The 59,294-nt window shown below is 42.4% G+C and overlaps 5 protein-coding genes across 9 annotated transcripts; all 5 read right to left on the reverse strand.

The window, feature by feature from the left end:
- Nucleotides 1-5,938: 5,938 nt before the first annotated feature.
- On the reverse strand, nucleotides 5,939-26,387 carry cass4 (Cas scaffold protein family member 4). 3 transcript variants are annotated; one of them, XM_066702535.1, is made up of 7 exons: nucleotides 26,180-26,387; nucleotides 13,146-13,589; nucleotides 10,834-10,974; nucleotides 10,180-10,281; nucleotides 8,316-9,635; nucleotides 7,966-8,052; nucleotides 5,939-7,607 (listed from the first exon to the last, which is right to left on the reverse strand). In XM_066702535.1, the coding sequence occupies exons 1-7, from the start codon at nucleotides 26,183-26,185 to the stop codon at nucleotides 7,230-7,232; spliced, it is 2,478 nt and encodes an 825-aa protein (XP_066558632.1). In that variant the 5' UTR covers nucleotides 26,186-26,387; the 3' UTR covers nucleotides 5,939-7,229. The 3 variants fall into 3 exon arrangements, with proteins under 3 accessions (XP_066558632.1, XP_066558630.1, XP_066558631.1); XM_066702533.1 differs by lacking the exon at nucleotides 26,180-26,387 and adding an exon at nucleotides 17,017-18,139; XM_066702534.1 differs by lacking the exon at nucleotides 26,180-26,387 and adding an exon at nucleotides 17,017-18,138 and having other exon boundaries at nucleotides 10,864-10,974.
- A 3,981-nt stretch (nucleotides 26,388-30,368) lies between these two features.
- cstf1 (cleavage stimulation factor, 3' pre-RNA, subunit 1) lies at nucleotides 30,369-35,498 on the reverse strand. Of its 2 annotated transcripts, none has more exons than XM_066702538.1 (6): nucleotides 35,423-35,498; nucleotides 34,695-34,886; nucleotides 33,604-33,881; nucleotides 32,995-33,192; nucleotides 31,582-31,972; nucleotides 30,369-31,481 (listed from the first exon to the last, which is right to left on the reverse strand). In XM_066702538.1, exons 2-6 carry the CDS (start codon nucleotides 34,861-34,863, stop codon nucleotides 31,222-31,224), a joined length of 1,296 nt encoding a protein of 431 aa, XP_066558635.1. In that variant the 5' UTR covers nucleotides 34,864-34,886; nucleotides 35,423-35,498; the 3' UTR covers nucleotides 30,369-31,221. The 2 variants fall into 2 exon arrangements, with proteins under 2 accessions (XP_066558635.1, XP_066558636.1); XM_066702539.1 differs by lacking the exon at nucleotides 35,423-35,498 and adding an exon at nucleotides 35,111-35,367.
- Nucleotides 35,499-36,000: 502 nt separating this feature from the next.
- On the reverse strand, nucleotides 36,001-39,142 carry LOC136748625 (androgen-dependent TFPI-regulating protein-like). The gene is made up of 6 exons (XM_066702540.1): nucleotides 38,937-39,142; nucleotides 38,360-38,494; nucleotides 37,943-38,044; nucleotides 37,427-37,542; nucleotides 36,936-37,120; nucleotides 36,001-36,819 (listed from the first exon to the last, which is right to left on the reverse strand). The coding sequence occupies exons 1-6, from the start codon at nucleotides 39,105-39,107 to the stop codon at nucleotides 36,767-36,769; spliced, it is 762 nt and encodes a 253-aa protein (XP_066558637.1). The 5' UTR covers nucleotides 39,108-39,142; the 3' UTR covers nucleotides 36,001-36,766.
- A 7,496-nt stretch (nucleotides 39,143-46,638) lies between these two features.
- On the reverse strand, nucleotides 46,639-49,184 carry LOC136748626 (cleavage stimulation factor subunit 1). Of its 2 annotated transcripts, none has more exons than XM_066702541.1 (4): nucleotides 49,109-49,184; nucleotides 48,381-48,572; nucleotides 47,290-47,567; nucleotides 46,639-46,878 (listed from the first exon to the last, which is right to left on the reverse strand). In XM_066702541.1, exons 2-4 carry the CDS (start codon nucleotides 48,547-48,549, stop codon nucleotides 46,654-46,656), a joined length of 672 nt encoding a protein of 223 aa, XP_066558638.1. In that variant the 5' UTR covers nucleotides 48,550-48,572; nucleotides 49,109-49,184; the 3' UTR covers nucleotides 46,639-46,653. The 2 variants fall into 2 exon arrangements, with proteins under 2 accessions (XP_066558638.1, XP_066558639.1); XM_066702542.1 differs by lacking the exon at nucleotides 49,109-49,184 and adding an exon at nucleotides 48,797-49,067.
- A 502-nt stretch (nucleotides 49,185-49,686) lies between these two features.
- On the reverse strand, nucleotides 49,687-52,828 carry LOC136748627 (androgen-dependent TFPI-regulating protein-like). Its single transcript, XM_066702543.1, has 6 exons — nucleotides 52,623-52,828; nucleotides 52,046-52,180; nucleotides 51,629-51,730; nucleotides 51,113-51,228; nucleotides 50,622-50,806; nucleotides 49,687-50,505 (listed from the first exon to the last, which is right to left on the reverse strand). The coding sequence occupies exons 1-6, from the start codon at nucleotides 52,791-52,793 to the stop codon at nucleotides 50,453-50,455; spliced, it is 762 nt and encodes a 253-aa protein (XP_066558640.1). The 5' UTR covers nucleotides 52,794-52,828; the 3' UTR covers nucleotides 49,687-50,452.
- Nucleotides 52,829-59,294: the final 6,466 nt, after the last annotated feature.

The raw sequence follows: 59,294 nt of genomic DNA on the forward strand, positions 1-59,294 counted from the left end.
CTGCCAGTTCTTCTTTGTTTAGAGATGTTCCACAATTCAAGAGAGCTATAGCAGGGTAGGATAATGACTTATAAATGATTTGAAGTTATGTTTTGGTTCATGGAAACTTCTAACAATTTACAGAAAAAACAATGTATTTAAGATATATTTTCCTGCATTAAATAAACATTGTTTTAATCAAGTATACATTTTTATTTGTATGTTCCAAACTTCACAATAGTTTATTGATTGTTGTGTAAGGCTTGTGAATGTGGTATTACATACTAATCATATCATATTTTTTTCATTTCCAAACTACACTTTAATGCACCAATAAGGATTAGTTTATTTGCTGTACAAAGAAGGTAGAAAAATTCTACATACTTAGGGAAGCAGCCAATGATAAAACCAACTGCTTAAAATGATAATAAAATCAGAAATGTAAACTGGTACTAAAAAGAGAAATATAAAATTTCATACATAAATATCAATGAACAAGTAATTCCCAAAAAACTACAATACAAAAAATATTCTCTCTCACAGTGGGTGGAGATATAATGAAAAAGGATCTGATTAATCAGAAAAAAAGCAGAAATTATTTTTGTATAGAAAGAAAAAAAGGAGAAAGAAAAAACTGGTGACATTTTTTAATTTCATTTTATCACAAAATGTAAACCAACCCTTACGTTCAAGCTTGTTTGCGGTAAAGCTGCGTGAGAGGAAACTATCAAACACAGAGACGCCAATCCGAAAAATGGAGGAGAACTGAAATAGTATCGTGTTGCATGAAAATAAAAACATAAATACTTTTTAGACTTATCTGACTTTCTTTGCAAATTCCCAAGACTATTGTTTCCCCCTTTGTGCAAATATCAAAAGGACATTTGTCACACAATGAGACTGCCTAATTGTGTTTCCTAGCAGTCTGACTCACTCACAGGACTCCCTCTGGGGCAGGCCGGCGCAGGCGCTCTGTGCAGGTAGTCTTTACACCTGTTCTGTGTCAGTGTAGCTGCTCCACTCGTGTCCCGACCCCCCCACACACTTCTGTCAGTGTCAGTCTTTCGTAAGAAGAGCCATGGCACTCTCAGGACAGGCACAGCGCTGAGCACAGCAGGGGGACATGAGCTTAGGCTGTGAGGCAAACAGGTGCAGACAGATGTCTTACTCTTTCAGAATGCTTTGTTATTACATGGGGGGAGCACACACATGAAAAAACAAGTTCATCCCCATGTCCTTTCTAGGTGAAACCAAAAATAGAGGAGGTATGCTCAACAAATGGTCACCCATTAACCTCTTACTTGACCATTAGACTGATTTGTTATATCTTTCTCCTGCTTGAACATTTTCCCATTGAAAAACAGAAGACGTAGACTCTTATTAGAGCCAAAAATGTGGTTTCAGGCGTTCATTGGGGTTTAATCTGAGATGCAGTTGGTGGAGAGAGAGAGAGGGAGGGAGGAGAGAAAAGAGAGAAGGAAAGCCGTGAAAGTCAATAATTGCAATTTTCACACAAAATTAGAGCTGTTTGAATTGTGCTTAAAAACTGATTTGGCCTTTTAAGACAATGGAGGGCAGCGGGCTGACACCGAAATCCACTGAGAAAAACACAGGCAGTGGATTTAATAGGGAAGCTGGAATGAAATGGAGTTGATAGGATCAGAGAAAGGTGGAATTGGGAGATCAAACAAGTGAAATAAAAGAGGGGATGGGGGGTAAGGTTAAAGGTGTGTGTCTTTCCCTCCAGGGGACTCATTGTTCCTGGTGAGAGAGAGAGCGTGTCTGGGCTTGTCTCCCAGTGCAGTGTGGGTGGAGAGTTGGCGTTGTTGTGTGAGCGCAGCACGTTCGTCTGCCCTCTTGGTGAGGAGTCTTGGAGCTCCTCACCTGGTTTTTAATGCCACCTTCCCCTCCCTACGTCTGAGGCCTCACTGGGGGCTGTGTAGGGACTCTGTGAACAACCTGGGCTGCTGCCACTGACTAGTAATGTCTAGTAAGCAGATTTCCAGAGACAATTCTCTTTAAGAAGCTATGCTGGGGTGTTTTTGAGATCATGAAGTGGGCGAAACAGGTTTCTTCCTTTCTTTTCTTTTCCTCCCTATTGACACCCACTTCTTGACAATCGCAATCTGATATCTCTCTGACAACACCGGAGCAGCAGTCCTCTATATTTTAACCTCTACCTTTTCTCTGGCAAATGATACAAGAGCATGCCTTTGTCTGCAGGGAAATTGTGTCATTCGCTTGATGCATCTGCCTACTTTTGAAACTGGATGTTGTGGTCCTGCCTAGAATAGACCCAGGCCTGACACAGCGTCCTTCACCTATTAATAAAATCAGCCTTGGTTAGATGTTTTTTAATAACTCTTAAATGCCAAGCAGCAGATAAAGACTCCATCCTTTGAAACTAAAGCAGCACATCAGAGGAGACATTGTCATATGTCTGCTGTCTGCTGTGTGTTTTCTAAGCAGGATATGACTTCAGACCTGCAGGATGGTGGCCCTGCAGCAGGAGCAGGGTTGGTCCTGATAGCTTTAGAGGCTTTTCTCTCTATAATTTGTTGGTATGGCGCTGCCCGGCTGCCCTGTGTGAACACCATGCCCTCCTCGGTTTTAAATCCCATCTGTGTGCTCCAGTGGGCTGCCTCTATGGTGGGAGCTATCATAACAGGAAATAACCTCAGCCCTCGGGAGTTCGAATGGCTATTAATGAAACTGGTTAACGACTTTAACAAAAGGAGCCCACAGCGTCACCGACTGTCCCTCTCGCTTGTGACAGGAGCCCTGGTGATTATTTCGGACAGGTTTGGCTGGTGATCTGGAATGTTCTGGAGTATAAGCCCTGGCCAATAATACCCCCATTACTGATAACCTGCCTCTCACCCATGATAATAGCACCAGGCCACTAATTGAAGAGGCCTGGCCTATGCTTTAGCACTACAGATAACTCTGACAGCGTCTAATTTATTCTGGAGTTACAGATTGCCTCGATGAAGAAGTGGGACTTGGGGAGGTTGGGGGGGGTCTTTCTGCTTGCAGTTTTCATGTTTTTTTATAATTTGCCAGGCGTGCGAATGTTGTTCCTTTGGGCTCCTGTTACTTCAGTCTTGAGATCAGAACCTGGGATTGTTTTCTCTACAAATACAGGCAGATTTATATATATTTTTTCAGGCACTTAGTTATTTATGTGTTTATCCACTCTGCAAAGAAAGAGAGAAAAAAAAATATGTGAATAATCAAAACAGGCTCAGGGACTTCACTCAGCCACAGCGGCAACACGGCACCACTCAGCCCCCCTGTGACAAGGACATGATCTGCACAGATTTACACAACTCGTTAGAGCAACCTGCCACGCTGTCTTGACTTTCACAGCCCATCAACACCAGACAGTGCACACCTGCTCGCCCCACAGCTGGAAGAGCGATGTTGGGGCTGCAATTGAACGATACTAATTCGTTCTCTACTTCTCTCCTCCTTCTCTCTCTCTCTCTCTCTCTCTCGTTCTGCAGGGATCAAGGTGAGGTGGCTGATTTTTACTCCAGCCCAGACTCTGGTACGTCTGTTGCACGTTCACTCAGTGCTTTATGGGCGTGACGTTTTGAATACTTGCAAACACTAAAGCTGAACTGAAAGAGGCTACTTGATAGAGATTTCAGTAACGGTGAAAAACAGATGGAGTCAGTTGCCTTGAAAGGGGGCCTACTTGGCATACATGCAAATGACAAAAGGAAATATTGAGTTTTCTTCTTAAATAGAAGGATGACGTGAGGTTGGTTGTGCGAGAATAATTATAATCTCCTTCACTATAAATGAAAAAAGAAAAGAAAGAGAGGCTGCAGACATTAAAGGAAAAATGGTTTCTACTCCTAAAATGACTCAACCTCAGAGGTCAACATACAATAATGATGGAAAGCAGCTTGGCTTTGAAGTATGATGAAAACACTGCGATTTTTAAATAGGGAAAGGTCTTTAACAGTGCAGCTATTTGCGGATTTCCATCCCTGACTAGATAATATACTATAGCAACATCAGCTACTTCTTTGTAATCTTAAATAATCCTTGTATTATCCTTTGATTGACTGTGCTTTTTGTTAACTCTAATAACCATATTTTAAGGGATACTTGTTGCACATCAGTGTTTGAAAACCAGCACAGAATCCTGAGTGTTTCAGCTCAACTTTGCATCTCCGAAGTCACACATTATGCTTGAGACTTGCAGCTAATGTTTCCCATTCAAAGCCCCTAAATGAATTTGGATATTCAATGAGATATAGAAATACCCTGCAATTGTCAATTGGTGTGTTAATTTGGTTTGTATATTATGTTGTGTTAATGTAAACATATATAAAATAAAGGTGGAAAAACAAGTACAGCCTACAATATATGAAAAAGGAAGACAATTAACAACTTGAATGTGAAATCCTAAACTGCAAAATGCAACATTGCATCACGCGGTTTCAGTCTTTTATTTCAAATATAGAAAATTGAAGCATTCTATCTGTATTATTGAGAAAAGCGAAGACAAAAAAATAAATATATGTATCTCACCTATGTCCTATTACTTATCTATCAGTACATTATAGATACTATCCTCTCCACCTCTGAGTGCGGACTGTAGGAGCACACAACACACAAAGGAGGAAGGGCAGGGTGGAGTCACGCACTGGATGGGCGATGGGCTATAAATGGCAACTAACTGTGGCTCCCAGGAGATGTTACTCATCTATTTCCTGTTCTTTTAAATGATTGGTTGGAAGTCCCCAGGTGGCTCAGAGGTAATGTCTGAGTGACATGGAAACGAGGCCTTGTTGGTGGGCCGTGTCTGAGGAAGTGGTGCAGAACACCCAAAACACTCTGGAGATTAACGCACTCTGCAAACACTGCGCTCTGTGTGGCGTTCACACACTTCACATGCAGTGTGTTAACAGGGAGGGGGTGGGGTCTGATATATTTTCTCTGTTCAAATTGTACTTCCCAGTTTCCCAAAAGTCACTGTGAATGCTAAAAGATGGAAATATATGCAGTCTGTGAATGGAAAGGTGATCTCATACACGAATATAACCTATTGCTGTAGTCACTTGAGCAGCTGATGGTTTTAATGTGGATCCTGCTCAATGTTGCCTCCTAGTGTCTGGCATAGGAAGGGGAAGCAGAAATAGAAATTGTTATTGAAAACCTGCCATATGATAGGTAGGGCACATAATATGAGCCCAGATTACTGTTCCATTTAAAAAAAAAGCAAAAAAGTGGTATTTTACTACAGCTGAATGGTCACTAAAACAATTGTATCATTAGTTATCATAGTTTGGAGGATTCAAACAAATAGATAGCTCGGTGGTGCCACCTCCAGGGTGTTGTTTTAAAGCTTGAACTTTTTTTTTTTTCAACAGAAAGGAGATTTCACAAAATGCTAGGCCACCAAATCATTCAATACATAAATAATACTTGTAAACATACATTTTTAATTAAAATAAATGGATTGGTATAGCCGTCCTATTCTGATAAAAAAAAGTGTTGATACACAAGCATGCATTGCACACTTCATGATGAAGTGTTATAAGTAATTGTACATGAGTATAGTTACATTTAGAATTTAGCTATATTGCAACAATTATAAGACACCCTGGATGAAGGTGTCTGCTGAGAAATATAATAAATATAAAAATCCCCAAATAAAAAGCTTATTTTAGTGATTGCAGCTTAAATTTTTCAAAATGATCTGTGTGTGTGTGTGTGTGTGTGTTGTTTGGCATACAGTACTTTTCTATATGAAAGTGTAACCCAAATTTGAAGTTGGAACACCTCCTTGTGGTAACTGAAGGAATTTAATATCAGGATTCAGACTTTGTACAAATTAGGTTCTGCTCTTTTTTCTTGTATACTTTTTCTATTATTCATTTAATTTTAAAGAAACCTATTTCAACATCTCTACCTCTTCCTCTACTACTACTACTAATCAACATATTTTCGAAGTTTTTATTAGAAAATGAAAAAGACTAACACCACAATACTTAGTAGCACATATGGAATGAAGATTGAAGAGAATGGTGAACAGGAAGATGATGGGGCTAAATAAATAATAACAGATTTATATAGAAACATAAACCTTGGTAATTTACTGTAGCAAATATTACATTGAAAACATAAAAATGAAAAATATGACTGGTCCACCTTTACAAGTATTTTTGTATTTGAGTGTATTCACAGCTGAAATAAAAGCAATATTACTCAATTATCAGTAATATTTGTGAAGATTTGTTTCAAGTCCGTTGACATGTGTGGAGTAGAAGTAATTTACGATAAAGTTGTGTTTCTTGATGGAGAACAGAAGAAAATAAAATTAAAACCAAAACAGAATAGACAAACTTATTAAAAAAAGTATAGAAAAATCATGGAAACAAAATAAAACTGAAAAAAATAAGAACAAAAGAAAAAAAAAGAAAAAACTAATACATAATTAAAAAAATAAAACAACCACAGAAAAACAAAGAATAGAATCTGTTTGGATACTTTATCATTCTCTTAGTCAGAAATTATAGATTTACTAACACCAAACTATGGATCTGCTGAAAACACTTTAAATGTTAGATCGTACTATGATAATTCTGTGTCTTACGTTAAAATCACATTTAATATTTTATTAATCTCTAAAATGTTAAAAGTTTTACAAAGGATGTCCATATTTATTAAACTAATATAATGATGTTTCAGATACATACATACAAACACATAAAGTAAAGGAGTTGAATTAGAGTTCGTTCTGTGTTCCCAGTCTCTAATTATATAATATACACTATTGAGGAGAATTGAAAATAAAAAGCACACAAAACAATTAGAAAAGTTCATCAAATCAGTCCCCTTTTTAAATCTGCTGTACAAAAAAATATATATTTCCTTATCTACGGTATACATATATTGTTTTCTGTGTCCTCAGCTCAGGTTGTCAATGGAAGAGTTTGGCTCTGTTGCAATATGTTCACTTATCTTTGTACTAAAGCAAGAAACATAAGTAGCAGAGACCCTTTTACATGTTTTAACACAATAGGAATTATAATATTAATAATTATACAGAGTTGCTACCATATGAAGTTAAGGATCACACTAACGGTGAGAATGTGGATATTGTCTTTACGGAAGTTATTGTCTGGTGTGTCATGTTCACAAAATCAGTGAATAGAGAGAGAGGGAGACAGGAAGAGAGATGTTAGATCCTGCACCGTAGCCGAAAAGCCATTGTGAGATCGGGAGGCATTTCAGAGGTCCAGCGTTGTGCGAAAGTGTTGTGCCCTCTGGGCCAGCTGCTTGGCAAAGTCCTCCACCTCCTGCAGGGCCGCGGTCTCTGGGAAATGCAGCGCGGCCTTCTTGGTAGCCACAGCCAGCTGCTTGAGCAGGGCACACAGGTGGCTGCTCTTGCACAGCAGGTCTTGGCTGTCCTGTCCACTATGGGCCTCCCGACACAGGGTGTCCACCAGTCTCTGGCCCACCATGATCACCAGCTTACTGTGGCCGATAAAGACCTCAGGCGGCTGGTTCTCTACCACACTTTTCACGAATGCACCAATGGCTCTCTGCAGAGCCCCAAAGTACAGCCGGCAGTGCTCCCAGGATACTGGCTTCCTCTTCTTGTCCACCTGGGGGGTTGGGAAGCAAAGCAAAAACATATTTATTTGTGCAAATGTAATTTTATGCACAGCAAACACTGTCAGACAGGCAGGCCTTTTGGGTGGTCTTGTATTTACAAATATGGTTGATCAGGGAGATGACTGTTTAAAAAAACTTTGCCTTTTATTTTCTTCTGATCTAGCTGATTTTGTCACCCTCCTCCTTTTTGAAGTACCATTTTCTGAAAACACAGGGAAGACTGCCGCCAATGTTTGGCCACTAGAGGGCGGGGTATAATATGTTTTAAAGGGTCTGAAACGGAATTTGCATATATCAGCTTCCTGTATGTTGGTGTGTTGATTCTATTTTAATTTCTGGGGGCTCTACCTGTTGCTCAGAGGCACTTCGGACACCGAACTTTAATCGCCTGTTCTCCTGAAGAGTCTTCTGCTGCTGTTCAAACTCTTCTTTCCTCTGAAATGAAACAATGCTAATCAGCTTCATATCCACATGGCTATCCACATTTTCAGTAGCTAGTAATTTTTTTATTTTTTTTTAATAATATATCAGAAAAATGAAATAGTAGTTTATGAAAAACATGAATAAAAGTTCATACTGGAAACAGAAATTTGTTTTAGACTTAGATTTCTCCCACATTTCACACACCCTCAGTATAGTAAGGATACACAGACTATTAAAAGAAGAATTGTCTGGCAGAAAATGAGGGCTTCAATCACCTGCAGCTGCACATAGTCACTGTCTTCTCCCCCCGAATCCCCGGCCTCTTTATTTCCCAGCGCGCACTTCATCTTAGTCTCTGACTGGCACCTGCCTTCAGGCACCTCGGCCTCTTTCTGCGCAGCCCTGAAGAGCAGTTTGCCATTGGCGTTGAGGATAGAGACGAGCCGCCGGACATCCTCGGGCACCGTGCGGGCCACCATCACAAAGCGGTCCAGCTGGTCGGGTGGCGGGGCCTGGCAGGGGTCCTGGGCCAGGGCATCCAGCTGCCAACCGTCCTGGGTCAGCTGCGCCACGGCCTGCCGCAGGATGAGCCCAGAATCGGCGACAATGGCCAGCTGCTTTTGGAGCCGCGCTTGGAGGTTGGCATCGGTCAGCCGCCTGGCGTTGCCCCTCACGTCTGCGGCAAAGCTCAGGAAATGGGTGATAGAGTCGGCGATTTCCTCTGCCGCCATCCTGATCTCGGCCAGGTGGACGCCCAGGTGCTCCTTGCTCCTCCAGCGGCTGCTCACGAACACCATGAGACGGGGCACCGTCTGGCACACTGCCTCCTGAAGCTCTGCCAGATGCTTGCTTGCCTCCTCCTGGGTGAGAGTCACTTCCCGCAGGGGCTCCGGTGATGGGGAGCTCAGTGTGAGGGAATCACAGGAGCTGGCAGAGGAGCTGGAAGACGTGGAGCAAGTGGAGGCCGTACTGCTGCGCTGACTGTCTTTCGCCAACTGGCACGATACTGCCTCCTTCTCCTCGCCCTCCTCTTCCCCATCTGGCGCAAGAGCATCCCTGGGAGCGGGCACATCGTACAGAGGATGTGCCACAGCCCCGAGCCCCTCTCTTAGTGGGGCCCCCCGGGGCAGGTCGTACTTGGCGTCGGCTATTCCTCTACGGTGCATGGGCATGTGGCCGCGCTGGGGGTCTCTGGGGCAGCTGGGATTGAGTTTCTTCTGTGACAGGGCAGGCTCTGAGTTCAAGGGCATCCCATCCCCGGGGCTGGGCCTGCAGCCTGGGTGGGGATTGGGGATGTCGTATAGGGAGTGGGCCAGCTCGGGGTTCTGCAGAGGCCCAATGCGCGCGGGCAGAGTGTCATAGAAAAGCTGCCTCACTGCCCCGCCCCCTGCACCCTGAGAGGGCAGCATGCCAGGGGATCCCTGCTCCCATGGTTGCTTCTCCGGGGAAACAGGGACATCGTAGATCCAGTCTGACTTCCGCGGGTTGGGGAGTGTGCTGTATCCCCCTGCCAGTCTCTTCTGGGCCTCAGTCGCAGATGGGACGGGAATGTCATAACTAGGATCCTGGCAAATCGAGGGAGGGACAGCATAGACCTGCAAGAGAGAGCAGGACCAAGACACAGTGCATCATTCAATCACTGCAGCATCTTTGGATTAGTAATTATCACTCCTAGTTCTGGAGAGTCACTCTCCTGCTGTTTTTATAGAATTTATACTATGCAGTAGCTTAACAGTGGACATTATGATGTAAATTAAGTCATTAAGAGCTCACAAGGAACTAAAACGTTTTTTGTATGGACATCAAAGGATTAGAAGTAAGTATCATTTCTCCAGATCATTATTATTGTCTAAAATGGGTTGTAGGCCTATAATGGTCTTTAAGTGATATGAAGATATTGAGAAATAATACTCTCTTTCTCTCAGTGTGTCCTTTCTTAGTAACCTCAAATAAAATGGTGGTTAGAAAGTTCAAACGCATACTATTAGATTTGAGATGTTAATGCAGAATTAATCTTATTACTACTAAGCCCTAGAGTGAGAATGTGAAACAGAACGTTTGACTGAAGGTTTAAATATTGATTTTAACTGTACAGATTAGGGCACAGAGAGATGGAGAGAGGGATGCTCTATTACTCACATTTTCCTGAGTGCTGTCCTTGTCCTTCTCTGTATTCTTCTGGAGTTCAGAGGGAGGGGTGAACAAGGAATTCTTCCTGGTCAAAGGCCGGGGATCTGACACCTATGATTTGCAAATGATCATCCAAGTTAATTAATCCAGCATCCTTTCAAACTATTCACCTCTGAAGGACACCAGAAGCCATCAATGCTGGGTTAAAATCCATAGATTTAGGCAGCTGGCAAAGTTTCCTTCATCTCAAATGCAACACACCATTTGGTTCCTATATAGTGCATGCCGTCTGGTACAGTTAAAAGTGGAAGCAGCCATCATATGGTGGTGCAGTATTCATCTTGCTTTTTGTTTCCGTAATTTAGATTAGGTGCCCCACCCTCACTGCCTTGCTCTGAGGCACTGCAGTATAAGCACTCACATTATGAGGGTACACTATCACGTCAGCAAGTTAATTTAAAGATCATATAGTTGAAGTTATATAATTTAATAGCTCAGCTTCAGAAGACCAATTTCTCTGCTGATTTCAAGACTTAGGGAAGGGGTTTAACCACCAATGAAAGCACATGGGTCGTTAGATGCACAGGCAACCAGGCAAGCATCACAGGAAGTAAATCAGACATAGATTTGCACATGGATGCACACACACAGGGAGAGACTCACTGAGAAGCACACAGACACACAAGGGCTGACCGTGAAGAGAGAGACTCGGCGCTGTAGGGTGGGGACATCATATAACTCCTTGCTGGGGCTGAAGGGGAGTCTGGAGTTGCAACCTGCCCCACCTGCAGAAATGGGACACACCTACCCAGAGAGCAAGAGGAAGCCCAGGTCAGTTTTGCTATCACATACACTATTGTGGCTTTGTACTTCGGAAAAAAATAGCAACAGAAAGTCAGTTTGAGTTGCAAATTGATGTCTTTCAGTGCTTGACAGTGCTAATGACTGTTTGAAGGAAAGTGCTCAATTGATGACCTAAATCGAAGTAATCAAACACATTCCAGAGAAGAAAACACTCCCATACAGAACAAATAAGTGGAAATGTATTTCCTGTATTTTTCATGAACAAAAATTGACCCCTTTCTGTATATTTAACATATATGGAATACATTTCGGTCTGTAATCCATTTTATATGTAATAATTTTATATGTTGAAAATATATTGTAGAGATTAACCTCCGGACCGGACCAAGAATCTGTGACAAGACTTTTGATTGTTATCCACCAATGATCTCCATTTGCCAAGAAGAATGGGCAAATACTTCTAAATCTTTTGTAGTCATTTTTGTATTAGTTTAGTATAAATACATGTTAATTTGGATTCATATGTTGTTTTTTTCTGACTTTAAGTGAATGAAAAGATACAAATTCATGTGTTTTCTCATTGGAAATAGGTGAATTTCAAAATATCACTGTCCTGGTCACAAAAGCAAAGTTTGTGGGGAATAATAGCCATTTTCTATACTTTTGAGGCATAAGCAATTAGGAAATAACACTTACTACCCAGGAACAAAAAATATATAAAAAATTGTTATACGGTGTTATTGTTTTATTTGCACCTTCCAATGAAGATGTAGATAAAACTCTTGCCTTATGAGGACTCCAAACTGTGATGCTTGTGGAGATGGCTGGGTGGCAGTGTTAAGATCAGCACACAACTTTACAACTGAAAGATGCCCTCTTATCTCCGCCACTAGGAAAAAATCCATTACCTTCCATTCACAGCAGTGTGAAATCATTACTCTTTCACTACAACTGAGACCCATTCCCTTCTTTGTGTGAGTGCCAAGAAGATTGAGGAGGAAGAGAGTGTGGGTCTGAGACTGGGGTGTGTGTGTGTGTTTGTGTTTGTGTCTGTGTGTGTGGGTGTGTGTGTGTGGGTGGGTGGGTGGAGAGGGGAGTTTGAGGAAACTGAGTTGTTAAGAGAGAAGTAGGCCCCTTTTCCCATTGTTTCAGTCACACGATTCTAACTCCCGATGCTGCTAAGAACAAATGCATGAGTGAAACTGGCTCCCTGGGTGAACACTGGACATTAATTCAACAGCAAATAAAGGAGTCTCTTCCCAGGAGAGGTAAGAATCAGAGTTATCTGCAAGGATGTTGATCTAGACCCCATTTACACCAGGGAGGTGAGGGATCTCAAACACAACTGAGAAAATTGCTTTTTAAAATGTGGACCTATGTCACAAACCTATGTTTGTTGTGGTCGTCAGTGTCCATGCCTTGCTGTTTGTGTCTAGGTTGACGCCAAGATTTACAGCTACTTGGTTCAGTTTTTCATTGTGTTGTTTGTCTTTTGGCTGCCGTTCAAGAACCCAACATGCCATAAGCGCTCAATATGTCCGGATTCTGACAATTAACCCAATTCACCCGGAATCTCTAATGGGAACCAACCTCCCTCCCTCTGCTGTGAGTGCAACAGCTACTGTAAAGGGGAAATGAGTTTCTTCATCCGAAAGATGGGGAAGCGGTTAATAATGTAGGCAGAACACCCCCCCCTTTCCCAACACACACTCACACACACACACACACACACTCTCTTCCCCATTGGCCCACAGCAGCCCTGTTTACCCATTTGCAGTTAGCAGTGTTTGATCCCCGTCTTTAAACTCCAATTTTACAGGGTCATAAAAGGCATGTGCAGTGCATGCCTGTCCCCACAGAGAGCCCCTGGCCCCCCATCTGCAAACACTTTTACCAGCAGGGACTTCCCAAAGCAGCATCTTGTCTGCTGCACTCAGTCACCACAAACCAGCACACTGTCTAGCCAAACTCTCAGCTATGGCACAGGCTGTATCTGAGGGAATGAGGGGAACACTAACCTTTCGGTGTATTATAATAAGAAGGGTAAAAACAGCCTGTCAAGCTGGTTTGTTATTCTGTACTTGTTTAAAACCATCCTTTCTTACTTGACTGCGTAGTAGAATAGTAAACAAGCATAGTCCATTGAGAAGAGGGTTTGGATTGGGACCAACCTTGCTGGGGGAGTCCGATGTTCTCTCAGGAGCTTTTTTTCGGGGTGAGGGAGTGGGGCCTCGGGGGGTGGGGACGGAGGGCACTTTGTATAAGTTGTCCATGATCTCGTAGGCTGGGCCTGGGGACTGGCGGGGGATGGAGGGGATTTGGTAGATGTTCTGGGGGCTGCGGCTGCGAGGAGAGTCTACTGGGGGTGGCTTTTCAGCGCACAGGGTTAAGCAGCCCACCTCGGAGCCCCTGGACAGGACTTCGGCCTGCGAGGCAGAGAGGAGGTAAAGGCGATTGGCCGGCGCGAGCCCCTGCTGCCCGTGCAAGGAGCATTTCCACCAGCCGTGGCTGCCAGTCACATTCTGCTCGATCACCGTCAGGATGTCCCCCTTGCGGAACGCCAGCTCATCGGAACACTCCGCCAGGTTGTCGTAGAGAGCCTTGGCCAGCAGGTTCTGGAGATAAAGAAAACCATTCCAGAATAAGAGCACTGACTTATGAGCCACCACAGTCATGTGATGATGTAAGACCTTGTGCAACTATTGGGCAATGCTTTTCATTCCCCAGCGGTGGTGAAAAGTCTAGCGTGCTCTGATAAACTGCTATGGCTTTTTAGGGTCATTAGCTGATATTGTAATTAGTCATGCTCTCTCATTCTCTCGTTCAGAAATACAGAAGTGCTTTTCTGTTAAGGAAATAAATACAATTATTTCTTAACTGCTCAAGTCAAAGGCTGTTCTTGGAAAAAACACACAAGTGTGATGCCCTGCCTGTTGTACTATACAGCAACCACCAATGTTCATAACCACATGCAGCACATTCTGTGGATGCATGCCTTCATCCTAGAAAATGTACCTACAGTTCTGCTAGATCGAGTGCCATATTCATAATCCATTTCCCATCACCCTTACTCTTATGTTTCTCTAGTAATCAAATACTTCACTAAAAATTGTATGCAACACTAAGGATGCTAATTTAGGAACCCTGTAAGGCCACAGGTTGAGCCTTGGTCCTGAAGGGTCTCAGTGTACTGGTATTCCTTGTATCATCAATTTCAAATTTAATGTTGACAGGTTTGGTGCGACTGAACAAATTGTTAAATTAAATCAGAAAGTTTTATTTGTTACAGACTGCTTAGAAACGGAACCCTGTATGGACAACAGTTGATTACAGCCACACCTCCATAGGGAACTGACAGGGTTTAATTTAGTGAAGCTTGTAACTTAACCTCCAAAATATACAAATGAGCAAAATGATCTCTCTGTAGTCCTTCCTTCAGGTCTTTCTGTGTATTTGCAGTATTTCTGAGTGTGTTGGGTGGGTCTGCCAACTCAAGAATACATCAGTGTGTTTCAGAGTGAGTCAGTGGGTGATAGATCTCAGCTGTATCGTCTCCCTGGATCTTCTCTGAGACAAGAGGTTTTCAGTGAGACAAGTGCAAGCTTTGTTGGCTGAGGATAATAAGAGCAGGCGTAGCTAGGCACTGCTTGGCTGTTGTGCTGAAAGAATACTTGTAACCTGGACTTCTGGAGCTATTTCTAATAGGATGGATAAAGACTGTTTAACAAGGAGGCCCACTCTTTGCGAATACCACACTCTTGGGACTACTGTTTCTTCTCCACTGTAGCACACAATACACTTTTGCTATTGCAGACATAATTTCCCCATCACCAGTCTACGTATTGGCTCTTGGTTTCCTGTTACAATTATTTATATTCAAGATGATTATGATAAACGAGAGATAAAGGACAAGGGTGAGGTTCTCTAGAAATGAACTTTAGCCAGAAGCCCTGATTCTTTGAGCTCTGTTCTTATTCTGTACCCTCTCTCCAGGAGCCCTGCATTGTTTGAAATACAAAACAACACACAACAACAACACCAATACAAGACAAACCTTTATTATAGTTTATTAGAACAATACTTTTCACAAACTGAAGACACTGATGCATGTACCATGTAATCCATATGGTCTTGATTATATAATCTGCCTTTCTTTTTTACTTTTTTACTCAATATACATGGAATCTAAATGTATATATATGCAGTTATGGAAGATCTACAGAATATCTATTCTATGCATTACATATATCAGTTTCTCGTATTTGCTTCTTTTTTGATCTGATGATTTTTTAAGATGAACCTTTGGAGACCAGGTCCTCAGCAGGGGGATTTCCGCTGACTGCTGCAGCCCAGGATCAAAATTGGCCACCATTCGCTGCAGTCAGTCTTTGTCTGTCCCATTAATAGCAGCACTGAAGTTTCCAAATTAGCTTGGCATAACAGTGCTTATTAACAGGTGGGTCTGGGGGAAGGGTGACTACTGTGGCATGTTTTGGATCTGGCAAATCATTGTGCTTAAGATGCATTTAAGTTATTGACATTCTTTTGACATCGATACAGAACTGTACTATTCAGCTTTTCTGTCCAAATGCCAAACAAACAAATTCTTACAGCCCTATTTTTAAGGCAACATCAGAGTTAAATAATAGGATAACATCTTTATATTATGCTGTCATTAATACATGATTGGCAAATAGTTTATATAAGTGGTAGGAACCATTCATAATTCAATTTATAAATGATCAGTAAACCTTTATAATATATGATTTATGATTTATTGAAACAAAAATGTTTGGGGAACTGCCAAAATACTATTTTGTATCAAATCTTTATTATAAATGATAAAGCATATATTATAAAGGTTTATTGATATATCCTAACTGTTTTATAAACTATTTACCAATAATTTATTAAATGGCACTGTAACCGTGTAACCGATAATAGTAATAACAGCAAGAATTAAAAGCAATAAATACAAATCAAAGCCACAAATAAATGCCTAGGGTACAATTATTGCTTGAAAGTCATATGAAGAAACATTTGTCAGCACATACTAAACCACTCACCGATTGTACTAAACAATAGCACATACAAATTCCTCTTTCTAGAATTAACCCAATAGTTTACTTGTATCTCACAAGCCTCTACATAACAGTAAAGTGCAAATCATAGTCCCAGTGGATAAAACTGAATGGTTTAGCATTTGATTTTGGATCTATCCCAACAGGTGACCACAAGAAACATTGAAACACATGCATATCATAACTCTGCGTGGACCCCAGACAAGGACACCCGTCTCCCTGGCCATTTAAACACACACACACACACACAGTGCCTGTGTAAGTGCCACACTGCCTGCACACGCCAATTTAAATCCCCAACCCATGTGTTCAGAGAGCCAGCACGCACAGAGACTCAGCTCGATGCACAAAAAAGATGACAGATGGACATTTGAGAACATTATTTGAAAAACACAAGCAAGACTATATCCCATCCTCTCCTCCATTGTCAATATGTTGGCAGGTGGGTGGTCTCCCCATTAAGGGGGGAATTTTCCATGATTTACAGTCCTATACCCACCCGACACGTTAGGTAGTAGACAGGCATTGAGATCTATTGACATTTAAACGTGACGCATTAAACAACTTGTTCCACACATCTGGTTGTCTAGCGTATTTGTCCGTTTCTAAATGTGCCTCACAGAGCAACATTACACAGCAATTATTCACTCGTCAAGGATCTTTTAATAAGTCCTGCGCATTCTTTTTCCTATTGCTTCAGAGTATCACTCAAGAACACCAGGAAGCCACTCATTATGTTATCGGCAACATGGAAATGACATACACATGACTAAGACCTCTTGACATTTGCCCTCTATGTTACTGCGCTGTACAAAACCAAAAAAGGACAGGGAAATCTATAAATCAAAGCTATAGACCAATATCTCCTACCAACACCCATCTCAATCTCCATCCCAGTCCAATCGACTCTGAAGCAGGTATCTATACCAGGCAAGCAGGGTCAGCAATCTAGGCTATTTACCTTGATCCTCTTGGTGAACAGCGAGTCCAACCAGCTTTCCCACATCACTGGCTTGAACATGACTGCTTTGCAAGGGAGCGTGAGGCCGGGGCCAGTGTCTGTTCTTGCTGGCCCTGAGTGAGAGCTCTGCCCTCTGCTCTGCTCGCTGCCTTCAGCTGTCTTGTTTGTTTTGCAGGACAGAGCCATGAGGAGATGGTACAGGCCTCTCCTGCTGATAACCTTGGGCCGCCGCCGCTGCCTTACATGGAGCTGCCCTCACCCTGTGGGCGAATCCTCGGGAACAAAGGGCCCTTTCACCGGGCTGCCTCCCTCCCTCCTTCTGCACCTGTCGCGGCTCTGGCCGGCCGGGCCCTCGCAGCACAGGCTCTGCACGCTGTCAGCCACAGGCCCGCAATCCTCCCCGCTTTCCAGCACATTCCACACCCCGGCCCTAATCCAGGCCGAGCCCCTTGCTTTTTTTTTTTTCTTCTCAGATAAACAAGCCCAGTTCGGGGCTATTTACAGTAAAACACCTCACCTCTCCTCTCCTCTCGTTTTCTCCACACCTCACCTCACCTCACCTCAGTCCAGCACAGCTTGATACCAGAGGCTCCCCCTACCAAAAAAGACCACTGCAAGGAATTTCCACAGACTGTGTAGAGCAGCCTCGGCCGAGCTCACTGAGCCCTGAAGGGCTCAAGACTGCTTCAGTGGATGGTGTTGTAACGTTCACAATATCAGCTGCTTCACATGGGGACTGAGATTCATTTACACAATGTCGTGGCTCAGATGCTTTAAGCAATCAAACCACTCCGAGCATCAATAGACCAAACATATGAAGCAATGAGTGTAAAACCCTAGAGAAAAGACAAACAAATAAAAGACACTTGATAGGAGTAGGTTTGTAGCCTGGTGGTTTTTATATATGCAATTGGATTATCATTATTAAATAACAAGTGGTTTAATTATTAATCTACTCATCAATTGATAGTGTTTGTTTTGGTTTGTGTGGTTTTGTGTGTGTGTGTGCGTGTGTTGTGGTTGGTGTGTATCTGCGTACAGTATGGGGGGGTGGGGGTCAGCTGCATGAGCTCTGAGGTCCCTACACATGCCTGCCTGTTTGAATCAGTCTGACAGCTGTCTCAAACAGCTGCTGTCTCCTCACTCTCCCCTTCCTCTCCTCTTCTCTGTGTATCCTGCCATCAAACCAAAATCGAATTTTGATTTCCTTTAGGGTCAGGTTTTGCACCCGTTTACATGAGTCCATCTAAGACGAGAGCCGAGAGATGAAGTGGCAAGCCACACTCTTGACACACGGGCTGACAGTACAGCTGTGATAAACAACTTTGCGAAGAGCAGAGTGCGGGAATCTGTTTTCACAGATCACACTGACCTCTCCCCCTTTGACAGCCATAATGCCCCTCATCGGTCAGGAAGCAGTGATCCTGTTGTCCCTGGGTCCAGAAAGAAACACTGACACGGGGCCTCGACTGTGATATTTCCTTACTTTGAATTCCAGATGTCAGAAACATGATGTATCCAGCGCATTACTGGGTGAGGGTGTGACAGTAATTGTTGATATCTGGATGTCTTCACCACAACACATAATTCAGCACAGTGTATCTTATTTATTGAATTCTTGTCATATTGCAGTCATTTGCTTTCTTGTAGACAGAAAAATGTAACAAAAGATGAATACACTATTTAAGGAATACTAGATCTGACAATCTTGGAATTGGCTGCTGTTGATATCTTAGCTCATGGGTAATGATTAGCATGCAAACTTATCTAAAAACCTTAAATGCACTGCAGAAGCCCTGAGAATCCTCATTCCTGGTTGAATGGGAACAGCAAAACGGACATGCTAACCATATGCAGCATATTTTCACACGGGATGAGAGGAGTCGTATAAATATTTAATCGGTCGGAGGAGGGTCGTTGCCAAGTGCAGCCACCACAAATTCCGTTGTGCGTCTGCAGTCAGTGCAAGAACAGGAAGTTTACAATGACCTCCAAAACTCAAATCTAAGACTTTCCCACAGACACAAAAACACTCTTCTCAACTTTTTCTCAAATTGGGGTCAGGCTGAGTTAAAACACACACTGACCCACAGGCCTCTGGTATTTCCTGTTCAACACTAGTGGGTTAAAGTCCAGAGGGTTAAAGAATCTTAACTTGACTAGAGAAAGCATGCTCATCTAAGCCTAGTTTGTACATATACTTATATGACTTGAAGTAGAGCTTACATTATATATATATATATATATATATATATATATATGTTACACATCTGGGTGACAAATTAAAGGAAAAATCAAGAAAAAGTGTCTAAGTAAGGTATTGGGCCACTATGAGCCGACAGCACAGCTTCAATGCTCTTGGCATAGATTCCATGAGTCTCTGGACTCTACTGGAGAGATGAACACCGTTCTTCCAAAATATATTCCCTCATTTGAGGTTTTGATGATGGAGAGCGCGGTCTAACACGTCAGTCCAAAATCTGCCATAGGTGATCAATTGGGTTGAGATCTGGTAACTGCGAAGGCCATATCATATGATTCACATCATTTTCATACTCATCACACCATTCAGTGACCCTCGTGCCCTGTGGATGGGGGCATTGTCATCCTGGAAGAGACCACTCCCATCAGGATAGAAATGTTTCACCATAGGATAAAGGTGATCACTCAGAATAACTCTGTAATGATTTGCAGTGACCCTTCCCTCTATGGGGACAAGTGGACCCAAACCATGCCAGGAAAATGCCCCCCACAGCATAACAGAGCCTCCGGACCCCCTCACTGTAGGGGTTAAGCAGTCAGGCCTGTACCATTCTCTTGGTGTACGTCACACTTGTCGAGAATATGGTGAAGGATGACTCATATGACCTTATAACTTTCTTCCACATCTCTGACCAGTGCCTATGGTTTTAGCACCACTGAACTCTCAATTGTGCATTTGTCTTTGTAATGAGGGGTTAATGCACTGCCATCTTAATCCAAAATTGAGGCCTGCTCAGCATTTTTATACATGCCACAGAGCATGATCGGATGTTAATTGCTTAATTGTATCATGCAGTACACCTGATTGGAGACATCTGCATTCGTTATGTTCCTCCACATATTTATTCAGGTTTTTCCTTTAATTTGCCACATGTCTGTATATATATCTATGAAATGTTTTGTGTTCATCTCTAAAATGTGGTCTTCTGTGGTTATTTTCACATCCACCAACAGCTTATGAAATGAAATTAAACTTTAAATATTTGTTTTTATACCCTCCCCCAAATTGGTTGTTTTAATTTCCAATTCCACATGTTTACCATCTACATAGATTTGTATGAAATTCAGAAGTCCATACAGAAGTGTCAACTGCAGTGGTGAGGAAGAGACTAGTGTCACAAGCAAGAAGGCTTCCAAAACCACACCCCCCTTTCCGGCACCGCATGTCGCACTCGCCAAATTCTGCTTTTGTGGTAGTTATTTAACGTGACAAACATTGTATTCTAATAAAAGACAGCAGTCATTTGATCAGGAGGGAGAACATCATTAGGGGAGAGGTGGATGGGGTGAGTGTTATATTAAGTAGACTCCTGCTCTCCAGAAAAATCTGCATCTACAACAACACTGTCAAGACAACAAAACTTATTAGTCTCAGTAGCAGGAGGTCTTGAGATCTGGGCAGGTAATGGTAATGGAAGCATTTGAAGTCCCAGATTTGTACCCACCTCCTAGCTTGTCTTACCCAGGGTATATTGGATGTGTGAGTCACTGTGGTATGTTTACAGAGGGATAAGGCGTCTCCAAGTTATCTTTAAAGAGCTGCAAACCTTTCTGTGTGTTACCAGCAGGAGGTCATTAGATCAGCAGGTCGAAATCCCAGCAGGTATGGGAAATATTCATTCTGGCCCCAACTACACAGCCCACACCAAAGGACAAACCTGCTACGGTCCAAAGGCCAGATCCCCAGCGCAGGAGTTTTGTATTTGTTTGAGAACTCAAGGGCTGTGAGCTTCAACATGTTTCATACCTTCTAATGGACTCTAAGGTCAAGGGTCATTGACTGCTCTATAACCAAGAGGTTCTCCAGTGATATTTCCTGTCAAGAAGCTCTCCTGTAGCAGTGAAACTCAATTCTCCTCACTTCAGCTTTGCCCCAAAGTGTATAAAGCACAAGCTGAAATAAAACAGCAGGAGGACATCTCTACAAGAGTTTTTCCCAACGCTTTCTTCAACGGAGTCAGCGCAGCACATCATAAAGGAAATGCAAACATAAATCAACAAATTAAAAATAATATACATGTATATATTATATAAAACTATAAAACTATATAAAAGACCTAGTTTTGACATAGCCTCCCTGACTTCCGCCTTGGGATGTCCTGTCCTGCTCTATTTATTTGATTATAGGCTGCCTCTGATATCTAATGGCAAATTACATAAAACAACTGAAACACAACATTCTCAGGGCTTAGAGAAAAAAAGACAATGTATTTTGCAAAATTGACCATTCACTTGCCCATAAAAATACATACCAGAGGGAGGCTAATCATAGAGGGCTTACTAGTGCGTCTGATACAGTCATTTTTTGGCAATAATTTAAATTTATTTAGTGGGAATACAAACCCATAATATGTTACTGGCTAATATGGTCACTGTGAGAGGAACTATATTTTGTTATATACATTTATTTTTTTCACTAGCAAACTTTATACATTTCCCACTCAGTCAAATTTTATGCTAAGACCAATGCTAAATACATCAAGCTGAAAGTCATCCTGCAATCATTCAAAATCCAGATTATTCAATGATACCAATATTATCGAAAAACAGATTAATATGAGAGCAGAGCAGGAGAGCAAAAAGGCTGCTCGGTTTCCGATGGGCTGGTACTAGTCACTCAGCATGGCATAGGTAGGCCAAGTGAACTTCGAGTGCTCAGTCTCAGAGCAGTTCGAGCAGCATAATTCAGTGGCTTATCGCTGGTTCACCCCCTGCTCCTATTTTAGAGCAGACTTCCGGCCTAACCATTGCCTTCTGCTTTTTTTGCTCTGTGGTTTTTACCAACAGAGCTAACCTTTCCTGTGGTTATTTGCATGCAGAGCAGCACCATTGTCGTCTATTGTCGCCACTGTGCTGGGCTATTTAACCTGCTTTGTGCACTTCCGATGGAACCTGCACTAGCTGTCCTTTACCTGCCCACCTTGCTTTCTCTCCAAGTAGATGTTCAAACTTCTTGTGGACTTTCACACTAGTGCTCTCTACCTGTTTGAAACATCCACCAGAGAATTGAATGATCATCTTTGGAGTCTTTTAATGGAGTTGCATGAAGCTAGTTTAAGAGAAATGGCTGTTGTGATGATTGTTTGTGATTAATACTGTGGGACCACACATTCAGGAAAGGCAGACTGACTGATAGGCAGTGTTGACTCAGAGCACACAGTATTGAAGAAGGGAGGGTGGGGATGCTTGATTGGATGACTTGAATGTTACATTTCAGCAACAGCCTCCAACTACTGTGGACTGATGCCTTTCTGTACACCGGGGGCAAACTTTCACTTCCCGTTCTTAAACATGGAAAGATTATTTAACTACACTGTGTTCCACAATTGCTGCACATATATAAAAACCTAAAAACACATTCATTTCAATGCAAGTTGAACAAGTTATAGAACAAGATTGAACAAGATATACATATCTTGCAAAGCTACACTGATTTCTCAGATAATCTCAAGTGATGTGTGTAAATGTTTACAAGAAAAGAGGGAAGCAAAATGCAGAAACTTTTTCGGTGTGGAGACTAACATATATTGGAATTCCCCGCCATGAACTCCTTAAGGATGTAGATACAAGATAGAAGGTCTGACAGAAAGATGCTGTTAAAATCAGACAAGGTTACAGAGTTCTATTTCTTTCCTAAATTAAGCTTTTCTTATACAATCTTTTTTTCATTTTGCACAGCTAACGAAGTCCCTGATTACATTTAACCAAGTGTTGCCCTACATTTTAAATGGCGGTCAGACACAGGTGTTTTACATTCAAAACACATTATTTTTAAAGTAGAATCTGTGCCCGCAATGCCACTATGATGGACTCAGAAACAAACACTGAAAACAGAAATTGAACTTTTTAATTTTTTTAATAACAATGCTACACTAAATCAAACAATATAAGATGAAAATAAATAAATAGATGCTTTATATAGGCAGATACAGTGAGGGAAAAAAGTATTTGATCCCCTGCTGATATTGTACGTTTGCCCACTGACAAAGAAATTATCAGTCTATAATTTTAATGGTAGGTGTATTTTAACAGTGAGAGACAGAATAATAACAACAAAATCCAGAAAAACGCATTTCAAAAAAGTTATAAATTGATTTGCATGTTAATGAGGGAAATAAGTATTTGATCCCCTATCAATCAGCAAGATTTCTGGCTCCCAGGTGTCTTTTATACAGGTAACGAGCTGAGATTAGGAGCACTCTCTTAAAGGGAGTGCTCCTAATCTCAGCTTGTTACCTGTATAAAAGACACCTGTCCACAGAAGCAATCAATCAGTCAGATTCCAAACTCTCCACCATGGCCAAGACCAAAGAGCTGTCCAAGGATGTCAGGGACAAGATTGTAGACCTACACAAGGCTGGAATGGGCTACAAGACCATCGCCAAGCAGCTTGGTGAGAAGGTGACAACAGTTGGTGCGATTATTGGCAAATGGAAGAAACACAAAATAACTGTCAGTCTCCCTCGGTCTGGGGCTCCATGCAAGATCTCACCTCGTGGAGTTTCAATGATCATGAGAACGGTGAGGAATCAGCCCAGAACTACACGGGAGGATCTTGTTAATGATCTCAAGGCAGCTGGGACCATAGTCACCAAGAAAACAATTGGTAACACACTACGCCGTGAAGGACTGAGATCCTGCAGCGCCCACAAGGTCCCCCTGCTCAAGAAAGCACATGTACAGGCCCGTCTGAAGTTTCCCAATGAACATCAGAATGATTCAGAGGAGAACTGGGTGAAAGTGTTGTGGTCAGATGAGACCAAAATCGAGCTCTTTGGCATCAACTCAACTCGCCGTGTTTGGAGGAGCTGGAATGACCCCAAGAACACCATCCCCACCATCAAACATGGAGGTGGAAACATTATGCTTTGGGGTGTTTTTCTGCTAAGGGGACAGGACAACTGCACCGCATCAAAGGGACGATGGACGGGGCCATGTACCGTCAAATCTTGGGTGAGAACCTCCTTCCCTCAGCCAGGGCATTGAAAATGGGTCGTGGATGGGTATTCCAGCATGACAATGACCCAAAATAAACAGCCAAGGCAACAAAGGAGTGGCTCAAGAAGAAGCACATTAAGGTCCTGGAGTGGCCTAGCCAGTCTCCAGACCTTAATCCCATAGAAAATCTGTGGAGGGAGCTGAAGGTTCGAGTTGCCAAACGTCAGCCTCGAAACCTTAATGACTTGGAGAGGATCTGCAAAGAGGAGTGGGACAAAATCCCTCCTGAGATGTGTGCAAACCTGGTGGACAACTACAAGAAACGTCTGACCTCTGTGATTGCCAACAAGGGTTTTGCCACCAAGTACTAAGTCGAAGGGGTCAAATACTTATTTCCCTCATTAACATGCAAATCAATGTATAACTTTTTTGAAATGCGTTTTTTTCTGGATTTTGTTGTTGTTATTCGGTCTCTCACTGTTAAAATACACCTACCATTAAAATAATAGACTGATCATTTCTTTGTCAGTGGGCAAATGTACAAAATCAGCAGGGGATCAAATACTTTTTTCCTCACTGTAGATATATAGACAGACAGGCAGACAGATAGATAGCGATAGAGATAGATTAAGCATTTACTCAAGACAGTTTCACACCACATAGTAGCAGCTGTGTTGGACGTTACTTTCCCCAGATTTCACATAAATTCCAGCATTATCAAATCTGCTGAGAAAAAGCAGCATGACAAGTCTGCCCCAGCTGAGGATAACAACCATCCCTGGCCAACAAACATGAGTGATTAATGAGGTTAACTGAGAGAAAGGCATAGCATAAAGTCAAGCCCTCTCAATCTGTCACAACTGCTGGATATAAGAGGCAAAATGATTAGATTTATAAGAGATATTCCTTCATTTAAACAGATTTTTGGGCTTTGCTCACTCTCATTCGCTGCAGCATTGATGCTAAACCAGTTGCATGGAAACTGGAAACATCTCAACATTGCTTCCCAAAGGTAAGTAACCACAGCCAGTTGCCAAAGAGGTTTCTGGTAGAATAATACAGTAAATAATCAAAATAATACTAAATCTTGTGCCCCAGGTTTGTAATATTCTTCAAGAAATGTAGGTTTCCTCCAGGTATAAATGTCAAGATACCTGGACCACAGCGAGCACCTCTAACCAGGTCACTGAGTCACTAAGGCTTCGTGTCTGGACTGAGTGATGTGAACACTCAGCCACATGGCTCAATATAACACTTTGGTCAAGTTTCACATAAATATGAATCCATTCTATTTGGCATTGCAATGATTTTATGTTTCCACTACAGTGTGTCTCAGTGAGCTTGTGAGAGACAGTAAGAGCCAGTTCCAGTCTTAAATGCATGACTTTCAATACATACATATGCTTGCATGGCTTTTTAGATTGAATCTCAGTGATGGAGACTTCTCAATCCACTCTTTTACACTTAAAAAAATGCTCAGTTCTTAAACTGGGAAAAAAAGCAAGAACTTGTCTTCTAATTCTCCAGTAAAACAAATCACTCCTAAAAGGCATTCTTTCAATGTGGGATGTCCAGAAACACTCACAATCACACTAATAAACATTAAGGTCTTAAAGGTCCATTCTCAGCTCTTTTTTCTTTAGTACTATCAAGTTACAGAGCAAACAGGCTGAGGGAAGGTGTGGGGGGGTCTGTGTGTGTCTGTAGTGGGGTGTTTGGTATTTTAGCTGACACTGCAGATGCCAAATTTGGCTAAAACTGGCTAGCTGGTGAGTTATTATTGGACAGATTAATGACTAATTTGCTACAACACTCCACAATCACCACAGAACTTCTGCATGATATTCAAATCAAGACAAACAGCCCCAGCTTCACAAACATATCACAGGAGCAGAACCTAACTTTAGCATGATCTGCTGCTATCTAAGACTGCTTCCCAATTAAGAATAAGGGTCTCACCCACCTCCATTTCCAAAAGCTACCAGTCTTCAGTCTCCACATACAGGAATACAGCGCCTCCAGCACAGCTCCTGGTATCAATCTCTCAGTGTCGCCTGCAAGCTCCTGGCCGTCTCTACCATGACTGACAGCAACTGAAGAATTCAACCACAAAACAAGCCTTAGCCTAGGTCTGCCGCTCTCCCTCTCTCACACAAACTCTCTCACATATTGTCTAGTTGTCACTGAGACTGAGCAGTTTACAAACGGAGGTGGGGCACAAATGAATACATTAAGGATAAGTTCATTTCCCTTCATTCTGATTGGCTGGCCATTTAAGCCTCCACTCCCCCATTCCTCCACCAACTCTCTCTTCTTCCGTTGCCCTCTCTCCCACCCCTGCATTCACAAACATTTCCTTCTTACAGTACTGACTTTAAATATATACATTTACGAATACTGCTGTTCACTATTTCCACGACACTGCTTGTGGATGTTTCTTTTAAGGAACTTGTTTTTCAGTCTCAAAAGTAATAGAATTCTAAGCAGAGTTTTACTTCTTGTTTTACCTCTGTGTTGTGGACTTAGTTGTACGTTTTTTTCTCATCGCTGGGATTTATTTAGGTAGCATATCTGCAGGGCAAGAATGCTCAAGGCTCTGGTCTTTGTTACTGAGGCAACGGCAAAGCAGGGCAGGATGAAATAGAGCAATCAGAGTTGACCCCCTGAGAGAAGACGATTGGAGGTCCTGTACTGACAGTGACCCCGTGTCAGTGAGAAACTGTGCTAAATAAGAAAGCGATTTTATCTGTTAATGATGGCATTGGTAATACTCTACCTGAACTTTCCACTGGTTCCTATATTTAAATGATATTAATGTACATAGACATAGAGACTTGGCATTATTTTTAAAGGGAGTAACTTGGAATGAAAATGTACTACCTTTCTCAGGAGATTTAACAACTCTAAATCCTTTTGCGAAGCACTTCAGTAATCACTTAACCACTTCCATGTTTTACTACAGAAACTACAAAACTATTTGAGTTTCCCCCACACGGTTTCCACTGCAAATTCCCATGTTGGTTTCTGTGTCTTTGCCACTCTTATTCAGCAGCACTCACTGCAAAATTTGAGATGATTTGCAGGCTTCCCTATTCCCGGAAATGTACTGCATAGAAACATTTTGAAATGAGGATTAAACACAGTGTTGCATCCAACAGAGGGATGCTGGGTGTTATTCTGAATGGAGTTAAGAATGCTCGATGGTGTTCTCTACAGCAAGACATTTTCAGTTTTCAAAAAACCTACACGCTAGTTAAAACATTTAATAATACATAAAAGTGTATACCATGCCTGAAATACAGTACTTTACCAAATTACTTTCTGACTTCAAAATCATTGTTCTTTTGGAGTGCAGGCTACATTGGTGGGTAGATTACTCAAATTTCCTTGTTGATTTGGTGTTCAATTTCATAAAATGGAGAACTCTCACTACTTTCCCAAGCTTCTAGCGGAGTGTGTGCCATGCTTTTGCAGGCTGGCATTGGGGCGCAATCCTACAGTAGGCCACGTATTTCTTGCTTAAGGGCCTAAATTAAAGGTGCTAGACAAAACGTCCTAAATGAATGTTATATTAAACAACCGCTTTTGAGGTCTGCCTGACGGGCCTGGAGTGGGATTTTTATTGCATGTTTGAGGCTAATAAACATTCTTTCTTTGATTAAGCACACCTGGCTATATAATGCTTGACATTAACACACACACACACAATGGGGAAAGAGGTTCTGTTGCCCAGAGCGGACGGTTTTATGGAACTTCTGAATAAGCTGACCACTGTGCCCCTCACCTGGGCAGCAGATCCTAGGCTACAGAGTAGTTCAGTACCTTAGAATAAACTGCGTGGAAAGAGCACTAAAGATGACAAGTCAACGGGTCTGGACTAATATTTTGATGCAACTCCCTATGGATTGAATGATTGAGTGTTGGCAAGGGCAGACAGATGTTAAACAGACTCCTATGGAATAGGATAGCTATTATAATAAGCACACGTATTTTTTATACATTGGACAGAAAGATATAGATAAATATTGGTTTCCATACAACCCTATGCTACATGGACACATATTACACAGGTTACAGACACATTTGGCTATTTCTAAAAATAACAACAGGATATTCTCTAGACTGTACATATAGGGAGCATGTAGCATTAGATGATAGGAATTCCCCCATTGGTAAGATGCTTTTTGAGTCATTAATTATAGGGAACCTATCCACTCCATCAAAGGGGAAAACCATAAAAAGAGGATATGTATTTTAAAATACCAATTTAAACAAAGAAATAAATACTGCTCTTCCGAGTCCAATACAGATACACCACTTCACATGGTCACCTGCAGTAGACCTGAGAAAGACGGCAAAATGGTGGTTAACACATAGTTGTGTGGGTTGTGAAGTGCTTGCCTCAGTCATATTCACTACTAGTGCACATCTAGCTAGATTAATACACTTAAAACTGCAATGTCCGATAGTTATCTCAGTGATTTATATTTTAACAAAATGGAAAAAGACCGCACACACACACATACACAAAACACATATTATATATTAATACATTGTGAAAGTGTCATCATCCTGTAACTTGATTCAGAGGTTTGTAATTCTAACGCTCTCCACAGGCAGTGATCAATTCGTGTGCTGAAGAGCTTTTCAACAGTCTGGTCACAGACAAAAGCAGAGATGCATCAGAGATTGAGGTTTGTGCTAAACAGGAAATGGAGGAAGAAGGTGTGATGTTACTGGTAATGGTTCAATGTGGTAATGAGCACAGCCGCCCAAGAATGTTTCCCCCCAACGCATGGACTATGATACATGACTGAAAGAAGTCAACTACTTTAATTTAGACACTGTCAACCTTACTACTAAACACATAAAAGAAGTAGAATTTCTTGGCAACATGAAGGGTTTTTCTAGTGATGTTGCAACCCTTTCTATTGTTTTGTATATGTAGTATAGTTTATTATTATTATTATTATTATTATTTTCATTTCTTGGCAGACACCCTTATCCAAGTTTATGTTATTTAGATTTAAAAACAAAAGTAAAAATCTGCATTTACTTAATTTCTCTCTCTTCTTTAAAAAAATAAATTCCCATCCTTGTTAGCCACTCCCTGGATAAACCTACATAGAATCGGAAATTCATTTTTGAAAAACGAAATTTCCAAAAATGTCCCTGTGTACACTCTCAGATCCCCAAACAGCTCCCCCTGCTGCTGCTACCAGGGAATGCGACCTAGAAAGAAAAGGAGAACCTCCAAGTGATTTCAAGGAAAACAGATCTTCTAAAAACAAAGGCCTTACTCAACCAAAAACACAGAACATACAAATTGTTTACCTCCTCGTGGACCATTAATGTGGAAATCAATGGAAATTTCCTTTCCTCCATTTGCATATTTAGATGTATCTGCTTAATTCAACAGACACAATCTGCATGCTAATGAATGCATTCAGATCAAGTTAGGAGCAAGAATTTTAGAATGGTGAGTAATAAGCATTGTAAACTTATGCCAAGAATTAACAAATCATACAATAAATACACTTTGCAGAAGATAAATGCTAACACAAAGTTAACAACAACTTTAAGGAACTATGCTTTGAGTGGATGGAAGAACAAGCTGGATCCTGTTTTTATTTTAAGCACATTCTATATAACAGGCCCAAGTACTGTCACTAAACCTTGTTTAAAATTAAAAAAACAAAAAACAATTAAGAGAGAAATAGCTCAACAGCCTGTACTGCAGCACAACATGACAGCCTACTCAGATCCTGTTCACAAACACAGAAAGTGATGATGTTCTAGGAGTCCTATTTGGACACCAGGGGCTGCTGACATCTTTTCAGGAAAGCGGTTGTGTGGTCTTGACAGATAATGAGCCAACATACGCAGCTGTGGCTCACACTACCAAGTACACGAGATAAGAATTGCACAGAGATGGCCGACCCTTTTCTATTGTGCTGTAGAATAAGAAGAATAAGAACTGGTTCACTTCTCTGATACAGGGTTCCATGAAGGGAGAGAGAGATTCTGAACACCGTTCACAAACTGTCTGCTGTTTGAATTACGGAAGTATGAAGCGGTTCAAAAGACTAAGACTTTCTCTGGGGAGCACTTTTCCTTGACGCGAACAGCATAATGACGACAACGATTCAATCTTAAAAAGAAATTAAATTCTTTAATAAAAACATGTACATCACATCTCAAATCTCCAGACACACTGAATGACGTGATGGAAACCTGTTATCGTATGTCAATGTCAAATTAAAACCGAACGAAAATGACAGGTCTCTCAACTTACGGTGTACCTTTAAAAAAAAAAAATCTGTACAAATCCTGATATGAATGAATCTGTCCTTCAAACCAAGAGAAACAACATGAATCAAAAGTCTAAATGTGACTTCCTCCTTAAATTCAGACTGATGTTCTCCACGGAGAATTTCTTTCAGTGTATCGGTAAACGCTATTCTCCTTCACAATCAACAGCTTAAGGAAAGATCCACTGTTATCCAGCGACAATAACTGTCCAGACAGACAACAGATTTAAAGAAAACCCTGCTTTCAGCACAGACAGATGTCAGATTACACGGCTCGTTCTCCAAACAGAGAATGAACAGAAACCCAACATACAAGAGTCCAGACAGGTTCAGACAAATCCTGGACGTGGTTGTATTTTCACATTTCTGGAATAACAGCCCTATATAACCATACATTGTAGCATCGCATGAAAAGGTGACATGAAGTAGTAAGGCATTTAAACTATAAAATGGAGGAAACAAAAAAACAATCAGTCACTCAAGTGTATCATTTAAATTTGTGAAAATGTTATTAAAAAAAAACTAAAATAAAATAAAATAAAATCGCTTCTCATCTTAAACTGTAACTTGGTTGCCATTCTCTTGGAAGGAACTTGGCCTTACTGCACAACGCTGAGGTATTCAGGTATGTGGGTGTAAAAAAGGTGGCAGTTCAGGTCTAGGATGGGCTACGGGCACAGGGGGGATACCCGTTTCAGTCCGTGGTGGTCCGGCGGTACCAGAAGCGAGCGCGGAAATCGTCGCTGCAGGTCATGAAACCGGGGTTGGTGGGCGAGTGCACAATGCAGCGCACAATGTTGTTGTGCCCCAGGGAGAGCAGGTTCTTCCTCTCGGCCGAGCGCGAGTCCCAGCAGCACAGGCTGATGGTCCTCTCGTCCGGCAGCAGCACGTAATCCTCTGTGTGGTTGAAGACCGCCTGGGTGCGATGCATCTGCCGCCCGCTCAGACCGGCGCCTGCAGAGGGGGGGGGGGGACAGGACGGTTACACAAAGATCGACACCTGCTAGTCAGACGCTGCGGACTTCAAGAGACAGCCAATCAGGCTCTTGCTCACCTGTGTACTTGACCAGCGTGCGGCCAGTGGAGATCTCCCACAGCTTGGCCACCGAGTCCTTGCCGCTGGACAGGATATACTTGGAGTTCTTGGAGAAGATGGCGGAGCAGACCTCGGCGCCATCGTGCGCCTTGTCGAAGGTGACCACGCAGCGGTTGGACACGCCGTCCCAGAGCTTGATGCTGCCGTCTTTGCTGCAGGTGACGTAGCTGTTGGCTGTGGGGTTGTAGCTGACGCCTGAGATGGTGTCGGTGTGCTGGTCGCGGGGGTTGGACGACACGTAGCACTGGAAGGTGTTGACGTCGTACAGCCGCAGGGTGGGGTGCTGGGTGCCCACCAGCAGAAAGTCCCCGGACGGGTGGAAGGAGATGGAGCGCAGCATCTCCGCTTCCTTGAGACAGAGCCACAGGAGAAGGACAAGACGTTTATTTGGACAGCAACGAATGGTTCTGAGAACAACTGCTGGAAGCTAATGGTCGCAAAACGCTGACTCTCAAAAGCCGGCTAACAGAACTTTTAAATACTCAAAAGCTTTACTATACATAGTAAATAAATAGTTCAATAAATTAATTTACTGGTAATTGTAAGAAATCAGTTTCCACACACTTCTTAATTTAGAGACTACTTTCGGTTCTGCCTGCACTCTGTGTTTTCATTCGTGCACAGCAAGCGTATCCTTGCGCTGATCGCATCACAGCTGATGAAATGTGAGATAGTTCCAAAAGAAAAATATGTTTAAACATTCATCAAAATACTTTACATTTTGTAGAGACTCGTAGAAAATACTTAAATGTACAAATGAGCTACCTACACAGACTTTTACCATTTAAAAGATATATTAGCTGGCTTTTGAGAGTCAGCGTTTGCTTCCAGCAACTGTGCTAAGCTAACAAAATGAAAAATTCAAATTCCCTTAAACTGGACGCACAGAATTAAAAAGGTTTCCATGCATTCGTATGACCTCTAGCAGCGTTCCATGGTACCACTTCATTGGGCCAAGGCCTTAATAACACACATCATAATATGAGAAGCAATTGAGAGAGTGGGAGGGGGGGGGCGGGGGGGGAGAGGAAAAAAAAAAAGCCACCCTCCACCAGAAATGAACTGAAACACACATACATGACTTTCCTGTGACTTTTTTGTGCCTGTGCATATCATTGAAGCGTTAAAGTGTGGCAGCAAAACAGGAAGACACCACAGAGACCAACTACTTTCACTTCAGTACAAACTACGTGACTCGAGAAAAAGCTCCTCTGACGTCTATTAAGACTACTGTGGCAGCCAGTCTGACCATAGCTGGGCCAACCCTGATAAATACACTGTGGAAAGCAGTCTTAAAGTACGTGTCTGCTGTTATATAGTGTATACAGAGCAAGGGAATCGGGCTCACAACACAGGTGTGTGTGTATGTACCTGTATGTACTTGAAGGCCCTCTTGGCCGACGGCTTGGAGTAGTCAAACAGTTTGAGGGTGTAGTCTCTGGAACCCGAGGCCAGGATTTGCTCTGTGGGGTGGAAAGCCAGGCAGGTGACCTCGTCCACATGGTCGTACAGCGTGCGGATCACAGGGTGGTTCTCCATGTTCTGCTGGGCCGTCTCGTTCATCATCACCTGGAATACAGCAGTGACCGGCAAAGCTGAGATTAGGGGCTCACACTGTGATTCTTTCACCATTTAAATGGTTAAACCTGAAAGCTTGAACACTGAAAATCATATTTAAATGAATGGCAGATACACTTTTGTTCTATTATTCTCTTTCAGTCCTGACTTTGGAAGGAAAAAGACTCAAAGAGAAACAGTGACACCAAGTGCTAAGAAGAGCAACTCGAAGAATCACATGGCTGGCCTCTACAAATGTTGGGTTTCTTTAACACAAATAACTGCAGGGTAAGGATCACATGACCTCAGATATGTAGATACTACTTATTAATATACAAAAAGGTAGATCTCTGCCTATGAAATATAACCAATGACCATTCACAGAATAAACTCTTACAGATGTCCATACACTAGCCCCCTCACCTCTATTGGCATGGCACTTTTGGCCAACATGCGCTCGGTGTCCAGTATTTTGATGGAGGCATCGGCGGAGCCCGTGGCGATCAGCTGGCCGTCCCGGCTGTAGGTGGCCACGCGGCAGGGGCCCTTATGGGAGGTGACATAGCAGGTCTCGTACTCTGAGGCCTCGGGGGACATAGTCTGCATATCAGCGTCGAACTCCAGATCGATACCCGTGCCCGGTGCCACCGTGTCCGAGCGCCCGATGGCATACTGTACAGCACTGTCGTCATTCTCCATCCCTGCCACACACAGCACATGAAACAATGTAAGTCACACACACACACACACACAAACACAAACACACAAATAGCATTCAGACAATAAGCTAGATTTAAAACTATATATATATATATATATATATATATATATATATACACACACACCGATCAGCCAACTGCCTAATATTGTGTAGGTCCCCCTTTTGACGCCAAAGCAGCCTTCGCTCCCCACGTGCATCAGTGAGCCTTGGCCGCCCATGACCCTGTCGCCGGTTCACCGTTTTTCCTTCCTTGGACCACTTTTGATAGTTACTGACCACTGCAGACCGGGAACACCCCACAAGAGCTGCGGTTTTGGAGATGCTCTGACCCAGTCGTCCAGCCATTACAATTTGGCCCTCGTCAAAGTCGCTCAGATCCTTACGCTTGCCCATTTTTCCTGCTTCTAACACATCAACTTTGAGGACAAAATGTTCACTTGCTGCCTAATATATCCCAACCACTGACAGGTGCCATGATAACGAGATTATCAGTGTTATTCACTTCACCTGTCAGTGGTCATAATCGCTGTATATAATTCAAATTCAAAATTAGCTTTATTGACTTTATGCATCACCTGTATCGTAGATGCTTTGGCAATACCAATTTTGAATTGAGAGAGAGAGAGAGAGAGATGGCTGATCGGTGTATATACGGCCCACTTCCTTTGCCAGCTGAACAGCGTGATCTTAAGTATAAAAGTGCAATAAAACTGAACCAAAAAAGTGAAGAGCAGAGTATTTTGTCATTCTTGCTCATTCAGCCCTAATATCTAACAGCAGCAGAGTGTCTTACCCAGCTTGGCGAGCTGCAGGAGCTGCTCTGAAGGCGACACCACAGTCTGGGGCTTGACCTCATTGATCAGGCAGTTGGCGATGTTGGTGTAGCCATCGTACAGCAGCTGGCTGATGATCAGCTTGTACAGGTGCTGTCTGTCTCTCAGGGTCGCCTTGGGTCGGTACATCTTCGCTTCCGAGTCTCTGTCAACTGAAGGTTTGAACACGCCGGTTACAATTGTGCGTCTCGACAGAAACCCTCACGCCACCCAGTGTGGCAATGAAATAAAGACGATACAAATCAGTAAAAGCTTTAGATGAACTGGGCTAGTGTTACAGATAGATAAATATGTATTCAAAAGCATGATTCAACTGGAGCAGTCGCAGCCACGCAATGCAAACACAGCAGCTACAACTAGACCCGTGGCTACTTACAAACATGTGTTGATCTTAAACAATACGGTGGCAAACAAAACACGACTCGCCAAAGCAGTAGCTTCAGTGAAACTTTGTTGACTGCTGCTCTGCCACCGAATAAATCGCTCACTCGCAAAGATCAAACTTTCCCTTAGCCAGCAATGCACACAGACAGGCAGCTACTCATTGTGATTTCCACTTCCGGTGGCTATAAAATACTGCGGTTATATTCTCTCACTGGGATCAAGACATCGACGGATATAATCGGCGCACATAGTTTTTTTTAAAGCATATTAAACACGCAAACAAAATACATAGAATAAAACTAACCCCTGCACTTTCCACTAGATGCCCAGACCGCCGCTGTTTCCACACGCTGAACGTGACCCCTGCGTCGTGACGTCACGCTGTAACCTCACGTCGCACACCACGCCCTCTAGAAATCTGTTGTTTGAGTTGTGCGAGTTATAAACGTACAAATTCATCTGATTTGTATATCTTTGTTTACCGAGGAGCAAGATTTTCAGTCCTTTATTGCGACTACTTAATCATCATAACTTAAAACAACATGTAATACAAATATAAAGTTTAACTATTCAAACAAAAATGTTTCAAGTGTTTTTCCTGTGTTATCAAAATGTAGCCTGTCAGAGAACAGCACATCACTTACCATCTCCCTGCAACTGAAGGGATGAAATGGACATTAAAGCCATTATGTGTTTTGAAGTAAAATATCAAACAGTTCAGTAATTAAACCTTTACTTTTCAACCAAGATAAACTTGAACCCCCCCCCTCTTCTTCTAAGAGACTCTCTCACACTTGCACTGATTTAATGGAAGAAACTGTTTTAAAAAGACTTAAAAATCCATGACCCTTAAAATAGAGAATCCAACTTCACACCACAATATCATTTTTCAGAACATTGCATTTCTGTTTATTAAAAAATGCACATTGACTGAGGGCTAAAGTGAAATATAAAATTAATGTAATGGTCTGGGTGAACCAACTGCTTTACATTTCAAAATTCCTATGCCTTGCAATGCATTATATAAATTAACAGTGAGTGAATGTACAGAATACATACATTATATATGCAAACATACATTAAAATGTTAATTTGTAGATAAGAAGGTTAAAGAAAACCATGTGCAATATGACTCTGACTACTGCAGTATAAAAACTGATTTTTCTAATTCAAACTAATTAATTACATTGAAATGTTTAAAAAGTGCTTATTATTTCCATTTTCATATGATTTTGTATATATGTGCTCCATGAGTATTTACCCTGCTATTATACTTCATATGGTTAAAATGGTTAAAAAATATATAAAAAGATGTAAACAATCAAAGCAGTTATATCACTCATATAACAGGTGCACAAAGAAATGAAATAAAAGGTCAACACAGAAGGTGTAAATGTTTCCTTGGAGAGGTGTGTACTATTATATATATTCAACTTAAATTGTAACTGCTGCAGTGTTGAGTTTGTTAGGAGTTTCTGTTCCTCTGGCCGATGACTGTAGTCCTTCAGCAACAAAAGACACATCCAGGGCAAGAGTCTCAGTCCAGAATAGTGTTCAGTTCCCCAGAGCAATGGCATCTGATTTTCAGTATTCAAGGGCGAGGAGCCCCTCTGGTCCCTGAGCATTGAGCTTTGATGCAGGGAAACTCCTAAATCTTTTTTTTCTTCTTTCCCCTTTTTGAGTCTTTTGACCCAGAAGAGCCTGTTAATATAGAGAACATGAGTGAATGCATTGTACATGTCATACCCATTAATGCTACGCTTTGCAAAATGCTCATGAGTATTGCATTAACATTATGCTACTACTGGCTTTCTTACCTGGTGCCAGAACAGGCTTATTAAGATCCCCACCCCAGCGCAGGTGGCTAAGCATCTCTCCCAGCAGGTACAGGGGTGCCAGGGAGATTGCAGAGGCTGCCAAGAAGACCACAAACCCAACAGAACTGAGGTGAGCGAGGATGGGGTACACCCAGATCCCCGAGACATGGTGAATCCAGAGCACCCTGCCACAGGAAGGAGGTCAGGGTTAAAACTTAAGACATACCATTAATAAATTGCTTTGATAAAAACAGCTCACATTTTGCACATTTCCACACCTAATGTGAGTACATTTTCTTCACCACAGAGTTTTCAATAGCTGAGGCAGGATTTTAGGTCGCAAGCACAAAATCCCTCTGACTTTCTATAGATTTACACGTATGTAGCATGTAAAAACAAATCCTTTATTTGTTGACTCGCATTTAACATAACAGACATGAAAGCTACTATAAGTATTTGGTAGGATACTACATTTAAAACAAGGGTACTACCAGGCCAGGTAGAGGGCAATGAAGAGAGCCAAGCCCAAAATGCCCTTCTTCCTGGAAGGGTACTGGTGGGGCTGAAGACACAGTTGGACTAGGACCAAGGGCAGGATCACAGTGTGCTGCACAGAGAGAGAGGTGGAGATTATGGGAGGCTTCTAGTCTGAAATAATGGCCTAGTACTGCAATGACAATGCAGAATGGAACATCTGTTGCACAATAGTGTCTTGTGCTGCTGGGAAGGGCTGGGGAAAAATCTGATAAAAAGGAGCGCATATCAGAGTCCAATCTACCAATTACATTATACCCCAGCCGCTGCAAAAGAACATCCCTGTAAAGTGTTAAACATAGCATTATATTTTTATTTAGAGGTATAAGGACAGTATAAACCATGAACAAAAAGCATGTTTTCCCCTTTTTTTGGGGCTTTATTTAATATGCAATACATTTACATTCTGTCCCTGCATTTAAAAGGCAGATTACTGTGCTTTTTACAGTACTGTTCCCTAGATCAGTACTCACCAGGGCATGGTTGAGCCAGACAGGAATAATGTCATCAAGGCGCTTGGGGTAGACCAGTTCTCGATCATAGAGATAGATCGACCAGAAGGACAGGAAAACAAACTGCGGACATCAGCAGAGGAGAGCGGGAGGTACAAGGAGGGAAAAGTAATTTAGTACTTGGGGAAACTTCCATTTTCCTTCCAAGGGGACGAGTACAACATGATTTAGGCCAATGTAAGTCTGGTGGAGTTATTCTACCTCCAACTGCATTATCACAAGACAACCATTTACCTTTCATCCAGGACACACAACATCGGTCCTAATTCTTTACTCTGTCTGTGCAATTCAGATAGCACTGTTCATGCATAAAACTGCCGGAGACATAATAAACTCCATCTCGCAACAGATCACAGGGGGTGACAGCTCAGGACTCACACTGCCCAGGGGAAAAGCTAACACGGAGAAGAGCACATTGCGCAGCTTGGTGAGGAAGGACGAGACAACCCTCAGTGGGAACAGCTGGGTCACATCAGTCACGAAACAGACACCGAAGAACACAGTCTGCAAAACCTGTAGGAAGAGAGAAACAGCTACTGGATGTCCTTAAAACTACTCCATGACATCTACTGTATGCCATTAATTGCATCCTCTCGATCTACTTCCCTGACTTGATCTGGTGGAGCCTAAAGTTGCAAAACGTTGACTTTATTTTGCAAAGCCTGTAGGCATACATGACCTTCAAACCCCTGCCTGCATGGTAGCGACTTCCTTCTGCCATGACTGGAAAAGCTGTTCTTGTGATAACTGACACACTAGACTGCAATGCCTTTGGCTGAACTAAAATATGAATCCGTGCCAGTAGTGCCTCGTATGACAGAAAACACTTTGCATCTGCAAGTTGAACATTCACTTATAAATAAAAGTTAGCGGTCGTTTTAGAGTTCAATGGATTTACATGCGCAGCTGCAAACAGCGAAGCCCCCGATCAGCACTGGCTTATGCAAAAACTTACAAGATTGATGAAAGTCAAGTACTTCCATCGACCCCCGTACGACTGCGTGCCCGGATGCCTGGATGAGATTAGTTGAGAGCAATTGTAACAAAGTGTGAACATATACCAAACGAATATAAGCAGATGAATTATCCCATGCCAAGGTTTAGGATGCGATACGGATGCAGCCATCTTTGCACTTCCGCGTCCGAGCCCTACCAACTGCAGATTTACATACACAGGGGGGGCTGACGGGTCTTCATAATTGAACAATACAAATCATAAAAATATCGTGTGAAAAACCAGTTCACATACTCTTTACATGCGTAATATGCGTTTTTAATATGTGTCCCATGCACGACGTGGTTCATAGCGCAAGTGGCTGTATTCTGGCACTGATGATTATTAGACAATGTATGTAACAGTCTAATGTAAGGGAGTTACTGTATTATCCTGGCATGTACTTTCCCTTTTCGTTTTTTCTAGCTAAGGTAAAATGAGCCTGCCACCCCTGCATTGATTTGTAGTTTCACAGACTCGGATTAGCACTTAGTCTTGGACAACCCAGGGTTATTTTAGGTAGGTATATTTTTAAGTTATCTAGGCCTTACATTTATTTGCATACAATGCATTTTACTTCAATTTAACTGATTATCTATTTATTGTAAATACAAAATTACTACCTACGGTATGTGTCAATATTTCAATGTTTCACACTGTGTTCATCTTTAATTTGATCACTTATGGCTAATGTAGAATTAGGACTAATGTTAAATAGAAATGAATTATTCCATAAACTGCAATCATAAAATTATTATTATTATTATTATTATTATTATTATTATTATTATTAATAATAATAATAATAATAATAATAATAATAATAATAATAATAATAATAATAATACTTTGCCATTGATTTCCCCATTTCACAGAGCAATATGTATCAATGCATGCTTGAGTATTGATGGCATTTAGGTATTTAGCATACAGAAAGTCTTGGTCACGTTGTCCAGGGATAGAATATGACATTTGTATGAGAGTGAAACAGCAAACATGCTTGAACTATACTTCTTTTTGAAAAGGACACAACCACATGAGAGCAGCACTCAGAGCAGCAGGGGGCAGCAATGCATAAGAGCACACCATGTCTCTCACACCAGCCTCTCGAAGCAGCAATCATATGGCAGTCTCACAGGAATTGTGGCTTCAGACACACTGAGCTCCAAGCTGCTCGTTCCTTCATGTGCTCCAAACTTTCTCCCTATGAGATGGTCAGGCTCTGTTGTCCTCATCTGTGCCAAATGCCCATCAGCTACTTATGGCTCCCCATCTCACCTATATACTTATTTCTGAGCTGGTAAAGGGAGATCAAGCCTGCCACATCACCTCACCAAAACCCAGACACACAGCATGTAGATCAGACATACATGAATACAAAACAAGTGGGCCCTGTTTGCATAGTGCCAGTAACTGTACATATACAGTACATGCATCTGATCTTGCCTCAACATGAAAATGAAAATTGTTATCGGTTTGTTGTTTTCCCTGGAGTAACACTGGAGGGATGCATGTGTCAGAAACTCAGGAACGGCCAAAACTCGGCTGAACATCCTATAGGAGGAGAGGAGTCTCCAGTTGCCATGCCAACACAAGCCTTGCCATTTAACGGGCAAAAGCCAGTAAAAGCCCTCAGTTGCCTTGGTAACCGGGGTGCTCAGGAGTGCATCAGCTAAAAAAATATTAGAACAATTTGTTTACTGACACGGTTAACTAATGGTTAGAATTATTTCTGCAGGGGATGGATTAACTGATCCATTACTTATGGGAATTTAATAGTTTTTTTTCAAAGGTCCACAGTGTATTGCCCCATGGCTGTTAAGCATGTATATGGTAATAATAAAAAAGACAATGAAGCTTTCTTCCCACACAGACCCGATCCTTTTCAAAATAGATTTTTCAAAAGCAGATACATTTTGTTTATTGTGTGTGCAGTTGTTGTTGTTTTTCTTGTTGTTGTTGTTTTCTTTGGTTAGCTGTTTTTTTGTATTTTAGCAATCATAGGTCTACATTTCTGGAGACCTATTTGTTATATTCATTAAAAAAAAATTACTCAGCAGGAGAAAATTATGGTTTATTTATTATTTATGAGTAAGCTAACATGTAAGCACATTCAAATATTTGACATATATAGCCTACTCATATCGTGTCTCTGGTTAACTATTAATTTCAGAGAAAGATCATTTTTTTGTGGGTAATTTGACATTTAATATTGAATATTTGTTGAGTTTTCTGAATTGGCAAGCTCAGACTCCTTTAGTGTCTGTCCTGGCACTTGTGAATTCCTTCAGTCTTTGAAGGCTTCAAACTGGCACCCAAGTATTGTAGGTCGAAATGCAATAAATAGTAAATCCACATTGGAACCGCAGAAATAATCCTATTACCAAGGCATGAATGGAAACATGCACTTCATTAAAATGTAAATGGAAACTTCGCCTTTCTCTAGGAGCAACTGCACTCACAACGAGGGTTTAGACACCACACTCGGGAGATTTTGGGTACACCCCCCCAGTTTGGGAGGCAGCTCTTATTTTATAGTTAATAAACTTCCTGTCAATGTTTTGTAGGCAAATGGCGTATTTGTATGCAGATGAGGCTCACAGTGCGTAGGAACAGGTCTGTTTTAAGGTTACCAAATGTTTCACTGTGAAGGGCGACTTTGCTGTGAAGTGCACTTTAATTGTTGCTCTCTGTTCATCGGTGCGTTTTGCCCAAAGTGATGTAACCGAGCAGGTAAATAGAGAGGAGCAATGATCGCACCAGGCGAGAAAGACTTAACATCAGCATCCTACACAGACACACTCAGCCTGAACTGCAAGAGCCAGGCTTCAACCCAGGCCAGGTGCCTTTTATGCCAGATGCTAGTGCCTTGGGAGGCAGAGCTGGGACACACAAAATAAATGATATACACCGATCAGCCATAACATTATGACCACCTGCCTAATATTGTGTAGGTCCACCTTTTGACACCAAAACAGCCCTGACCCGTCGAGGCATGGACTCCACTAGACCTCTGAAGGTGTGCTGTGGTATCTGGCACCAAGACGTTAGCAGCAGATCCTTTAAGTCCTGTAAGTGTCATGGTCCCCTAGCGCTCCCCCTCTATCCCCACTAGGGGCCGCCATTTCCCTGCCTTCTCCCTGCTTTCTTCACTGTAAATTAACATTCCGGTCACCCATGTGCACTCCTGTTCCATCCCTCTGTTCCCATTCGCCCTGCACCTCCCAAGCCTGGTTCCTGTTCCCCTTTATAAACCCCTCACTGCCTTCACTCAGGGTGAAGTTTTGTCAGTCCCCACTACAATTCTGAGCCCTGTTCCTCCGTGCCCCTGCTTAGCCTCCATTGCCCTGTTCCGCTGGTACCCAACCCACGCCTGTCCGACCATCCCGTGATCCAGCACTGCATTTGGGTCCCCTGTTCCCGAGCCCCCGAGGCAAACGTGACCGTAAGTTGCGAGGTGGGGCCTCCATGGATCGGACTTGTTTGTCCAGCACATCCCACAGATGCTCGATTGGATTGAGATCTGGGGAATTTGGAGGCCAAGTCAACACCTTGAAATTGTGATTCATCAGACCAGGCCACCTTCTTCCATTGCTCCGTGGTCCAGTTCTGATGCTCACGTGCCCATTGTAGGCGCTTTCGACAGTGGACAGGGGTCAGCATGGGCACCCTGACTGGTCTGCGGCTACGCAGCCCCATATGCAACAAACTGCAATGCACTGTGTGTTCTGACACCTTTCTATCAGAACCAGTATAATTTTTTTCAGCAATCTGAGCTACAGTAGCTCGTCTGTTGGATCAGACTACACGGGGCAGCCTTCGCTCCCCTCGTGCATCAAGGAGCCTTGGCCGCCCATGATCCTGTCGCTGGTTTCCCGCTTTTCCTTCCTTGGACCACTTTTGATAGGTACTGACCACTGCAGACCGGGAACACCCCACAAGAGCTGCAGTTTTGGAGATGCTCTGACCCAGTTGTCTAGCTATCACAATTTGGCCCTTGTCAAAGTTGCTCAGATCCTTACACTTGCCCATTTTTCCTGCTTCTAACACATGAACTTTGAGGACAAAATGTTCACTTGCTGCCTAATATATCCCACCCACTGACAGGTGCCATGATAATGAGATTATCAGTGTTATTCACTTCACCTGTCAGTGGTCATAATGTTATGGCTGATCGGTGTATGTATATATGTATGCGTTTGTGTGTTCGTGTAATCAATTAAAGTGAAAATCCATTATAGAAAACATTAATAGAAAATATGTACTTATTATGTCTCCAGGCTATTTAACTGGATTGGGGTGAAATGTGTATGAACGTGTGTTTTTAAGTACTGTAGTTCACCTATTTATTCACCTGCCTCTTGTTATATTGTTCTAACTGGCTACTACAGTCAGTCCTTCCTAAAGACATAACACAAAGAATGAGTGCTACTGAATCTCTGCACTGTCAGGAGTCACAGACCAGAGGAATGATGCCATGGGCCACTGGAGTTAGGGCCATTTCTGACCGATGAGGAGACCCACTGAGGATCTGCCAGTTTTCAGTGCTGAAAAGGGGAGGATGGGTGTTGTGTGTTTTGTGTGTGTTTATTTTAGCTAAGGGGGGGTGGGGGTGAATGAATAAAACGATCCCATCCTTTATTGCAGAGGATACGGAAACAGACAGGCCTTTATGAGTGCGGTGCTATCAAAAAGCCACATTAATTAGAAAAACAGAGAGACAGAGAGAAAGAGAGAGAGAGAGAGTAAGGAAGGTGGTGGTGGTGTGTGGGGAAGGATGGGGGGGGATGGAAAAACCAAGCCATTCTCAATTATCCTCCAAATACAGATTACAGCCAACTGCGGCCGGTTTTATTTCCTTGTCTAATTTGATACTCGGCAAGAGAGAAATTCATAACATCCAGCATGAACATTATATTACTACACAGCTGAAATATAAGAAGGGGTATAAAAAAAAGAAGATTGTAACAGTTTACATTCAGAAAAAAATAAATCTGCCGTGTTAAACTGCCAAGAGCTAGTCTAACACACATGGGATAAAAATACGATAAGGCTTTTCATAGCTGAGGGATAATAAGAAGATCTGACGTGCTTTAATAATCAAGAATAGGTTTTTTCCTGTCCTGGACTTGACTCTGGGTTAAATCTTGTGGTTGTTTATTTTGTCTATCCTTTACATGTATGTGCTTCTAGGGAATGTAATGCTGTTGCAGAGAAAAGGCAAAGTCCTTAAAAAAGTTAATAAAGTCCCAGGCTTCTGTTATGATCTAAGCAGCCATTTAACTTAAGTCTTAAACATCAGGCTTCTTCATGGCATTAAAATATGAGGTTGCAAAGCAGCTGTAGATCCTCTTGCCCTTACTTTCAGATCCAGCTCCGAATAGTTCCTGTTAATTCACTAATAAGGCCAATGTGGGTCTTTTTTTAATTTATTAATTTCCTTCCTTTTTATCTTCTTGGTCTTGTTCTTCTTTTCCCTATCCCAATATAATTCACAAAAAACGAGGGTCTGCTTCTGGATTCCAGGGTTTACATATACACTCACCTAAAGGATTATTAGGAACACCATACTAATACTGTGTTTGACCCCCTTTCGCCTTCAGAACTGCCTTAATTCTACGTGGCATTGATTCAACAAGGTGCTGAAAGCATTCTTTAGAAATGTTGGCCCATATTGATAGGATAGCATCTTGCAGTTGATGGAGATTTGTGGGATGCACATCCAGGGCACGAAGCTCCCATTCCACCACATCCCAAATATGCTCTATTGGGTTGAGATCTGGTGACTGTGGGGGCCAGTTTAGTACAGTGAACTCATTGTCATGTTCAAGAAACCAATTTGAAATGATTCGACCTTTGTGACATGGTGCATTATCCTGCTGGAAGTAGCCATCAGAGGATGGGTACATGGTGGTCATAAAGGGATGGACATGGTCAGAAACAATGCTCAGGTAGGCCGTGGCATTTAAACGATGCCCAATTGGCACTAAGGGGCCTAAAGTGTGCCAAGAAAATATCCCCCACACCATTACACCACCACCACCAGCCTGCACAGTGGTAACAAGGCATGATGGATCCATGTTCTCATTCTGTTCATGCCAAATTCTGACTCTACCATCTGAATGTCTCAACAGAAATCGAGACTCATCAGACCAGGCAACATTTTTCCAGTCTTCAACTGTCCAATTTTGGTGAGCTTGTGCAAATTGTAGCCTCTTTTTCCTATTTGTAGTGGAGATGAGTGGTACCCGGTGGGGTCTTCTGCTGTTGTAGCCCATCCGCCTCAAGGTTGTACGTGTTGTGGCTTCACAAATGCTTTGCTGCATACCTTGGTTGTAACGAGTGGTTATTTCAGTCAAAGTTGCTCTTCTATCAGCTTGAATCAGTCGTCCCATTCTCCTCTGACCTCTAGCATCAACAAGGCATTTTCGCCCACAGGACTGCCGCATACTGGATGTTTTTCCCTTTTCACACCATTCTTTGTAAACCCTAGAAATGGTTGTGCGTGAAAATCCCAGTAACTGAGCAGATTGTGAAATACTCAGACCGGCCCGTCTGGCACCAACAACCATGCCACGCTCAAAATTGCTTAAATCACCTTTCTTTCCCATTCAGACATTCAGTTTGGAGTTCAGGAGATTGTCTTGACCAGGACCACACCCCTAAATGCATTGAAGCAACTGCCATGTGATTGGTTGGTTAGATAATTGCATTAATGAGAAATTGAACAGGTGTTCCTAATAATCCTTTAGGTGAGTGTATGTACCTATCAATCAATCGATGGTGTGATTTCTAGTTTTTTTCTCCTCTCCCTCGCTCACTCTCTGGGACAAACTGTACAGTCCTAAACACGTCCCCTTCTCTACGCCCACGCAGAGCCACAGCAGCCACAGCAGGCACAGAGCAGAAATAATAAAATTCAATTGAAGAAGAAGGGAAAAAATGATCGTTTCTAGTTTCTTTATTTTTTTGCCCCCCCCCCACCCGCAACAACCGCCACCAAATCTCCTCCAAGAACGTCCACAGGCTGCAGCCACCCCCAACTGCCCACTCTGCTCTCCTCCAGTCTGGGCTAACACAGAAGGGACTGCTATGCAAGGTGGCCGGGTGGGAGTGTGGAGGGAAGGGATGGTGAGATGGGGTTTGCTGCCCAAAAAGCCAGATGGACCCTTTCACCCACAAAACCTAATTACCTCTCTTAGGTTAGCCCGAGCCCAGCGATTTTTGTACGGGGGTTAAAGACCTACTTTCCCTCCTACTCCAGCCCTTCTGTACCACTTCATTGGGCCAAGGCCTTAATAACACACATCATAATATGAGAAGCAATTGAGAGAGTGGGAGGGGGGGGGCGGGGGGGGAGAGGAAAAAAAAAAAGCCACCCTCCACCAGAAATGAACTGAAACACACATACATGACTTTCCTGTGACTTTTTTGTGCCTGTGCATATCATTGAAGCGTTAAAGTGTGGCAGCAAAACAGGAAGACACCACAGAGACCAACTACTTTCACTTCAGTACAAACTACGTGACTCGAGAAAAAGCTCCTCTGACGTCTATTAAGACTACTGTGGCAGCCAGTCTGACCATAGCTGGGCCAACCCTGATAAATACACTGTGGAAAGCAGTCTTAAAGTACGTGTCTGCTGTTATATAGTGTATACAGAGCAAGGGAATCGGGCTCACAACACAGGTGTGTGTGTATGTACCTGTATGTACTTGAAGGCCCTCTTGGCCGACGGCTTGGAGTAGTCAAACAGTTTGAGGGTGTAGTCTCTGGAACCCGAGGCCAGGATTTGCTCTGTGGGGTGGAAAGCCAGGCAGGTGACCTCGTCCACATGGTCGTACAGCGTGCGGATCACAGGGTGGTTCTCCATGTTCTGCTGGGCCGTCTCGTTCATCATCACCTGGAATACAGCAGTGACCGGCAAAGCTGAGATTAGGGGCTCACACTGTGATTCTTTCACCATTTAAATGGTTAAACCTGAAAGCTTGAACACTGAAAATCATATTTAAATGAATGGCAGATACACTTTTGTTCTATTATTCTCTTTCAGTCCTGACTTTGGAAGGAAAAAGACTCAAAGAGAAACAGTGACACCAAGTGCTAAGAAGAGCAACTCGAAGAATCACATGGCTGGCCTCTACAAATGTTGGGTTTCTTTAACACAAATAACTGCAGGGTAAGGATCACATGACCTCAGATATGTAGATACTACTTATTAATATACAAAAAGGTAGATCTCTGCCTATGAAATATAACCAATGACCATTCACAGAATAAACTCTTACAGATGTCCATACACTAGCCCCCTCACCTCTATTGGCATGGCACTTTTGGCCAACATGCGCTCGGTGTCCAGTATTTTGATGGAGGCATCGGCGGAGCCCGTGGCGATCAGCTGGCCGTCCCGGCTGTAGGTGGCCACGCGGCAGGGGCCCTTATGGGAGGTGACATAGCAGGTCTCGTACTCTGAGGCCTCGGGGGACATAGTCTGCATATCAGCGTCGAACTCCAGATCGATACCCGTGCCCGGTGCCACCGTGTCCGAGCGCCCGATGGCATACTGTACAGCACTGTCGTCATTCTCCATCCCTGCCACACACAGCACATGAAACAATGTAAGTCACACACACACACACACACAAACACAAACACACAAATAGCATTCAGACAATAAGCTAGATTTAAAACTATATATATATATATATATATATATATATATATATACACACACACCGATCAGCCAACTGCCTAATATTGTGTAGGTCCCCCTTTTGACGCCAAAGCAGCCTTCGCTCCCCACGTGCATCAGTGAGCCTTGGCCGCCCATGACCCTGTCGCCGGTTCACCGTTTTTCCTTCCTTGGACCACTTTTGATAGTTACTGACCACTGCAGACCGGGAACACCCCACAAGAGCTGCGGTTTTGGAGATGCTCTGACCCAGTCGTCCAGCCATTACAATTTGGCCCTCGTCAAAGTCGCTCAGATCCTTACGCTTGCCCATTTTTCCTGCTTCTAACACATCAACTTTGAGGACAAAATGTTCACTTGCTGCCTAATATATCCCAACCACTGACAGGTGCCATGATAACGAGATTATCAGTGTTATTCACTTCACCTGTCAGTGGTCATAATCGCTGTATATAATTCAAATTCAAAATTAGCTTTATTGACTTTATGCATCACCTGTATCGTAGATGCTTTGGCAATACCAATTTTGAATTGAGAGAGAGAGAGAGAGAGATGGCTGATCGGTGTATATACGGCCCACTTCCTTTGCCAGCTGAACAGCGTGATCTTAAGTATAAAAGTGCAATAAAACTGAACCAAAAAAGTGAAGAGCAGAGTATTTTGTCATTCTTGCTCATTCAGCCCTAATATCTAACAGCAGCAGAGTGTCTTACCCAGCTTGGCGAGCTGCAGGAGCTGCTCTGAAGGCGACACCACAGTCTGGGGCTTGACCTCATTGATCAGGCAGTTGGCGATGTTGGTGTAGCCATCGTACAGCAGCTGGCTGATGATCAGCTTGTACAGGTGCTGTCTGTCTCTCAGGGTCGCCTTGGGTCGGTACATCTTCGCTTCCGAGTCTCTGTCAACTGAAGGTTTGAACACGCCGGTTACAATTGTGCGTCTCGACAGAAACCCTCACGCCACCCAGTGTGGCAATGAAATAAAGACGATACAAATCAGTAAAAGCTTTAGATGAACTGGGCTAGTGTTACAGATAGATAAATATGTATTCAAAAGCATGATTCAACTGGAGCAGTCGCAGCCACGCAATGCAAACACAGCAGCTACAACTAGACCCGTGGCTACTTACAAACATGTGTTGATCTTAAACAATACGGTGGCAAACAAAACACGACTCGCCAAAGCAGTAGCTTCAGTGAAACTTTGTTGACTGCTGCTCTGCCACCGAATAAATCGCTCACTCGCAAAGATCAAACTTTCCCTTAGCCAGCAATGCACACAGACAGGCAGCTACTCATTGTGATTTCCACTTCCGGTGGCTATAAAATACTGCGGTTATATTCTCTCACTGGGATCAAGACATCGACGGATATAATCGGCGCACATAGTTTTTTTTAAAGCATATTAAACACGCAAACAAAATACATAGAATAAAACTAACCCCTGCACTTTCCACTAGATGCCCAGACCGCCGCTGTTTCCACACGCTGAACGTGACCCCTGCGTCGTGACGTCACGCTGTAACCTCACGTCGCACACCACGCCCTCTAGAAATCTGTTGTTTGAGTTGTGCGAGTTATAAACGTACAAATTCATCTGATTTGTATATCTTTGTTTACCGAGGAGCAAGATTTTCAGTCCTTTATTGCGACTACTTAATCATCATAACTTAAAACAACATGTAATACAAATATAAAGTTTAACTATTCAAACAAAAATGTTTCAAGTGTTTTTCCTGTGTTATCAAAATGTAGCCTGTCAGAGAACAGCACATCACTTACCATCTCCCTGCAACTGAAGGGATGAAATGGACATTAAAGCCATTATGTGTTTTGAAGTAAAATATCAAACAGTTCAGTAATTAAACCTTTACTTTTCAACCAAGATAAACTTGAACCCCCCCCCTCTTCTTCTAAGAGACTCTCTCACACTTGCACTGATTTAATGGAAGAAACTGTTTTAAAAAGACTTAAAAATCCATGACCCTTAAAATAGAGAATCCAACTTCACACCACAATATCATTTTTCAGAACATTGCATTTCTGTTTATTAAAAAATGCACATTGACTGAGGGCTAAAGTGAAATATAAAATTAATGTAATGGTCTGGGTGAACCAACTGCTTTACATTTCAAAATTCCTATGCCTTGCAATGCATTATATAAATTAACAGTGAGTGAATGTACAGAATACATACATTATATATGCAAACATACATTAAAATGTTAATTTGTAGATAAGAAGGTTAAAGAAAACCATGTGCAATATGACTCTGACTACTGCAGTATAAAAACTGATTTTTCTAATTCAAACTAATTAATTACATTGAAATGTTTAAAAAGTGCTTATTATTTCCATTTTCATATGATTTTGTATATATGTGCTCCATGAGTATTTACCCTGCTATTATACTTCATATGGTTAAAATGGTTAAAAAATATATAAAAAGATGTAAACAATCAAAGCAGTTATATCACTCATATAACAGGTGCACAAAGAAATGAAATAAAAGGTCAACACAGAAGGTGTAAATGTTTCCTTGGAGAGGTGTGTACTATTATATATATTCAACTTAAATTGTAACTGCTGCAGTGTTGAGTTTGTTAGGAGTTTCTGTTCCTCTGGCCGATGACTGTAGTCCTTCAGCAACAAAAGACACATCCAGGGCAAGAGTCTCAGTCCAGAATAGTGTTCAGTTCCCCAGAGCAATGGCATCTGATTTTCAGTATTCAAGGGCGAGGAGCCCCTCTGGTCCCTGAGCATTGAGCTTTGATGCAGGGAAACTCCTAAATCTTTTTTTTCTTCTTTCCCCTTTTTGAGTCTTTTGACCCAGAAGAGCCTGTTAATATAGAGAACATGAGTGAATGCATTGTACATGTCATACCCATTAATGCTACGCTTTGCAAAATGCTCATGAGTATTGCATTAACATTATGCTACTACTGGCTTTCTTACCTGGTGCCAGAACAGGCTTATTAAGATCCCCACCCCAGCGCAGGTGGCTAAGCATCTCTCCCAGCAGGTACAGGGGTGCCAGGGAGATTGCAGAGGCTGCCAAGAAGACCACAAACCCAACAGAACTGAGGTGAGCGAGGATGGGGTACACCCAGATCCCCGAGACATGGTGAATCCAGAGCACCCTGCCACAGGAAGGAGGTCAGGGTTAAAACTTAAGACATACCATTAATAAATTGCTTTGATAAAAACAGCTCACATTTTGCACATTTCCACACCTAATGTGAGTACATTTTCTTCACCACAGAGTTTTCAATAGCTGAGGCAGGATTTTAGGTCGCAAGCACAAAATCCCTCTGACTTTCTATAGATTTACACGTATGTAGCATGTAAAAACAAATCCTTTATTTGTTGACTCGCATTTAACATAACAGACATGAAAGCTACTATAAGTATTTGGTAGGATACTACATTTAAAACAAGGGTACTACCAGGCCAGGTAGAGGGCAATGAAGAGAGCCAAGCCCAAAATGCCCTTCTTCCTGGAAGGGTACTGGTGGGGCTGAAGACACAGTTGGACTAGGACCAAGGGCAGGATCACAGTGTGCTGCACAGAGAGAGAGGTGGAGATTATGGGAGGCTTCTAGTCTGAAATAATGGCCTAGTACTGCAATGACAATGCAGAATGGAACATCTGTTGCACAATAGTGTCTTGTGCTGCTGGGAAGGGCTGGGGAAAAATCTGATAAAAAGGAGCGCATATCAGAGTCCAATCTACCAATTACATTATACCCCAGCCGCTGCAAAAGAACATCCCTGTAAAGTGTTAAACATAGCATTATATTTTTATTTAGAGGTATAAGGACAGTATAAACCATGAACAAAAAGCATGTTTTCCCCTTTTTTTGGGGCTTTATTTAATATGCAATACATTTACATTCTGTCCCTGCATTTAAAAGGCAGATTACTGTGCTTTTTACAGTACTGTTCCCTAGATCAGTACTCACCAGGGCATGGTTGAGCCAGACAGGAATAATGTCATCAAGGCGCTTGGGGTAGACCAGTTCTCGATCATAGAGATAGATCGACCAGAAGGACAGGAAAACAAACTGCGGACATCAGCAGAGGAGAGCGGGAGGTACAAGGAGGGAAAAGTAATTTAGTACTTGGGGAAACTTCCATTTTCCTTCCAAGGGGACGAGTACAACATGATTTAGGCCAATGTAAGTCTGGTGGAGTTATTCTACCTCCAACTGCATTATCACAAGACAACCATTTACCTTTCATCCAGGACACACAACATCGGTCCTAATTCTTTACTCTGTCTGTGCAATTCAGATAGCACTGTTCATGCATAAAACTGCCGGAGACATAATAAACTCCATCTCGCAACAGATCACAGGGGGTGACAGCTCAGGACTCACACTGCCCAGGGGAAAAGCTAACACGGAGAAGAGCACATTGCGCAGCTTGGTGAGGAAGGACGAGACAACCCTCAGTGGGAACAGCTGGGTCACATCAGTCACGAAACAGACACCGAAGAACACAGTCTGCAAAACCTGTAGGAAGAGAGAAACAGCTACTGGATGTCCTTAAAACTACTCCATGACATCTACTGTATGCCATTAATTGCATCCTCTCGATCTACTTCCCTGACTTGATCTGGTGGAGCCTAAAGTTGCAAAACGTTGACTTTATTTTGCAAAGCCTGTAGGCATACATGACCTTCAAACCCCTGCCTGCATGGTAGCGACTTCCTTCTGCCATGACTGGAAAAGCTGTTCTTGTGATAACTGACACACTAGACTGCAATGCCTTTGGCTGAACTAAAATATGAATCCGTGCCAGTAGTGCCTCGTATGACAGAAAACACTTTGCATCTGCAAGTTGAACATTCACTTATAAATAAAAGTTAGCGGTCGTTTTAGAGTTCAATGGATTTACATGCGCAGCTGCAAACAGCGAAGCCCCCGATCAGCACTGGCTTATGCAAAAACTTACAAGATTGATGAAAGTCAAGTACTTCCATCGACCCCCGTACGACTGCGTGCCCGGATGCCTGGATGAGATTAGTTGAGAGCAATTGTAACAAAGTGTGAACATATACCAAACGAATATAAGCAGATGAATTATCCCATGCCAAGGTTTAGGATGCGATACGGATGCAGCCATCTTTGCACTTCCGCGTCCGAGCCCTACCAACTGCAGATTTACATACACAGGGGGGGCTGACGGGTCTTCATAATTGAACAATACAAATCATAAAAATATCGTGTGAAAAACCAGTTCACATACTCTTTACATGCGTAATATGCGTTTTTAATATGTGTCCCATGCACGACGTGGTTCATAGCGCAAGTGGCTGTATTCTGGCACTGATGATTATTAGACAATGTATGTAACAGTCTAATGTAAGGGAGTTACTGTATTATCCTGGCATGTACTTTCCCTTTTCGTTTTTTCTAGCTAAGGTAAAATGAGCCTGCCACCCCTGCATTGATTTGTAGTTTCACAGACTCGGATTAGCACTTAGTCTTGGACAACCCAGGGTTATTTTAGGTAGGTATATTTTTAAGTTATCTAGGCCTTACATTTATTTGCATACAATGCATTTTACTTCAATTTAACTGATTATCTATTTATTGTAAATACAAAATTACTACCTACGGTATGTGTCAATATTTCAATGTTTCACACTGTGTTCATCTTTAATTTGATCACTTATGGCTAATGTAGAATTAGGACTAATGTTAAATAGAAATGAATTATTCCATAAACTGCAATCATAAAATTATTATTATTATTATTATTATTATTATTATTATTATTATTAATAATAATAATAATAATAATAATAATAATAATAATAATAATAATAATAATACTTTGCCATTGATTTCCCCATTTCACAGAGCAATATGTATCAATGCATGCTTGAGTATTGATGGCATTTAGGTATTTAGCATACAGAAAGTCTTGGTCACGTTGTCCAGGGATAGAATATGACATTTGTATGAGAGTGAAACAGCAAACATGCTTGAACTATACTTCTTTTTGAAAAGGACACAACCACATGAGAGCAGCACTCAGAGCAGCAGGGGGCAGCAATGCATAAGAGCACACCATGTCTCTCACACCAGCCTCTCGAAGCAGCAATCATATGGCAGTCTCACAGGAATTGTGGCTTCAGACACACTGAGCTCCAAGCTGCTCGTTCCTTCATGTGCTCCAAACTTTCTCCCTATGAGATGGTCAGGCTCTGTTGTCCTCATCTGTGCCAAATGCCCATCAGCTACTTATGGCTCCCCATCTCACCTATATACTTATTTCTGAGCTGGTAAAGGGAGATCAAGCCTGCCACATCACCTCACCAAAACCCAGACACACAGCATGTAGATCAGACATACATGAATACAAAACAAGTGGGCCCTGTTTGCATAGTGCCAGTAACTGTACATATACAGTACATGCATCTGATCTTGCCTCAACATGAAAATGAAAATTGTTATCGGTTTGTTGTTTTCCCTGGAGTAACACTGGAGGGATGCATGTGTCAGAAACTCAGGAACGGCCAAAACTCGGCTGAACATCCTATAGGAGGAGAGGAGTCTCCAGTTGCCATGCCAACACAAGCCTTGCCATTTAACGGGCAAAAGCCAGTAAAAGCCCTCAGTTGCCTTGGTAACCGGGGTGCTCAGGAGTGCATCAGCTAAAAAAATATTAGAACAATTTGTTTACTGACACGGTTAACTAATGGTTAGAATTATTTCTGCAGGGGATGGATTAACTGATCCATTACTTATGGGAATTTAATAGTTTTTTTTCAAAGGTCCACAGTGTATTGCCCCATGGCTGTTAAGCATGTATATGGTAATAATAAAAAAGACAATGAAGCTTTCTTCCCACACAGACCCGATCCTTTTCAAAATAGATTTTTCAAAAGCAGATACATTTTGTTTATTGTGTGTGCAGTTGTTGTTGTTTTTCTTGTTGTTGTTGTTTTCTTTGGTTAGCTGTTTTTTTGTATTTTAGCAATCATAGGTCTACATTTCTGGAGACCTATTTGTTATATTCATTAAAAAAAAATTACTCAGCAGGAGAAAATTATGGTTTATTTATTATTTATGAGTAAGCTAACATGTAAGCACATTCAAATATTTGACATATATAGCCTACTCATATCGTGTCTCTGGTTAACTATTAATTTCAGAGAAAGATCATTTTTTTGTGGGTAATTTGACATTTAATATTGAATATTTGTTGAGTTTTCTGAATTGGCAAGCTCAGACTCCTTTAGTGTCTGTCCTGGCACTTGTGAATTCCTTCAGTCTTTGAAGGCTTCAAACTGGCACCCAAGTATTGTAGGTCGAAATGCAATAAATAGTAAATCCACATTGGAACCGCAGAAATAATCCTATTACCAAGGCATGAATGGAAACATGCACTTCATTAAAATGTAAATGGAAACTTCGCCTTTCTCTAGGAGCAACTGCACTCACAACGAGGGTTTAGACACCACACTCGGGAGATTTTGGGTACACCCCCCCAGTTTGGGAGGCAGCTCTTATTTTATAGTTAATAAACTTCCTGTCAATGTTTTGTAGGCAAATGGCGTATTTGTATGCAGATGAGGCTCACAGTGCGTAGGAACAGGTCTGTTTTAAGGTTACCAAATGTTTCACTGTGAAGGGCGACTTTGCTGTGAAGTGCACTTTAATTGTTGCTCTCTGTTCATCGGTGCGTTTTGCCCAAAGTGATGTAACCGAGCAGGTAAATAGAGAGGAGCAATGATCGCACCAGGCGAGAAAGACTTAACATCAGCATCCTACACAGACACACTCAGCCTGAACTGCAAGAGCCAGGCTTCAACCCAGGCCAGGTGCCTTTTATGCCAGATGCTAGTGCCTTGGGAGGCAGAGCTGGGACACACAAAATAAATGATATACACCGATCAGCCATAACATTATGACCACCTGCCTAATATTGTGTAGGTCCACCTTTTGACACCAAAACAGCCCTGACCCGTCGAGGCATGGACTCCACTAGACCTCTGAAGGTGTGCTGTGGTATCTGGCACCAAGACGTTAGCAGCAGATCCTTTAAGTCCTGTAAGTGTCATGGTCCCCTAGCGCTCCCCCTCTATCCCCACTAGGGGCCGCCATTTCCCTGCCTTCTCCCTGCTTTCTTCACTGTAAATTAACATTCCGGTCACCCATGTGCACTCCTGTTCCATCCCTCTGTTCCCATTCGCCCTGCACCTCCCAAGCCTGGTTCCTGTTCCCCTTTATAAACCCCTCACTGCCTTCACTCAGGGTGAAGTTTTGTCAGTCCCCACTACAATTCTGAGCCCTGTTCCTCCGTGCCCCTGCTTAGCCTCCATTGCCCTGTTCCGCTGGTACCCAACCCACGCCTGTCCGACCATCCCGTGATCCAGCACTGCATTTGGGTCCCCTGTTCCCGAGCCCCCGAGGCAAACGTGACCGTAAGTTGCGAGGTGGGGCCTCCATGGATCGGACTTGTTTGTCCAGCACATCCCACAGATGCTCGATTGGATTGAGATCTGGGGAATTTGGAGGCCAAGTCAACACCTTGAAATTGTGATTCATCAGACCAGGCCACCTTCTTCCATTGCTCCGTGGTCCAGTTCTGATGCTCACGTGCCCATTGTAGGCGCTTTCGACAGTGGACAGGGGTCAGCATGGGCACCCTGACTGGTCTGCGGCTACGCAGCCCCATATGCAACAAACTGCAATGCACTGTGTGTTCTGACACCTTTCTATCAGAACCAGTATAATTTTTTTCAGCAATCTGAGCTACAGTAGCTCGTCTGTTGGATCAGACTACACGGGGCAGCCTTCGCTCCCCTCGTGCATCAAGGAGCCTTGGCCGCCCATGATCCTGTCGCTGGTTTCCCGCTTTTCCTTCCTTGGACCACTTTTGATAGGTACTGACCACTGCAGACCGGGAACACCCCACAAGAGCTGCAGTTTTGGAGATGCTCTGACCCAGTTGTCTAGCTATCACAATTTGGCCCTTGTCAAAGTTGCTCAGATCCTTACACTTGCCCATTTTTCCTGCTTCTAACACATGAACTTTGAGGACAAAATGTTCACTTGCTGCCTAATATATCCCACCCACTGACAGGTGCCATGATAATGAGATTATCAGTGTTATTCACTTCACCTGTCAGTGGTCATAATGTTATGGCTGATCGGTGTATGTATATATGTATGCGTTTGTGTGTTCGTGTAATCAATTAAAGTGAAAATCCATTATAGAAAACATTAATAGAAAATATGTACTTATTATGTCTCCAGGCTATTTAACTGGATTGGGGTGAAATGTGTATGAACGTGTGTTTTTAAGTACTGTAGTTCACCTATTTATTCACCTGCCTCTTGTTATATTGTTCTAACTGGCTACTACAGTCAGTCCTTCCTAAAGACATAACACAAAGAATGAGTGCTACTGAATCTCTGCACTGTCAGGAGTCACAGACCAGAGGAATGATGCCATGGGCCACTGGAGTTAGGGCCATTTCTGACCGATGAGGAGACCCACTGAGGATCTGCCAGTTTTCAGTGCTGAAAAGGGGAGGATGGGTGTTGTGTGTTTTGTGTGTGTTTATTTTAGCTAAGGGGGGGTGGGGGTGAATGAATAAAACGATCCCATCCTTTATTGCAGAGGATACGGAAACAGACAGGCCTTTATGAGTGCGGTGCTATCAAAAAGCCACATTAATTAGAAAAACAGAGAGACAGAGAGAAAGAGAGAGAGAGAGAGTAAGGAAGGTGGTGGTGGTGTGTGGGGAAGGATGGGGGGGGATGGAAAAACCAAGCCATTCTCAATTATCCTCCAAATACAGATTACAGCCAACTGCGGCCGGTTTTATTTCCTTGTCTAATTTGATACTCGGCAAGAGAGAAATTCATAACATCCAGCATGAACATTATATTACTACACAGCTGAAATATAAGAAGGGGTATAAAAAAAAGAAGATTGTAACAGTTTACATTCAGAAAAAAATAAATCTGCCGTGTTAAACTGCCAAGAGCTAGTCTAACACACATGGGATAAAAATACGATAAGGCTTTTCATAGCTGAGGGATAATAAGAAGATCTGACGTGCTTTAATAATCAAGAATAGGTTTTTTCCTGTCCTGGACTTGACTCTGGGTTAAATCTTGTGGTTGTTTATTTTGTCTATCCTTTACATGTATGTGCTTCTAGGGAATGTAATGCTGTTGCAGAGAAAAGGCAAAGTCCTTAAAAAAGTTAATAAAGTCCCAGGCTTCTGTTATGATCTAAGCAGCCATTTAACTTAAGTCTTAAACATCAGGCTTCTTCATGGCATTAAAATATGAGGTTGCAAAGCAGCTGTAGATCCTCTTGCCCTTACTTTCAGATCCAGCTCCGAATAGTTCCTGTTAATTCACTAATAAGGCCAATGTGGGTCTTTTTTTAATTTATTAATTTCCTTCCTTTTTATCTTCTTGGTCTTGTTCTTCTTTTCCCTATCCCAATATAATTCACAAAAAACGAGGGTCTGCTTCTGGATTCCAGGGTTTACATATACACTCACCTAAAGGATTATTAGGAACACCATACTAATACTGTGTTTGACCCCCTTTCGCCTTCAGAACTGCCTTAATTCTACGTGGCATTGATTCAACAAGGTGCTGAAAGCATTCTTTAGAAATGTTGGCCCATATTGATAGGATAGCATCTTGCAGTTGATGGAGATTTGTGGGATGCACATCCAGGGCACGAAGCTCCCATTCCACCACATCCCAAATATGCTCTATTGGGTTGAGATCTGGTGACTGTGGGGGCCAGTTTAGTACAGTGAACTCATTGTCATGTTCAAGAAACCAATTTGAAATGATTCGACCTTTGTGACATGGTGCATTATCCTGCTGGAAGTAGCCATCAGAGGATGGGTACATGGTGGTCATAAAGGGATGGACATGGTCAGAAACAATGCTCAGGTAGGCCGTGGCATTTAAACGATGCCCAATTGGCACTAAGGGGCCTAAAGTGTGCCAAGAAAATATCCCCCACACCATTACACCACCACCACCAGCCTGCACAGTGGTAACAAGGCATGATGGATCCATGTTCTCATTCTGTTCATGCCAAATTCTGACTCTACCATCTGAATGTCTCAACAGAAATCGAGACTCATCAGACCAGGCAACATTTTTCCAGTCTTCAACTGTCCAATTTTGGTGAGCTTGTGCAAATTGTAGCCTCTTTTTCCTATTTGTAGTGGAGATGAGTGGTACCCGGTGGGGTCTTCTGCTGTTGTAGCCCATCCGCCTCAAGGTTGTACGTGTTGTGGCTTCACAAATGCTTTGCTGCATACCTTGGTTGTAACGAGTGGTTATTTCAGTCAAAGTTGCTCTTCTATCAGCTTGAATCAGTCGTCCCATTCTCCTCTGACCTCTAGCATCAACAAGGCATTTTCGCCCACAGGACTGCCGCATACTGGATGTTTTTCCCTTTTCACACCATTCTTTGTAAACCCTAGAAATGGTTGTGCGTGAAAATCCCAGTAACTGAGCAGATTGTGAAATACTCAGACCGGCCCGTCTGGCACCAACAACCATGCCACGCTCAAAATTGCTTAAATCACCTTTCTTTCCCATTCAGACATTCAGTTTGGAGTTCAGG

This window comes from Amia ocellicauda, chromosome 4 (genome assembly GCF_036373705.1).
Source record: "Amia ocellicauda isolate fAmiCal2 chromosome 4, fAmiCal2.hap1, whole genome shotgun sequence".
NCBI lineage: Eukaryota > Metazoa > Chordata > Actinopteri > Amiiformes > Amiidae > Amia > Amia ocellicauda.

Bases quoted from the DNA above. Each gene is read 5' to 3' on its own strand.
- LOC136748626 (XM_066702541.1), bottom strand. From the start codon at position 48,549: ATGTACCGACCCAAGGCGACCCTGAGAGACAGACAGCACCTGTACAAG. The intron at 47,568-48,380 runs GTAAGACACTCT...TGTGTGTGGCAG, and splicing joins CCTGCAGCTCGCCAAGCTGG to GGATGGAGAATGACGACAGT. The intron at 46,879-47,289 runs GTGAGGGGGCTA...GCTGTATTCCAG, and splicing joins AAAGTGCCATGCCAATAGAG to GTGATGATGAACGAGACGGC.
- LOC136748625 (XM_066702540.1), bottom strand. From the start codon at position 39,107: ATGGCTGCATCCGTATCGCATCCTAAACCTTGGCATGGGATAATTCAT. The intron at 38,495-38,936 runs GTAAGTTTTTGC...CTCTTCCTACAG, and splicing joins ACTTGACTTTCATCAATCTT to GTTTTGCAGACTGTGTTCTT. The intron at 37,543-37,942 runs GTGAGTACTGAT...CTCTCTGTGCAG, and splicing joins TCTGGCTCAACCATGCCCTG to CACACTGTGATCCTGCCCTT.
- cass4 (XM_066702533.1), bottom strand. From the start codon at position 17,202: ATGGCTCTGTCCTGCAAAACAAACAAGACAGCTGAAGGCAGCGAGCAG. The intron at 8,053-8,315 runs GTGATTGAAGCC...GTTTCATTTCAG, and splicing joins GTGACTATGTGCAGCTGCAG to AGGAAAGAAGAGTTTGAACA. The intron at 7,608-7,965 runs GTAGAGCCCCCA...CCAACCCCCCAG, and splicing joins GAAGTGCCTCTGAGCAACAG to GTGGACAAGAAGAGGAAGCC.
- LOC136748627 (XM_066702543.1), bottom strand. From the start codon at position 52,793: ATGGCTGCATCCGTATCGCATCCTAAACCTTGGCATGGGATAATTCAT. The intron at 52,181-52,622 runs GTAAGTTTTTGC...CTCTTCCTACAG, and splicing joins ACTTGACTTTCATCAATCTT to GTTTTGCAGACTGTGTTCTT. The intron at 51,731-52,045 runs GTGAGTCCTGAG...TGATGTCCGCAG, and splicing joins TAGCTTTTCCCCTGGGCAGT to TTTGTTTTCCTGTCCTTCTG.
- cstf1 (XM_066702538.1), bottom strand. From the start codon at position 34,863: ATGTACCGACCCAAGGCGACCCTGAGAGACAGACAGCACCTGTACAAG. The intron at 33,193-33,603 runs GTGAGGGGGCTA...GCTGTATTCCAG, and splicing joins AAAGTGCCATGCCAATAGAG to GTGATGATGAACGAGACGGC. The intron at 31,973-32,994 runs GTACATACACAC...CTCTGTCTCAAG, and splicing joins GGGCCTTCAAGTACATACAG to GAAGCGGAGATGCTGCGCTC.